Source organism: Erinaceus europaeus, chromosome X (genome assembly GCF_950295315.1).
Source record: "Erinaceus europaeus chromosome X, mEriEur2.1, whole genome shotgun sequence".
Classification (NCBI taxonomy): Eukaryota; Metazoa; Chordata; class Mammalia; order Eulipotyphla; family Erinaceidae; genus Erinaceus; species Erinaceus europaeus.
This window is the reverse complement of record NC_080185.1, coordinates 1939003-2004573: the sequence shown is the minus strand read 5'-3', so window position 1 is coordinate 2004573 and position 65571 is coordinate 1939003. Positions and strand designations below refer to the sequence as shown.

The 65571-nt window shown below is 60.2% G+C and overlaps 5 protein-coding genes across 27 annotated transcripts; 3 read left to right on the top strand and 2 right to left on the bottom strand.

Annotated features, from left to right (window-relative positions):
* Positions 1-10521: 10521 nt before the first annotated feature.
* On the top strand, positions 10522-23940 carry PLXNB3 (plexin B3). 10 transcript variants are annotated; one of them, XR_009547445.1, is made up of 37 exons: positions 10522-10634; positions 11932-12048; positions 13061-14089; positions 14416-14595; positions 15052-15180; positions 15254-15354; positions 15629-15761; positions 15839-15995; positions 16077-16185; positions 16260-16374; positions 16455-16580; positions 16652-16768; positions 16968-17061; positions 17152-17321; positions 17406-17557; positions 17771-17876; positions 18349-18479; positions 18615-18791; positions 18868-19063; positions 19149-19388; positions 19460-19624; positions 19710-19861; positions 20203-20303; positions 20381-20604; positions 20705-20883; positions 20978-21044; positions 21168-21489; positions 21629-21732; positions 21851-21944; positions 22211-22383; positions 22461-22621; positions 22700-22847; positions 22930-22994; positions 23075-23150; positions 23249-23310; positions 23447-23536; positions 23659-23778. XR_009547445.1 is itself a non-coding variant. In XM_060182568.1 (37 exons), the coding sequence occupies exons 2-37, from the start codon at positions 11989-11991 to the stop codon at positions 23797-23799; spliced, it is 5853 nt and encodes a 1950-aa protein (XP_060038551.1). In that variant the 5' UTR covers positions 10522-10634; positions 11932-11988; the 3' UTR covers positions 23800-23940. The 10 variants fall into 10 exon arrangements, 8 of the variants coding, with proteins under 8 accessions (XP_060038551.1, XP_060038552.1, XP_060038553.1 ...); XM_060182568.1 differs by having other exon boundaries at positions 19716-19861; positions 23249-23323; positions 23659-23940; XM_060182569.1 differs by having other exon boundaries at positions 22473-22621; positions 23249-23323; positions 23659-23940.
* An 820-nt stretch (positions 23941-24760) lies between these two features.
* Positions 24761-28460, top strand: SRPK3 (SRSF protein kinase 3). Of its 2 annotated transcripts, none has more exons than XM_007534872.3 (15): positions 24761-24941; positions 25032-25162; positions 25278-25386; positions 25472-25559; positions 25805-25892; positions 26183-26289; positions 26401-26566; positions 26651-26676; positions 26890-27019; positions 27116-27334; positions 27415-27515; positions 27656-27763; positions 27848-27917; positions 28003-28095; positions 28209-28460. In XM_007534872.3, exons 1-15 carry the CDS (start codon positions 24898-24900, stop codon positions 28391-28393), a joined length of 1665 nt encoding a protein of 554 aa, XP_007534934.1. In that variant the 5' UTR covers positions 24761-24897; the 3' UTR covers positions 28394-28460. The 2 variants fall into 2 exon arrangements, with proteins under 2 accessions (XP_007534934.1, XP_007534933.1); XM_007534871.3 differs by having other exon boundaries at positions 26887-27019.
* A 25-nt stretch (positions 28461-28485) lies between these two features.
* Positions 28486-35609, bottom strand: IDH3G (isocitrate dehydrogenase (NAD(+)) 3 non-catalytic subunit gamma). Of its 2 annotated transcripts, XM_007534870.3 has the most exons (13): positions 35370-35609; positions 32520-32558; positions 32259-32270; positions 31947-32044; positions 31706-31818; positions 31261-31321; positions 31043-31175; positions 30801-30934; positions 30491-30593; positions 30265-30411; positions 29005-29099; positions 28858-28918; positions 28486-28675 (listed from the first exon to the last, which is right to left on the bottom strand). In XM_007534870.3, the coding sequence occupies exons 1-13, from the start codon at positions 35607-35609 to the stop codon at positions 28574-28576; spliced, it is 1338 nt and encodes a 445-aa protein (XP_007534932.2). In that variant the 3' UTR covers positions 28486-28573. The 2 variants fall into 2 exon arrangements, with proteins under 2 accessions (XP_007534932.2, XP_016048819.2); XM_016193333.2 differs by lacking the exon at positions 32259-32270.
* Positions 35610-35731: 122 nt separating this feature from the next.
* Positions 35732-38277, top strand: SSR4 (signal sequence receptor subunit 4). Of its 2 annotated transcripts, none has more exons than XM_007534869.3 (6): positions 35732-35865; positions 36942-37060; positions 37607-37681; positions 37793-37882; positions 37967-38032; positions 38126-38277. In XM_007534869.3, exons 1-6 carry the CDS (start codon positions 35799-35801, stop codon positions 38228-38230), a joined length of 522 nt encoding a protein of 173 aa, XP_007534931.1. In that variant the 5' UTR covers positions 35732-35798; the 3' UTR covers positions 38231-38277. The 2 variants fall into 2 exon arrangements, with proteins under 2 accessions (XP_007534931.1, XP_060038572.1); XM_060182589.1 differs by having other exon boundaries at positions 35733-35865; positions 36945-37060.
* A 2041-nt stretch (positions 38278-40318) lies between these two features.
* Positions 40319-61234, bottom strand: PDZD4 (PDZ domain containing 4). Of its 11 annotated transcripts, none has more exons than XM_060183194.1 (10): positions 60609-61234; positions 45953-46075; positions 45605-45858; positions 44693-44783; positions 44178-44276; positions 43838-43870; positions 43365-43427; positions 43105-43206; positions 42844-42954; positions 40319-42723 (listed from the first exon to the last, which is right to left on the bottom strand). In XM_060183194.1, the coding sequence occupies exons 1-10, from the start codon at positions 60666-60668 to the stop codon at positions 41170-41172; spliced, it is 2490 nt and encodes an 829-aa protein (XP_060039177.1). In that variant the 5' UTR covers positions 60669-61234; the 3' UTR covers positions 40319-41169. The 11 variants fall into 11 exon arrangements, with proteins under 11 accessions (XP_060039177.1, XP_060039178.1, XP_060039179.1 ...); XM_060183195.1 differs by having other exon boundaries at positions 45623-45858; XM_060183196.1 differs by lacking the exon at positions 43838-43870.
* Between the last annotated feature and the right edge of the window lie 4337 nt (positions 61235-65571).

Sequence of the window (65571 nt, the reverse complement as noted above, 5' to 3'; positions counted from 1 at the left end):
TTTACATAGTTTTGGAAGTTGGTAGGTGTTTAGGAAATCATTCATCTCTTCCAGGTTCTCTAGCTTGGTGGCATATAGTTGTTCATAGAAGCCTCACATGATATGTTGAATTTCTGCAGTGTCTGTTGTGATATCTCCTCTTTCATTTACTATCCGATTTATTTGGGTCTTCTCCCTTTTTTGTTTTGTGAGTCTGGCTAAAGGTTTGTCAATTTTGTTTACTCTTTTGAAGAACCAACATTTACTTTCATTGATCTTTTGTATGGTTTTCCTATTCTCAATGTTATTTATTTCTGCCCTAACTTTAGTGATTTCTGTCCTTCTGGTTGCTTTAGGATTCCTTTGTTGTTGTTCTTCTAGGTCTTTAAGATGTGCAATCAGGCTGTTTATTTGTGCCTTTTCTTGTTTCCTAATGTGTGCTTGTATAGCTATGAACTTCCCTCTTAGGACAGCTTTAGCTGTGTCCCAAACGTTTTGATAGCTTGTGTCTTCATTTTCATTGAACTCTCGAAACATTTTGATTTCTTCCTTGATTTCCTCTTTGACCCAGAAGTTGTTAAGAAGTGTACTGTTGAGCTTCCACATTTTGGGACTGTTACTAATCTTTTGTTGATTGTTAAGTGTTAGTTTAATTCCACTGTGGTCTGAGAAGATGCTTGGGATGATTTCAATGCTCTTGAATTGGCTGATGCTGTCTTTGTGGCCTAACATATGGTCTATCCTTGAGAATGATCCATGTGGATTTGAGTAGAATGTGTATTCCAGTTTCTTGGGATGAATGACTCTGAAAATGTCCAATAATTCTAGTTTATCTATCTGTTATTTTAGCTCCCTTATGTCTTTATTGATTTTCTTCCTGGATGATCTGTCAAGTTGAGAGAGTGGGGTGTTGAAGTCCCCTACTATGATTGTGTTACTGTTAATATATTGCTGTAGCTCTTTCAGTAGAAGTTGGATGTATTTAGATGGCTTCTCATTGGGTGCATAGATATTAATAATTGTTAAGTCCTCTTGATTTACTGATCCTCTGAGCATTAAGTAGTGTCCATTCCTATCTTTTTAATCTTTTCTATTTTAAAGTCTATCATGTCAGATATGAGAATAGCTGTTCCTGCCCTTTTTTGTGGGCCATTGGCTTGAATGATAGTTTTCCATCCTTTCACTCTAAGTCTGTGTTTGTCTTGTTGCATTAGGTGAGTTTCCTGTAGACAACATATTGTTGGGTTGTGTTTTCTGATCCATCTTCCTACTCTGTGTCTTTTAATAGGTGAATTCAGGCCATTGACATTTATTGATATCAAAGGTTGAAGATATTTTAACGCCATTCTTGTAGAGTTTTAGAGTGTTTTGATATATGTCCTATTTGTGGTGGTCTGGTTGTTTATAGGAGACCTTTCAGAACTTCTGTCAGGGCAGGCTTGGTGATGGTTGCTTCCTTCAAGTGTTGCTTATCTGAGAAGGTTTTGATGCCTCCATCTAGTCTGAATGACAGTCTAGCAGGATATAGTATTCTTGGCTGAAAGCCTTTCTCATTGAGCACTCGATAGATATCTTGCCATTCTTTTCTGGCCTGTAGTGTTTGTATGGAGAAGTCTGCTGCTAATCTTATGGGTTTTCCCTTGTAGGTGACTATTTGTTTTTCTCTTGCAGCCTTGAGGATCCTTTCTTTATCCTTATTTCTTTCCATTCTAAGTATGACAAGTCTTGGTGTCTTTAGGTCTGGTTTAATTCTGTTTGGGACCCTCTGGGCTTCTTGAATCTTTATGTCTTTGGTGTTGTCTAGACTAGAGAAATTTTCAGCTATTATGTCCTGGAGAATGCTTTCTTCCTCTCCTTCTCTTTCTTCCTCTGGTAAGCCAATAATGCGTATATTGTTTCTTCTGAAGTCATCCCATAGGACTCTGTTGTTGTTTTCAGCATCTCTTAATCTCTTTTTGAGATCTCTTACTTCTTTTTAAGTTGTCTCTAATTCATCCTCAATCTTGCTAATTCTGTCTTCAGCCTCATAGATTCTATTCTCTCTGCCCTCCACTGCTTTCTGGAGTTCATTTATTTTGTTGCCCTGCTCTGATACTGTTTTAGCTTGTTCAGCTAGTTGCTTTCTTAGCTCAGCAATTTCAGCTTTCAGCTCTCTAATAACCATGAGATAATTAGAATTTTCTTCCATATTCTCATTTGTTGTTCCTGCATTTCTGATTACAATTTTTTTCAAATTCTTTACTCACTCCTGTTATTATTTCCTTAGCTAGTGTTTGGATGTTGAACTCGTTGTTTTGTGCTTCACCCTCTGGAGGACTTTTAGCTGGACTCTTGTCCTGGTTCGAGTCTCCAATATTTTTTCTTGTTGTTTTAACCATTTTATATATTATGTTATGAGTTCCCTTTATCAGTACTTTTCAAATTATTAATCACTATTGCCTGGATTGACTTGTGTCTAAGTAATTTAATTAAAGGGTTTACCGTGGTGGAAGTTAACTGCTTTTTCAATCCCTGAGTTGGAGCTCAGTGGTGTAAAAGCCTCTTTTTTTTTCTTCCCTGTAGGCTATGGGAGCCTGAGGGCTTTTAAACTATCAATAGGCTTCTTAGCTTAATCACTGACTCCTGACCAAGAGATAAAGCAGGGTGTGGCAGAGATAATCCAGTGGTTATGCAAAGAGACTTTCACAGCCCCTCAGCTATGCCACAGAGGTATAGGTCTTCTCCTGAGTTTCCCGGTTAGATCTCTGTCCCCTGGTGTCCCTCCCTATTGCTGCTCCAGATTCTAAGGGTAATAGCAATGGAGACTCAGAGTTGCACTTGGTGAGTCTCTGGGGAGTCCTTTCCTCCCTTCAGCTGTCCCCTTGTTGGTGGAGCAGACTGGAGGTGGTGTCTCCACTGATAAACTGTTGAACTGTTAGCAGTCACTTAATCTCTCCTTAGGCCCCTCTCTCCTCTCTGTCACCAGCCACGCGTGTTTGTACTGGGTGATTTACTGGGTTCCTGTGGTCATTCTAGTCCTGTCTTGTTGCGGTCCGGGTGGTCTCCTTTGGTATTCCTAGTTGATCCGGGAGAGGAGAGGAGAGGAGAGAAAGCGATCTGCTGTTCATAGCTCTGCCTCCGGAAGTCCAGGTCTCCCACCGGGAATAAATATTTTAAAAAATTAAAAAATAAACCCCTGTTGACATGTAACTTTTTGTGTGTTTTGTTTTTTTATTTAAGAAAGGAGACATTAACAAAACCATAGGATAAGAGGGGTACAGTTCCACACAATGCCCACCACCAGATCTCCATATCCCATCCTCTCCCCTGATAGCTTTCCCATTCTCTATCCCTCTGGGAGTATGGACCCAGGGTCATTGTGGGTTGCAGAAGGTGGAAGGTCTGGCCTCTGTAATTGCTTCCCTGCTGAACATGGGTGTTGACTGATCGATCCATACTCCCAGTCTGCCTCTCTCTCTCCCTAGTAGGGTGGGGCTCTGGGGAAGTGGAGCTCCAGGACATATTGGTGGGGTGGTCTGTCCAGCGAAGTCTGGTCAGCATCATGCTGGCATCCAGAACCTGGTGGCTGAAAAGAGAGTTAACGTACAAAGCCAAACAAATTGTTGAACAACCATGGACCTAAAGACTGGAATAGTGCAGATGAAGTGTTGGGGGGTATTCCCTGCAGGCTCTTGTGTACTTCAGCTTTCAGGTATATATTTTTCCCTAGTTTATGGGCATGTGTGAACATATGCTCTATCTCAGGGGACCTGGACTATATCTAGGTTTGGGGAGTTTATTCGGAAGTGGACCACCTGGAATGGAATTAGAGAATACTATGAAAGGAAAGGTCTCACCCGAGTGATGAAGCGGAAGGGTTGTCATTCCACACCTGAAGTCTCTGGTCACAGTCTGAAGTGAAGCATGTTGGGGTGGCACTCGTTGTGTTGATTGGGTTGCGATCCGCAGATGCAATATTATTTGATTCGGATTGAGAGCAGCATGCAGGAAAGTGGGCCCAACCCTAAGGTTCCAGGACTGGGGGAAATAGAGGCTCTACAGTGGAATGTGAGGTTCCCGCTGTCTTAGGGTTCAAGAAGACAATGGATAGTTACTGTTATCATCACATTATTTGGTGATTGGGTTAACTTTGAAAAGTCCCTTTGTTAGGGTTTGCTGTATAATACCCAGCATCTTGTATATAGCTGTGCTACCAGTTGCTTCTGTTCTCCCTGGTCTAGGCTTTTGAGAGAGTCAACATATCAAAGACTCAGCCTATGTATTAAAAAGACTCAGTCTGTGTTGGTATGCATGAGACTCCTTCTGTTTCATTTGGTTTAAATCCCCCCTGCTTAACACTATTCTATTTACATAACCACTTCATTCTATTTACATAACCACTGTTAATAAGTACCACCCTCCCTCCAGGGCATTGGTGGTTCAGTGATAGGATTCTCGCCTGCTCCGCCCCCTCCTTGTCACACCCTGATCCCCTCCTTGTCACACTCTGATTTTGCCAGTCACTTTTCTCTCCACCCTCCCTATGTCACATCCTGTTTCCACCCTACTTGGCAAGTATATATAAAGACAGCATTGTGAGTTTTAGAGTAATGTACTGTACTTTGAGTTTAACTTAGCTCGTCTTAGATTGGGCTGCGTCCTGCATGAATAAAGAGATACTGCCTACAGCTCAACCATGAGTCCCTGGCCGTCTGTTACCTGCCCGTGAAGCCAGCCCGGCGAAAACAACATAACCTGTCAAAAACAACAAGTCTGTGCTTTAAAAAGTTTGAGATATTCAATCAATTTTTCCCCTCTCATATTAACGAAATAGTGGTTTATATGTCTACACTTTAATAGGAGTGTACATAAACACCATTCCCACCACCAAAAGACTGTGTCCCGTCCCCACTACCCCCCTACCCCACCCCCCACCCTCCGCTGCACCGGGAAGCCCAATGGCCACCCTCCCCTTCCACACATGGTTTTTACTTTGGTGCCCTACTCTCGATTTAATCAGATCCTGCTTTTAGTTTCCCTTTCTGTTCTTCTTTCTCAACTTCTTTTGATGAGTGGGGACATCCCATACTCATCTTTATCTTTCTGGCTTAGATGACTTAACATAATTCCTTCTAGCTCTGTCCAAGATGGGTCAGATAAGGTGGGTTCATTGTTCTTAACAGCTGCATAGTTGACGTGTAATTTTACAAAATAAATAAATTAACATACAAACGTCAGTGACATTCCTCTATGCAAACACTAAGTTAGAAGAAGAAGAAATCCAAAAATCAATCTTCTTCTAACTCAGTGTTTGCATAGAGGAATGTCATTGACATTTGTGTAAATCAATCGCATTTACTATAGCAACAAAAACAATAAAATATCTAGGAATAAACCTAACCAAAGGGCCGGGAGGTGGTGCACCTGGTTGAGTGCACATGTTGCAATGCACAAGGACCCAGGTTTGAGCCCCCGGTCCCCACCTGCATGGGGAAAGCTTTGCGAGTGGTGAAGCAGGGCTGCAGGTGTCTCTCTGTCTCTCTCTATCACCCCCTTCCCTCTCAATTTCTGGATATCTCTATCCAATAAATAAATAAGGATTTAAAAAAAATTAAATATAAAAAAACCTAACCAAAGAAGTGAAAGACTTGTATATTGAAAATTATGAGTCACTATTCACATCACTTATCATTAGCGGCGTTACAAATTAATACCTCATTGCTATTCCACCTCACGCCTTTGAGTAAGGCCTCCATCAACAACAACAATGCCAAGTGTTTGTGAGGATGCAGAGGAGAAACTCTGTTACACTTTGAGTGAAAATCCAAAAGGTATGGAGAGTCCTGTCACAAAAGTGATCCGGCAAGCCCGCTTCTAGTTATTTATCCAAAGGACACACAACCACTAACTCCAATGGACATGTGAACCCCTGTGTTCATAGCTGAATTGTTCACAAGAGCCAAAGAGTGGAAGCAGCCTAAATGGCCATCAACAGATGACTGGCTAAAGAAGTCAGTGGATATATAGTCCATGGAATACTTTGTAGTTAAAAAATAATATTGGACAATTCAGGTGGGACTGAGCGAGACATGGGGGCTGGGTGGGCAGCTGGGACAGCCACCATGGTGTATAGCGACCTCACAGCGCCTCTGACATGATGACTTTTGGGGCTTCATCAGCTTCATGGTGCCTTGGTTCATCCTGAGGTGTCCCAACAAGGGGTTATCGTCACCATGCTGGTGACCTGCTCGGTGTGCTACTATCACTTTTGGCTGAATATGATTCTGGCCCAACTCAAGCCACTCTCCAGCCACAGTGGAAAGATGAGACCATTTGGTATCTTGAGTACCACTGGCCTGGGGGGGGGAGAATATGGGTCCCCGGGCACAGCCAGGTCACCAAGAGAATGCCCTCCAGACGCAAACATCAGCTCCCACCTCACCACCTCGCCCTGACTCGCCTGCCTCTGACCGTCAACTGCCTTACACATCCACACCAGTGGGGACCTTGACTCTATAGCACTGTGTTTCCGTCTGTCGCCTTGCTCCCTCTTCAGTGGATGGCCGATGTGCCTACATACCAAAATCCTCAGACGCCCTGTAGTGCCTCTGCACTAGCCTGAGACGGAAAGTGGGGCAGCTGCTGTCCTCGCAGACAATTCCTTACTCTCCCTGGGGCTCCTACCACTCTTGACAGGGGAATCATCAGCGTTTGGAATCTCACAAAACCATGAGACGAGAGTGGAGCCTTCACATTCCCAGGGAAGACCCACCCCAGCAGAACTGCACCAAACTCTCTTTTCAGGATGAATTTTCATATCTCTGCCATCCCTCAGAATAAATTATTTTTCTGCTTTCTGTGAAAAAATAACAATATTGTGCCCTTTGGGACAAAAATGGATGGAACTGGAGGTGATTCTGCTTAATGAAATGCGTAAGGAGGTGAAAGGCAACTATCGGATGGTTACAGAAGAAGAAGCAGCCAAATTATCTCCAAAACACTGTGAGAACTCTGCTGGCAGGGTGGAGGGCTCAGGACTCTGGTGGTGGGCACAGTGTGCAACTCTACCCTATACTCTTTGTTTTTAATTTCTTTATTGGGGGATTCATGTTTTACGGTCGACAATAAATATGGTAGTTTGTACATGCACAACATTTCTCAGTTTTCCACATAACAATATAATCCCCACTAGGTCCTCTCTACCCTGTAATCTTAAGATCTTCTAAACCATTACCAATTCATATACAAAAGTTATTTTAAGGGGAGGTTAGATGGTGGCACACCTGGTTTAGCACACACACATCACAAAGCTCAAGAACCCTGGTTCAAGCCTCTGGTCCCCACCTGCAGGGGGAAAGCTTTATGAGTGGTGAAGCAGGGCTGCAGGTGTCTCTCTGTCTCTAACTCCACCTTCCCTCTCAACGTCTCTCTTTCTCTATCCAAAGTAGATAAATAAATAGTGATAAATGTAAAATGAAGTAATCATATTAACTTTTTAGAAGTAAGTTTCTTAAATGTTTAAGAAGGGAAGCTTTATGTTAGATTTTTGCCACAGTGGTGAAAATCGACTCAGAAAGCAGCAGGGATTGAATTCCCGTAGTTCTGACTGAAACTGGATTGTGGAGGAGTTGAAAACATATGAAGGAAGGAGCAGGTGTCTGCAGATTCAAGGAAGGGCTAGAGGGCTCCACGGGTGAATCCCACCCCGCGGTCAGGAGCCAACCTGCAAGCCCCCATCTGCAGTCAACTGCTGCGCGGCCCCAACTCAATGAATATGGAAAACCCCACCAAAGCTCAGACCTGCCCAGAAGCTGCAAGGGTGGTGCACCATTCAAAAGCCGGTTCACAGGGTCACTCGCCACTGTGACAGATGAGGGAGGTAAGAGTCGTCACAGGCTCCAGGTCTCAGGAAGGCCACCCGTGACTGGCAGGGACCCTCACCAACTGTGCAAACAGCATGCTCACAGGTGATACAGGGAGGCAGCACGGTGGCTAGGCACCAGACCTGGAAGCCAGGTTCAGTTCCCAGCGCCTCCCCTCCACACACACTATGAGCTGGGGGTGAACAGCACTGGTTTCTTTCTCTCATGAAAGTCAACTAATCTTTCTCTCTCTCTCTTTCTTTCTTTCTTTCTTTCTTTCTCTCTTTCTCTCTCTCTTTCTTTCTTTCTCTCTCCTCTCTCTTTCTTTCTCTCTTTCTTTCTTTCTTTCCCCCTAAGGTGGAAAGGGAGTGTGTTCTCTTTGCTTTCACACAATGCCTCATCTCCAGAGAGGCCCAGCAAGGAAAAGTGACAGCTGAAGGCCGTGGAAAGAAGATGAGAGGCAGTGACTGGTGACAGCTGATCTTACTGGAATAGAACAGACACCTCAGGGAAGGCGTGATGGGATTTGGGGCCCAGCTGCATAAACTCCACACTCAGGAGTCAGTCCTGCTTCTCTAACATGGCAGCGCAGGCAAGAGACAAGAAAGACAGGGCGGCGGTGTGGCCAGCAGATGGTGTGACAGCTGGAGCATCAGACTAACAGGCATGAGTTCCCACATGTGATCCCCAGCATCACATGGGCCAGAGTGATGTTCTGCTTCTGTCACCCCCTGCCCTCTGTCAGAAGTTCAGAAAAAAAACTTCTTTTTTTTTAAAGGTTTTATTTATTTATGAGAAAGATAGGAAGGAAGAGGGAGAAAGAATCAGACATCACTCTGGCGCATGTGCTGTCAGGGATCGAACTCAGGACCTCGTGCGTGAGAGTCCAAAGCTTTATCACTGGGCCACCTCCCGGACTACGAGAAATAAAACGTCTTTAAAAAAGAAAACAATGAGATGGGCAGAGGTAGACAGCATAATGGTTATACAGAGACTCTCATGCCTGACGCTCCAAAGTTTTAGGTTCAGTCCCTGCACCACCTTAAGCCAGAGCTGAGCAGCACTCTGCAGGGGGGGAGAGACAGTGGGGGGGGGTGAAAGAGCTTGAGTGGGCAGTGCCATGCGCACCACCCCCAACACACTGGAGGAAGAAGCTTCAGTGCTGTGGTGTCTCTCCATGTGTCTCCCTCTCTCTCTCCCTCTCCCCCTCTCTCTCCCTCTCCCTCCTCCTCTCTCCCTCTCCCCTCTCCCTTTTTCCCTCTCCTCCTCCTCTCCCTTTCTCCCTCTCCCTCCCTCTCTCTCTGTCCCTCTCTCTCTCCCTTTCCCTCTCTCTCTCACTTCCTCCCTCCCTCCCTCTCCCTCTCTCCCTCTCCCTCTGCCTCTCTCCCTCTCTTTCTCCCTCTCCCCCTCTTCTCCTCTCAACCTGAAAGGAAAACAAAACAAAACTGGAAGACAGTGCTTACAAGTGGCAAAGAAGCAAGCCCCTAATAATACAGCTGGCACCAGCAAGCTAGCTCCAGGGGAGGGGTGCCGGGGGGGCCCAGGAGCCATTGTGCCCCCGTGGAAGCAGAGGGTTTAAAGACGGCTTTTCTCCAGAGTGAGTCCAGACCCCCCCTCCCTCCTGCAGGAATCCCCCCAGCAGACTTTCCCCCCTGGAACTTGACAAGAGCTTTCTCAAACTGCCAAGGAAAACTCATGGTCCTCACGTCAGCAGGACAGTTTTGAAGGGGGGGGGACGAGGAGGGAGCAATGAACAGAGAAGGGCAGTGGGGAAGAGGAGGTATCTCTGTATCTGAAAAAGTCGGCCTAGAGCTGTGCTGACTAATAAACAACAGAAAAGGAAAAGTAGTGACTTGTACTGGAGCTTGAATCAGTCGCTCAGGGTGACCAGAGGGCTGGCGGGGGGATGGAGTGTTAGAGCCCCTTGTGGGGAAAGAGGAACAGGTCCCCTGCCAGATCGATGGGGACACAGCTGAGTCTGAACCTGCGCGGTATTTCTGGAAGAGACAGGAGGGGCCCGCGTGGCTGTGGGCAGGTGGGTGACATGATGAAGTGCGGTCATCTTCCAGTTAAGACCCCTCCTCAAAGCACATCACCAGTCAACTGAGGCTATGAGTCAACTGAGGCGGAGCAGGGCCTGGTGTGGAAAGGAGCTCCAGGACATGCCAAGACCCCTCCAACAGCAGGGCAAGGCTGTGGGCACGGGACACTGGCAAAGACATCTGCAGAAGAGGAAGCACAGAGATACCCCCCAGCAGCAGTTAACTAGCAGGTTACCAGCCTCGCCAGGCCGCCTCGCAGCCGGCACACAGATGACCGTCACTGAGGGAGGCACTGAAGGCGTGAAGATACGTGCAGCCGGACAAACCCCGGTGTGGTCACAGCAGGGCTGCCATGCAGGACACCCACTGGGGAAGCGCTCCTTCCGCGCCTCGCACATGGAGCACACATGCCCTGTGATCTGGGGACGCCAGTCCTGAGCAGGGCTGTTCAAACCCAGGGGTGCTGCCTGCCCAGTCGTCACAGACAGGGCAGCGTGGAGGCGGCCAGCCTGTCCACCTCCACTCAGCTCTCACCTGCTCCAGCCAGGTGCCCGTTTGCCTCTTGCCATACCCTCCACAGCCAGCAGAGGGCAGCAGTGACCCAGCCTAGGCCGCCGGGCAAAGGGGCGGGTGGGGAGGGGCCGGGCGCGGGGCGGCCCTGGGATGAGTCGGGCTGGGCAGGATTGCATTGTGGGCGGGGAGGCCAGGGTACTACTGGGACGCACTCCTGGTCCTGCCGGCTGCTCCTTGACCGGGGCTGTGGCCCTCTCAGGTAGGCAGGGGCCAGGGATGGCTTGGGCATAGGGTATCAGGGCGTATGGTGCCAGTTGCGTGGTGCAGCTGGTGCAACTTCGGGGCATGATACAGCCCAGGTGGAGCCAGGGGCCCACAGGGCAGCAGCCTGGCTGTGCCGGAGGCTCCCAGCCTCAGCACCAGACCTTAGACGGCAGCTAAGGAGGCCTGAAAGGGGCCTTGCTGGGAATGGCCCAGGGCCTCGAGGTAGGCATGGTTTCAGCCCCCAGTGCTAGACCAGCACCGGGCTGTGTGGGGACGGAGGGAGGCAGCCTCCCACTCCCTGCCCCCACAGCCACCCAACCAGCCCAGCCAGGTGGCAGCAAGCCTCACCGCTGCCACCTGGCTGGGAGCCTGCCACACTGCATGCCCAGCTCGGGGAGAGTGGGGGAGCTGGGTCTACACACCTTGCATGGGCTGGGCCCCAACTCCGCCAGCCTGGCGTTGCACATGGTGCCCCATGAGGGTGGCAGGACAGCCGACCCCGCTCCATGTGCACCCAGAGGAAGCTGAGACAGTGCTCCCTGGGGAGAGGGGTGAGGAGAGGGTTGGCATAGCCAAAACTTCCAGGGCTGTGTGCCCACCCCCACTGGGACCCCTCCAGCGATCGTCTGCCAATGCTGCCTCTGCCACTGTGGTGTACCTGGCACAGCTCTGCAGGTCCCCGGGGGGTGGGGGGAATGGGGACAGCCTAGTGACTGGCTCTTTGGCCAGTCTTGTTCCGGGCTGAAGGGGAGAGGCTAAGGGTGGGGGTGGGGGGCAGAGATCCGGACAGGCTGCCCCCAGCCCGAACAAAGCAGGCATTGAGGGCCAGGCTGGCACTTGAGCCAGGCGCCAAGGCTAGCACGGTTGAGGCCTACAGGGCTCTCTGTGCCCTGACCCTCCCCAGGGGCTCCATGCCCCACCCTTTGCCCTTCCCAGGGACCCAGGGAGGAGCACGCTCGCCTGGCACAGGGTCGGGGCTTGCTGTGTGGGTCTCATTCTTCTGGCTGAAGGAAGCCCTGTCCCTTTGTCCCCAGATCCCAGGGGGTGTTTCTCGGGGGGGGGGAGGGGGAGAGCAGCAGGGGGCCCTGTGGCCACAATAACCCGGGTAGGGGTAGGAGCACCAGATAGTGAGTCCCTGGCCTGGGTCTGGGGACAGAAGAGACATTGTTGGCGTGGAGGCAGGGCTGCCAGCTGTGGTAGCCCAGCCACCAGGCCCTTGCCCCCCCCCCGCCTGTCCTCCTCCCTCAGGGCCCTTGTGAATGGGGCCAAGCGTCCACTGTCTCCCCTCTCAGGACAATGCCCCCCACAGCCATCCTGTCGCCACCAGCCCCAGGCAGCTAGCTGGGAAGATGCACTGCCCTGGGCGTCCCGCCACCCAGCAGAGTCCTCTGCTGCGTCTCTCCACAGCGGTAAGTGCCTGGGTCCCCAGCTGGGCCCCATGTACCATGCCCAGACTCTACCCATCGGGATAGCCAGGAGGAAACAGCCCATCCCCAGCCAGCCGCACCTTCCTGTCTGCGTCCCCGCGATAAGACCCTGGCGGGCCTCAGGAGCCAAGTGACAGAGCAGGGGGCTTCTGGCTGCCACATGCCACACAGCTGAATGTGCGGGACCCTAGTTGCACTTAGCAGCTGGCTTCTGGTCCCTGTGCCTGGGGTTGGGAAGAAGAGAGGCAAGACCTGCTGAGTGTGTCCTGCAGGTGTCACCTTCTGGTCTCTTCGGAGGGGTGTGGGTGGCGCTGGCTCCCGGCATGGTGTGTCCTCTTCTGGGGAAGCTGCCTGCAGTCTGGGTACCAGTGATCTGTAGGGGGGGCCAGGCTTTACCCCCAAGTTAAGCCTCTTAGGGGGCTGACTTCTGTCCCCTATCTCTCTCCCACCCCACACCCCTATGCACCCTACCCACAGGGTCCAGGGAGAGGGATGGGCCTTCCCACTTGGCACCCTGCTCCCTTGGCCCTCTCCCAGCTTTGCCTGCTGCTGGCTGCCATGCCCTGGCCCGCCAGGGCCTGCCCCTCTCCCTGCCATCTTTGGGACAGACCATTGCTGCACTGAGCTCTGTCTGTCTGTCTGTCCTTTAGCACTTATTCCGTACCCTGACCTTCTACTTGGCTAATGGCTGTCCCTGCCTTTGCTGTCCCTGGCACTGCTTGTGTCCTTAGCCTCCTGTCCCCTGACAGGCCCTCTGCACTACAAACCCCCCTTTCTGGGACATGCTCCACCTCTGCTCAGGGTCTTCCCCCTCCATGCCCCAGAAGACCTAAACTCCGAGGCGAGGCAGCAGCAGCCGCAGTTCCCCCCATCAGTCCTGCCTGTCTGTTTCAACTTGGCTCTGCCCCATCACTCTTCTTTTGGTCTTTACCCCTCTCCCTCCCTCGGTTGTGGCAAACCCCCTCTCCCCCACTGACTGCTGCTCCCTCCCTAGGCCAGTGCCATGGTCCCCTGGGGCACCCACCTCCTGATGGCGCTGCTGCTGTGCCCGTCACCACCGACGCAAGCCCAGCGTTTCTCCATGCCCAACACCACCTTCAACCACCTGGCACTGGTGCCCGGCCAGGGCACGCTCTATGTGGGTGCAGTGAACCGCCTGTTCCAGCTCAGCCCCGAGCTGCAGCTGGAGGCTTCAGCCGTCACCGGGCCTGTGCTGGACAGTCCTGACTGTGTGCCTTTCCACGAGCCGGCCGAGTGTCCACAAGCCAGGCTCACTGACAACGCCAACCAGCTGCTACTGGTCAGCAGCCGGACACGGGAGCTGGTGGCCTGTGGGCAGGTGCGGCAAGGTGTGTGTGAAAAGCGGCGCCTGGGAGACGTGGCCACCACGCTGTATCAGGCTGAGGACCCAGGCGATGGGCAGTTCGTGGCCGCCAATGCCCCCGGGGTGGCCACAGTGGGGCTGGTGGTGAATGCACCAGGACGGGACCTGCTGCTAGTGGCAAGGGGCCTGGCGGGCAAGCTGTCGGCAGGGGTGCCGCCTCTGACGGTACGGCAGCTGGCAGGGCCGCAGCCCTTCTCCAGTGAGGGCCTGGGTCGCCTGGTGGTGGGTGACTTCTCCGACTATAACACCAGCTACGTAGCAGCCTTGGCTGACACCCACTCAGCCTACTTTGTGTTCCGGCGGCGCGGTGCCTGGGCACAGGCCGAGTACCGTTCCTATGTGGCACGGGTCTGTCTGGATGATGTCAACCTCTACTCATATGTGGAGGTGCCGCTCTTGTGCCAAGGCCAAGGCCTCATCCAGGCTGCCTTCCTCACCCCGGGTGCTCTGCTGGGGGCCTTTTCGGCGGGCACAAGGGGCACCCAGGCAGCCCTGTGTGCCTTCCCCCTGGCCCAGCTGGCCGCCAGCATGGAGCGCGCACGCCGCCTCTGCTACACGGCGGCTGGCCGTGGGCCCGACGGCCAGGAGGAAGCTGCTGTGGAGTATGGTGTTACGTCGTGCTGTGTCACCCTGCCCGCTGTGAGTGGCCCACCCCTGCTCCCCTGCCCTCAGGCCTCTTCTCACTGTCCCTCGAGACTCTGCGGGGGCGGGGGCTCGGTTGGAGGCCAGACTGTCATGACAGTCACTTGCAGCTTCAGGGAGAGAGGCTGTCCTGGACCGGCGTGTGCCAGCCTCACCCAGCCTTTCCCGCATTTGCTCTCTCCCTTGCCCCACGCTGCCGGCTCATGCCACCCAGGCTCCAGGCCTGAATGCTCCGACCCTCCCCCCCGAACCTCAGCCCTGCCCTATAGCCTGCCCACCCACCCGCCACCTCGTCCAGGAACTGAGCCCCTTCCTGTCACCAGGACTCCCCCGAGTCGTACCCCTGTGGCGAGGAGCACACGCCCAGCCCCATCGCGGGCCGCCAGCCCTTGGAGGCCGGCCCTCTCCTGCGGCTCAGCCAGCCCATCAGCGCCGTGGCAGCCCTCCAGGCCGACGGGCTCACCATAGCCTTCCTGGGAGACACCCAGGGCCGGCTCCACAAGGTGAGGGAGGCCCCGCGCAGGAGGGGAGCGCCCACTGTGCCCCTGCCGGCACCAGAACAGAGGCCTGTGTACCGACTGGCATGTCAGGAAGAGGCACCACACGTCGAGGACTGCCGGAGTGCCACCTCTCCTGGCAGCTCCAGCCCCTCCAGCCTGCAGTCAGCAGCCAAGGCCACAGGAGGCAGCGGAGGGTCACCTGAGGGCAGAGTGGACAGACCTGGCCTGGCCTTGGAAGCCTCTCCAAGGCTGTCTGGTCACACGGCTGCCCCCTGACCTGGCACCCCAGCTGGGCAGCACTGCATGGGAAGGGCATGGTGGGCCCCTACCATCAGTGACAGGAGTTGCCCTCCCGGGTCCAGTGGGAGGACCCTGGCTGTGGGATGCTGGTCCCTGGATGTCCCAGCTGGTGAGCAGGTGCTGCCCTGTGGGGCTGACTCAGCCCTGTCCTCGCCTCAGGTCTTCCTCAACGGCTCCCAAGGCCAGGTGTACAGCTCCCAGCAAGTGGGGCCCCCAGGCGCGACCGTGAGCCCTGACCTGCTCCTGGACGCGAGCAGCAGCCACCTCTACGTGCTGACGGCCCACCAGGTGAGGCTCGCCCAGCACCCGGCCCACACGGCCCCACTTCACAGTGTGCCCACTGTCTCCCTCCCCACCGCAGGTGGACCGGGTTCCCGTGGCAGCCTGCCCCCAGTTCTCCGACTGTGCCAGCTGCCTTCAGGCACGGGACCCGTTGTGTGGCTGGTGTGTTCTGCAGGGCAGGTGAGCAGGGTGGCCGCTGAGCAGTGCCGGGAACATCCCCCGGCAGGCTGACTCTGGCCTGTGTCCGCCAACCTGGCCCCAGAGTCTCCCGTGACACTGAGGCTGACCTGCGGGGTGCCCGCATGGGGCCACCCCAGTCAAGGCAGCGGCCTTCAACTGGAGTGCACCCCCATGCCCAGCTCCACGCCCCCCACTCCCTGCACTCCAACCCCCCAGCCCAGCTCTCGGCCAGGCAGTCCGACCACCCACTGGCTGAGCTCGTGCCCTGCTGCAGGTGTACCCGCAAGGCCCAGTGCCAGCGTGAGGCCCAACCCCACCACTGGCTGTGGAGTTACGAGCCGGGCAGCCGCTGCCTGTGGGTGGAGGACCCATTGCCACCCCACCACCCCCGCCAGGAGCAGGGCCAGGTGAGCGCCTCCGCCACTCACCCGTGGGCCGCCCAAGGCTCCCCTCTCCTCATGCTCTGTCGTGCCCTCACGTCCAGGTCACCCTGTCTGTGCCCCAGCTACCCATCCTGGCAGCAGATGAGTACTTCCATTGTGCCTTTGGGGACTATGACAGCTTGGCAAATGTGGAGGGGGCTCACGTAACCTGTGTCACCCCTCCTCAGGACCAGCTGCCACAGAACCCTTTGGGCACAGGTAAGGGTCTGAGGAGCTGGGGGCCGGGCAGGAGCTGGAGAGGCAGGAGCTCCCTGATACCGTCTGTCACACCCCCTGCAGACCATGTCACCTTGCCCCTGGCGCTGATGTTCGAGGATGTGGTGGTGGCCGCCACCAACTTCTCCTTCTATGACTGCAGCGCCGTCCAGGCATTGGACGTGGCCGCACCGTGAGTGCCTACTGGGCTGGGGTGGGGAGGGACCGGGCACACCACCCCCCCCCCTGAGCAGCCCGCCCGTGCAGGTGCCGTGCTTGTGTGGGCAGCGTCTGGCGCTGCCACTGGTGCCCACAGAGCAGCCAGTGTGTGCCCTGGGAGCACTGCCCAAAGGACGAGAGGACCATCTACAGTGCCCAGGAGGTGGGTGCCCCCCAGCCCGGAAACCCAATCACCTGCACCGGCCCTTTACTTCCTAGGGGCTAAGGGCTGCTTCTCCATAGGTGAACGTCCAGGTGCAGGGCCCAGGGGCTTGTCCCCGGGTGGAGAGCCTGGCAGGGCCCCTGCTGGTGCCTGTGGGCTGGGAGAGCCGCGTGGCCCTGCACGTGCAAAACCTCCAGCATTTTCAAGTGAGTGGCCACCAAGCTCAGGTGGGGCAGTCGGGGTGATGGCATGCATGGCCTCACGGCGTCCTTCCCAGGGACTGCCTGCCTCGTACCACTGCTGGCTGCAGCTGCCCGGGGAGCTGCGGAGGCTGCCGGCCTCCCTGGAGGAGGGGACCGGGCACTCAGGCCTCATATCCTGCCAGGCCCAGCAGGTGGGTGCCCGGGGAGCTGCCCTCCCTGCCAGCTTGTCCCCTGCCCACTGTGCCGTCACCCTACCAGGCCGCTGGCTTGAAGCTGAGGGGAGGCATAGGCACTGAACAAGGGTGCCTTTCTGGAGGGGGCGGGTGCTCTCGGGGGAATGGGGTTGGGGTACTCCATGTGGGGCCAGGTCTGAGCCTGCCTCTACTCCAGTTCCAGCCCTTCATGGCCCAGCGGGAGGTCCCAGTGCCCATCTATGTCACCCGGGGTGAGGGCCAGCGGCTGGACAATGCCCCCAGTCTTCGTGGTGAGTGTGGGGGCATGGGCAGACAAATGGGGGGGAGGGGCAGGGTCGAGAGGCAGCCCCTGAGCACCATCTCTGCCCCTCCGGCTGCAGTCACCCTGTATGACTGCACTGTGGACCACCCTGACTGCAGCCGCTGCCAGGCCGCCAATGCCAGCCTCGGGTGCCGGTGGTGCAGCCACGGCCAGCCTGCCTGCCGCTATGGGCCACTGTGCCCACCCCGAGCTGTGGAGGTTTCCTGCCCCGCACCCAGCATCGAGTCTGTGAGTGTCTCCATCTTCCCGCAGTGCCTTGGCCTCTGGCAGCTCAGGCTTGGAAGGTCACCTCACCGCCCTTCCGTGCTGCAGGTTGAGCCCCTGACTGGCCCCCCAGAGGGCGGCCTGGCCCTCACCATCCTGGGCTCCAACCTCGGCCGCAGCTTTGCCGACGTACAGGGTGCCGTGAGGGTGGCCGGCCGGCCCTGCAGCCCTGACCCCACACTCTACCGCACCTCAGTCCGGTGAGGCCTCCAGGGGACAGGGGTGGGGACGCCCCCTGGAGAGGCTCTCACTCGTGTGCCTCCCAAGAGAAGGGATTTGAGGACTAGAAATGCAGCTCTGGGTCACGAGGCAGGGAGGACAGAAAGGGGGGAGGGGGGCTGCAGTGTCCGCAGACAGCAGCTGCGGGTGCGGGGCTCCTGCTCGCAGAGCTTCTACCAGCCTCTGCTCCCCAGGATCGTGTGTGTGGCTGCCCCTGCTCCCAGCGGCACTACAGGGCCTGTCCAAGTGGCCATTAAGAGCCAGGCACCAGGCATCTCCAGTCAGCACTTCACCTACCAGGTCGGTGCACACCAAGAGCTGTGCCTGGGTGGCAGGGACAGCTCTGACCTAGGTTCTGGCTTGGCAAGGCTGGGAAGGAAACTAAGTGGCCGATCGTTGGGGGGGGGCAGGGAGGGGCTGCTACCGGTCACAGACTCTCGGCGGGTGAACAGGACCTGCAGGGGTAAGTAAGCCTGAGCCCCTCACACCTCCTGGACCTTGGCTGGGGCCTGGAAGCCTGGGCAGGAGCAGTGGGTGTGGCGTGGGAGCATCAGGCCCCATCGGGGACCAGTAGGAAGAGGAGTCTGTCCCAAGGGGCAGAGACCCGGTGAGGAGAGACAGGGGCCTGCCCCCTTTATTACCGGGGGCAGCTGGGAGGAGACATGGGGGGCTGCAGAGCCAGGCTTCTGACCACAGAGGGAGCAGCCCAAGGGGGCTGAAGAAGAGCCAGGCCAGCCCGCTGTGCGTGCCCCAGCCTGCCCCCATTCCCCAGGACCCCACCTTGCTCAGCCTGAGTCCCCAACGGGGCCCCCAGGCGGGGGGCACCCAGCTCACCATCCACGGGCGGCACCTCCAGACTGGACACAACATCAGCGCCTTCGTGGGCAGCCAGCCCTGCCCCATGTGAGTGTTGGCCTCCAGCGGGCTGCACGAGCATGGTCGTCAGGCCCACGTCCTGTGGTCTCTGCTCTGGTGGGGTGGCCTCGGCTGGGCTGGAGCCCAGGGTGCGAGGCCCCTCCTGTCCCTTTGACTCTGCAGACAGGAGCCGGTGTGTCCCGAGGTCATTGTGTGCCGCACCAGGCCGCAGGCCGCCCCTGGAGAAGCTGTGGTGCGCGTCGTCTTCGGCCAGGCGCAGCGCACTCTGCGAGCCAAGCCCTTCCACTACACCGCCAATCCCCAGATCATGGCAGCAGAGCCCAACGTCGGCTTCCGGGGGTGAGCAGGTGGCAGGATGGGCAGCAAGGGGCACGAGGTGGGGATGTCCACCCCAGCTGACTGTTGCCCTGGTCAGGGGCGGCCGGCTGATCCGAGTGCGGGGCACTGGCCTGGACGTGGTGAGGCGGCCCCAACTTTCCGTGTTGCTAGAGGCCTCGGCCAAGGTGCAGGCTGCCGCCACTCAGCCCCAGGCCCCACCCCCTGGCAGGAGCTGCAGAGGCCCAGCAGCACCCTCCCAGGCTTGTGTCCAGCTGGAGGGGGGTCAGCTGCAGGTGATTACCTCTGTGGGCAGGCAGGGTGGAGGAGGAGGGGTGCCCGTCGGCCCCAACTCACCCCCTGGCCCCTGCCGGCCCACAGTGCTCCTCCGCCTGCTCCATCAACTCTTCCAGCCTTCTCTTGTGCTGGAGCCCTGCGGTGCCCGACGGGGCACACCCCCAGAGGGTCTTCTTCACCTTGGACAATGTGCAGGTGGACTTCTCCAGTGCCAGCGGGGGCCAGGACTTCCTGTACCAGCCCAACCCCCGCCTGAATCCGCTGAGCCCTGAAGGGCCCAACCGGCCCTACCGCCTGAAACCAGGCAACGTCCTGGATGTGGAGGTGAGGGCGGTGCGCACCGCGACTCTGCATGCTGCCAACGGACGGCGGCTCACGCCCATGTCCCATCCCAGGGCGAGGGCCTCAGCCTGGGCATCAGCAAGGAGGAAGTGCGCGTGCACATCGGCACGGGCGAGTGCCTGGTGAAGACGCTGACACTCACGCACCTATACTGTGAGCCACCCCTGCACGCCCCACCACCCACCAATGGCTCTGGCTCTGGCCTGCCGCAGTTCGTGGTGAGGCTGGGCCCGGGGGGGGGGGCATTGCAGGGCAGGCTGGAAGGTGCAGGTGGAGCCCCCACTCAGGTGTCTGTCCCCCCAGGTACAGATGGGTAACGTGCGCCTGGCCCTGGGCCCTGTCCAGTACGAGGCAGAGCCTGTGCTGCCCACCTTCCCCGTGGAGGCCCAAGTGGGCCTCGGTGTGGGTGCCGCCATGCTGATCACCGCCGTGCTCCTCCTCACCCTCATGTACAGGTGGGTTCCTCCCCCTCTGCGCAGCACGAGTGAGGTGCCCCCCCACCTCCTCCTCCTCACCTTCGCACACAGCTGGGGGTGCTCCCACGCCCCTCCAGTCCAAGCAGAGCACCTCCACTCTGTCACGCACAGCTGGGCTGCGTCCTCCCGTCCTCCTCCTCCTCACACGGGCAAGGTCCAGGGTGCCCCCCCCCAGTCTGCATGCCGGTGCCCTGCACCCCTGCTTGGAGAAAGGGGTCCCCTGGCACCCCCTGGGCAGACAGACAGACATCACGGCCTGGTGACCTCCGCTCGGGCAGCTGCAGCCCAGCCGGGGCTGACACATGTGGGCCCGGCCGCAGGCGCAAGAGCAAGCAGGCCCTGCGCGACTACCAGAAGGTGCTGGTACAGCTGGAGAACCTGGAGACGGGCGTGGGCGACCAGTGCCGCAAGGAGTTCACAGGTAGTGTGTGTGCGGGCAGCGGTGCGGGACGGGGCTCCCAGGCCTGAGCTCACATGGCACTGGCTCTCGACCCGCAGACCTCATGACCGAGATGACAGACCTCAGCAGTGACCTGGAGGCCAGTGGGATCCCCTTCCTGGACTACCGCACCTATGCAGAGCGCGTCTTCTTCCCCGGCCACGGCGGCTGTCCACTGCAGCCCATCTGCGATGGCCCCGGGGAGGAGGGCTGCCGAGCCCCCGTTCGCCAGGGCCTCACACAGCTCTCCAACCTGCTCAACTGCAAGCTCTTCCTGCTCACAGTGAGGGGGCGGCCGGCCGGCCAGTGGGTCGGAAGTGGGGGGGAGGGGGGTCAGGGCTTGGGGCTCCCACAGCAAGCACCAGCCCACCCATCCCGCCCAGCTTGTCCGCACCCTGGAGGAGCAGCCCAGCTTCTCACAGCGGGACCGCTGCCACGTGGCCTCACTGCTGTCCCTGGCGCTGCATGACAAGCTGGAGTACCTGACTGACGTCATGAAGACGCTGCTCGGTGACCTGGCGGCCCACTGCGTGCACAGGAACCCCAAACTCATGTTGCGCAGGTAGGCCTGGCCTGCCCAGGGCGCTCCCAGGCCGGGCAGGGGTGTGTACCCAGGGACCTGAGCACAGGCAGCGCCCTGAACGCTCTGCCCACAGGACGGAGACCATGGTAGAGAAGCTGCTCACCAATTGGCTGTCCATCTGTCTGTACGCCTTCCTGAGGGTGAGGGCTCTGCCCAGGGCTGTTGCGGTGTGACAACAGGGAGAGGGGTGGAGAAGCCACTGTCTAGCACCGAGGCCTGCTAGCCCCAGCCCCTGTGACTTTGGTCTGGCCCCGTGCCTGCAGGAGGTGGCAGGCGAGCCGCTGTACTTGCTCCTCCGCGCCATCCAGTACCAGGTGGACAAGGGCCCCGTGGATGCTGTGACGGGCAAGGCCAAGCGGACCCTGAATGACAGCCGCCTGCTGCGGGAGGACGTGGACTTCCGGCCGCTGACGCTCACAGTGCTGCTGGGGCCAGGCGGGGCTGTGGGCAGTGGTACAGGGCAGCGTATGCCTGCCCGAGTGCTCGACACGGACACCATCACCCAGGTCAAGGAGAAGGTGTTGGACCAAGTGTACAAAGGCACCCCCTTCTCCCAGAGGCCCTCAGTGCATGCCCTAGACCTTGGTGAGAGCCCACCCTGGGTCTTTGCCTGCCCTGCCCTGCTCTCTGCCTGCCTGATGCTACCAGCTCTACCTAGCCATGGCTGGCCCACTTGGGGGGGGGGGCATCCAGGGGGCTGATTGGCTGGCCCGGGTCTCCCCAGAGTGGCGCTCGGGCCTGGCCGGCCATCTCACCTTGTCAGATGAGGACCTAACCTCAGTGACCCAGGGCCACTGGAAGCGACTCAACACCCTGCAGCACTACAAGGTGCCCAGTGGGTGTGGCTGAGGGCGGCTGAGGGTGTGGCTGAGGGTGCCCAGTGGGTGTGGCTGCCCGCTGGGGGGCAGCCAGGGACAGTGGACAGCCTCTGCTCTCCTCTTACCAGGTCCCGGATGGAGCCACAGTGGGGCTCATCCCCCAGCTGCACAATGGAGGTGCCATCGCCCAGAGCCTGCACATCAGCTGCCCCGTGGGGGAGAGTGAGTGCCTCGGGCCACATGTGCCCCTCTGCCCCAGGAGCTGAGGGTGCGGAGGCAGGGGTCTGGGTCATGCCAGCTGCCTGGCCTGGACACCCCCTCATTTTTCTGGCACACACGCAAAGCTCCAGGCTGAGGCAAGGGCCCACCAGGGTGGATGAGGGCAGCGGGGGCCCAGCTGATAGCCCTGGGCTACGTACGCCCTGCTCTTGCCCCCCACACCTGCCCCAGCCCCTAGGGTAAGCGTGCTTGGCATCCTGTGCCCACAGACATCCCCATGCTGGAGGACAGTGAGGAAGGTGGGGTGCGCCTCTGGCACCTGGTGAAGGCTCCCGAGGAGCCTGAGGGCACGAAGGCGTGCAGCAGCCTGCGGGAGCGCAGCGAGCGGGCACGCGCCAAGGCCATTCCGGAAATCTATCTCACACGGCTGCTCTCCATGAAGGTCGGCTGGGGTGGGGCTGGGGGCCGAGGGCGGGCATGCTCACCCTCCGCTGGCAGGCCCACACGCCCCTCCCACAGGGCACACTGCAGAAGTTCGTAGATGACACTTTCCAGGCCATCCTCAGCGTGAACCGGCCCGTGCCCATCGCTGTCAAGTACTTGTTTGACTTCTTGGACGAGCTGGCCGAGAGGCACAGCATCGACGATCCGGAGACCCTGCACATCTGGAAAACCAACAGGTGGCCGGAGGGACAAGGACGAGGGGGTGGCACATGGTGGGCGAAGCAGGCCTCATGGCCGTGTGGCCCATCCCCCAGCCTGCTGCTGCGCTTCTGGGTAAACACCCTGAAGAACCCCCGGCTCATCTTCGATGTGCGGGTGTCGGACAATGTGGACGCTGTTCTGGGAGTCATCGCCCAGACCTTCATTGACTCCTGCACAGTCTCAGAGCACAAAGTGGGCCGGGTGAGGGCAGAGCTAGACTGGGCGTGGGGGCCCAGGGGATGGTTCCCCCTTCCCCACTGAACCCACCCATTCTCCGGAGCAGGACTCCCCTGTGAACAAGCTGCTCTATGCCCGGGAGATCCCCCGCTACAAGCAGATGGTGGAGCGGTATGTATAGCCCAGGACCAGGGTCCGAGGGGCCAGGGGCGGGGGCTGCCTGCTGGTGCTGACGGAGGCCCCTCCTCCAGATACTATGCTGACATCCGCCAGAGCTCACCAGCCAGCTACCAGGAGATGAACTCGGCACTGGCTGAGCTGTCAGGGGTATGCCCAGCACCGGAGGGAGCAGCCCTTAGGGAAGGGAGGGGAGGCTTGGGGCCCAGGCTGCCATCTCACCCTCCTCCCACATGCGCCACCCCTAGAACTACACCTCCGCGCCCCACTGTCTGGAAGCCCTGCAAGAACTGTACAACCACATCCACAGGTACTACGACCAGGTGAGGCCAGCAGGCAGGCCCGGGGCCCGGGCCCAGGGACAGAGTGGAGGGTGGACCCCCCCAGGGTAGCCCTGGGCCCAGTTGGGAAGCAGGGGCCTCAGGGACACCTCCTGCTCCTGGCAGATCATCAGTGCTCTGGAGGAGGACCCCATAGGCCAGAAGATGCAGCTGGCCTGCCGCCTGCAACAGACCGCAGCCCTGGTGGAGAACAAGGTGACCGACCTGTGAGCCGCCCGCCAGGACCAGCACCACACACCCGATGGCGGGGGCTGCAGGCCCCGGCGCCCAGGCCCCCTCCTAATTTATGCCCCACTGTGCTTCTCTGCACGCTGAAGACCACTCCTGGAAATACAATAGAGATGTCTTTTTTTAAAAAGCCTAGTGCCTGTGTGCTCTGCGCGCCCTGGAAGTCTCACTGCTCCCCCACCCCAGCTCTGGCTCTGTTTCAAGTGTTCTGGACTCTAGCACATGGATGAGCGAGCTGGGACGAGGCCAGCCCTTCCCATGCACGTCAGTGCCGCCCCCGCTGTCCCTACTCGGCCCTCTTTGAAGGAACCTGCCTGTTCTCCCTTAACAGGCACAGAGGGGACGCTTGCAGCCCAAGGCCAGGTGTGCAGTGCCCCGGCCAGTCCTGCCATGACCTAGCCACCAGGCCCTGCACCCCACCTGTTTCTGGACGCCCCCCTATTCCAGGACCCTCGGTGTCTGACCCAAGGTCATTGGTTCTCTCTGACCTGGGTGTTGCCCTGCCACCAACCTGTTCAAGCCTTAGAAGAGGGGCCCTGGGCACAGGGCCAGGTGGATGGCTCTCAGAGTGGCCCAGGGCAGGCAGTGGGTGGGCAGGAGTGCAGGCCCAAGGGTGAGAGGGCTTGGGGTCTCAGCTTGAAAGCATCTGCTTGAGTGGCACCTCCTGAGGTCACCTCTGTTCAGGGAGCTGAAGAACCCGCTGTGTGGGTAAGGAATGGGGCCCCCTGACATGGGGTGGAGAGCCCCTGGGAAGTCCCCAGAAGCATTACTGTGGCCTTGTGTGCCAGAGAAGGGGCGTTGGCTTGAAGGTAGCCTCCAATGTTCACTGCGTCCCAGTCTGGCTGTCTCACCCAGCTGGCTTTGGAGTTCGGGACTCAGTCTGGGGACCAGCTTGCCAATGCAGTGGCCTCTTGCCTATCTGGCAGTGTGTGTGTGTGTGTGTGTGTGTGTGTGTGTGTGTGTGTGTGTGTGGAGGGGGGGGTCTTAGCAGGGGAGCCGGGCATGTGTCTGTGTGTGTGTTTCCCCAGTCCTGGGACCCATGGGGACTCAGGTCATAGGCTGATGCTGCCTTGCCAGCCCCCCCAGCCCGCCCTGTGGCAGGCCACTTGCAGCCCAGAGTGGTGTAGGGGCTTGTCCCCGGGGCTGGCTTTTGGGGCCCTGTGCTGGCGCTGCCCCCTCCCCTACGCATACCTTGCCCACAGCTGAGCAGCTGGGAGGCTATTTATAAAGGCGGGTGAGATCAGCGGCCGGCGAGGCTATAAATGAGTGGCCAGCCAGGCCCATAAGAGCAGTCGCCTGGGGCGCCAGAGCTGTGGGCTGTGAGCGGGATGAGCGCCAGCGCGGGTGGTGGTGGTGGCGACAGCAGCAGCAGGTAGGGCTCGGCTGGCTGGGAGGCTAGGGTCCCTGGCGGCCTGCGCAAGCACTCAGGACCACGACCACCCGCCTGTTGCCTGTCACACAGCTCACAAGCCTCCTGCGGGCCTGAGTCCTCAGGCTCTGAGCTCGCTCCTGTGGTGCCAGCAGCACAAATGCTTCAGGGACTACTAGGCTCTGAAGACGAGGAGCAAGAGGACCCCAAGGACTACTGCAAGGGTGAGGCCTCGGGGATCAGTGGCCTGGCGGAGGGGGGAGAGCTGGCTTTGTGGCTCAGGGGCCAGGGAAGCCGGCTCTCCCACTGCGTCCCGTCCGTCACTCCCTCCCTCACCAGGCGGTTACTACCCTGTGAAGATCGGAGACCTGTTCAATGGACGGTACCACGTGGTGCGCAAGCTGGGCTGGGGCCACTTCTCCACTGTGTGGCTGTGCTGGGACATCCAGTGAGCACCCCTCCGCCCCTGGGCACCTCTGAACTTGGGAGGGGGAGGTCGGCCCACCACCCACTCCGGTCCCTTGGCATTGCAGGCGCAAGCGCTTCGTGGCCCTGAAAGTGGTGAAGAGCGCTGGGCACTACACCGAGACAGCTGTGGATGAGATCAAGCTCCTGAAATGCGTGAGGCACCTCCCCGGCCCTCTACTGCGCCCCGAGCTGCCCAGGGCCTGGCCATGTGGATGCAGGGCCGGCTGGGGCTGCTTGGGGTGGGCAGGGCTCCCAGAGGGCAGCCTCCAGCTGGCCCTGCCCAAGAGGGAGGGCCTGGACAGGACATGGGGAGTGTGAGCCGGGCCTGCAGCTAGACGGGGCAGAGCTCTGCTGGGAGGAGCGGGTGGGCCACCATGGCTCCCTGCCTTTTGCTCCAGGTCCGAGACAGCGACCCCAGTGACCCCAAAAGAGAGACTGTTGTCCAGCTCATCGACGACTTCAGGATCTCAGGGGTTAATGGAGTCCGTATCCTTTGAAGGAAGGCCGAGCGAGCTTGGTGGGACACCAGCGACAAGCAGGGGTCTGCCTCCCCCCACACATACACACATGGGGGATGGGGAAGGCTCTGCAGGCCGTGCTGTTGCCTTAAAGGGCGGGGCCTAACCTTTTGGGGGCTGTCCGCAGGCGCCTGGCATCCTTGGGCAGAGGAGGCAGGCTTGGCCTGGGAGGCCCTTGTCCCATCTCAGCTGGAGACCCTGTGTGAGGACAATACCTCATGGGCAGGGCCTGTCAGCCGCCTTCACTCCCTGCCTCAGATGTGTGCATGGTGTTAGAGGTCCTAGGCCATCAGCTGCTCAAGTGGATCATCAAGTCCAACTATCAGGGTCTGCCGGTGCCCTGTGTGAAGAGCATCGTGAGGCAGGTGTGCGCCGAGGCCTGTTCCCTGTGTGCCCGAACGCCCTGCATGGAGCCCCGTGTGCCCAAGCCCTGCGTGCCAACTGCAGCACAAGCAGGTCGGGGCTGCTCTCTGCAGGTGCTGCACGGCCTGGACTACCTGCACACCAAGTGCAAGATCATCCACACGGACATTAAGCCCGAGAACATTCTGCTGTGCGTTGGCGATGCCTACATCCGGCGCCTGGCCGCTGAGGCCACCGAGTGGCAGCAGTCAGGGGGGCCGCCCCCATCACGCTCCACAGGTAGCCTCTGCTCAGTGCCAGGCCCGGGCAGGCCCCGCTCAGTGGCCCCGCCTGAGCCTGTCCTCTTCTCTCTCCATATGCCAGTCAGCACAGCCCCACAGGAGGTCTTGGTAAGCAGACGCACCCTCTCGCCCCGTGCCGAGAACCCCTCTGGTTCACGCTCACCTCGCCACAGCACCCCTGCTGTCTCGCTGGGAGGGGGCAAAGGGGCGAGGCAGCAGAGCCAGTCCTGGGAGCTAGAAGCCTTGTTCCCACGGCCACGTGGGTCCGGGCCGAGGCTCAGGCAGTGGGCAGACCCTGGGGTGACCCGGCTGTAACAGCAGATGGGTAAGCTGTCCAAAAACAAGAAGAAGAAGATGAGGCGCAAACGGAAGCAGCAGAGACGACTGCTGGAGGAGCGGCTGCGGGACCTGCAAAGGCTGGAGGCCCTGGAAGCGGCAGCGCAGGCAGAGGGTGCGGGCTGGAGCCGGGCCCGGGCCGGGCCTGCGGGCAGGGAGGGGGTGCCAAGTGGACTCGGGCCTTTGCTCACAGGACTCCGCGTCTCACCAGACTCCAGCTCCAGGCTGGAGGGGGGCAGCGGCTCCACTTCCTCCTCAGGCTGCCACCCTGGGGGAACCTCGGCTTCCCCTGCCCCCAGGGGCGAGCGCAGCCTCAGCCCTGGCTCCCAGACCTCTGGCTTCTCCGGCTCCCTTTTCTCTCCTGCCTCGGGCTCTATCCTCTCTGGCTCATCCAACCAGCGGGAGATGGGGGGCCTCCTGTCGCCCAGCAGTAAGTAGCAGGGCAGTGGGGGTGCTGCCAGCACCAGAGGAGCTGACTGGCTGAGTGTCTCCCTGCTTGTTCCTACTCAGTGCCGTTTGGTGCCTCGAACCTCCTGGTCAACCCCCTAGAGCCCCAGAATGCAGACAAGATCAAGATTAAGATTGCAGACCTGGGAAACGCCTGCTGGGTGGTACGAGGGGGTTCCCAGGCCCAAGTAGGGGCAGGGGCCGCAGGGGTGAATCCAGACCAGTACCCGCTCTGTGTGCTCAGCACCCCTTTCGGAAACCCGGGACACAGCCCAGTGCCCCCAATACATCCCCTTGCCTGCAGCACAAGCACTTCACGGAGGACATCCAGACGCGGCAGTACCGGGCCGTGGAGGTGCTGATTGGCGCTGAGTATGGGCCCCCCGCCGACATCTGGAGCACAGCGTGCATGGTAGGCCTGGTGGCCCCGGGCCCGAGCGCCCCCTGCCTGCCACCAGCTCATACACCCCCCCCCCCCCCCCGCCACCTCTTCCAGGCTTTCGAGCTGGCTACCGGGGACTACCTGTTCGAGCCTCACTCTGGCGAGGATTACAGTCGCGATGAGGGTAGGGGATGCGGGCCCAGGGCTTGGCACTGGGTTCCCTGTGCCCCCCCACCCCAGCCTCTGCCAAGCCTCTCCTCTGCCCACAGACCACATTGCCCACATCGTGGAGCTCCTGGGGGACATCCCCCCGGCCTTCGCCCTGTCAGGCCGCTACTCCAGGGAGTTCTTCAACCGTAGAGGTGGGTTCAGGTCCCCCACCCACCCGCCTGCCAGGAAGTGGGCTTGGGGCTGGGACTGCAAAGGCGGTTCGTGGGGGTGCCGGGGCCCAGCCTCACCCGTGGGCCGGCCACAGGCGAGTTGCGGCACATCCACAACCTCAAGCACTGGGGCCTGTACGAAGTGCTCATGGAGAAGTACGAGTGGCCCCTGGAACAGGCCACGCAGTTCAGCGCCTTCCTGATGCCCATGATGGAGTATATCCCTGCAAAGAGGGCCAGTGCGGCCGACTGCCTGCAGCACCCCTGGCTCAACCCCTAGCCCACCTGAAGCCCCTGGGGCACTGGAAGCTGGGTCTTTTCCTAATAAAGTGCGAGCTGACACCTGGCGTGCTGCAGTGAGGGGACAGTGGCCAGACGGGAGGAAGGTGCTTTATTGTGGGCCTGCCTCTGGGCCCGCAGAGGGACAGGAGGGGAGTGTGCGGTGGCGAGTCCGAGTGGTCTAGGCCTCCACGGCCCGGCCATTGATGATGCGGATGCGGCGGATGATGTCCTGGATGGCCCCGGATGTCGTGCCCTGGCCCCCGATGTCTGGGGTATGCATCTGCGAGGGAGCGGTGGCTTGGGCCCAGCCTGGGCCCCGAGACCCCCCAGCCCTCCCCTGCGGGGACTGGACCTGCTCCTGGGGCCAAAGCCTTGGCCGCCCCCTCCCTGGGGGCCCAGCAGTCAGTGTGGGGTCAGGGCACACCAGCCCAGGCTGGAGGTCAGAGGGGAGTAAAGTCTCACGTGTTCGTTGTCCATGGATGCCAGGACAGCCTTGCGGATGGAAGTGGCGTAGGAGTGGAGCCTATAGGGAGAGAGGGGCCTCCAGTTCCGGGGCCTGGGGTTTTGGGGTCCAGCTGGGACCAAGGGCCAGGCACCAGAACTGCTTACTTGAGGTGGTCGAGCATCATGCAGCTGGCCAGCAGCGTGGCTGTGGGGTTGGCAATGTTCTTGTTGGCGATGCTCTTGCCTGTGTTCCTTGTGGCCTGGAGAAGCAAAAGGGAGAGGGGTGAGCTTGCCGTAAGAATGCATGCAGGGTGTGGCTTCTAGTCCCTCCCACGGGGGGCGGCTTGGCAGAGGAATGAGTGTCAGGATTGGAATGGCTGCTTACAGGGACAGGGTCTCATGGCAAAGGTGTGTGGGGAACGTTCGGGAACTAGAGAGAGCCACTGTGCACACATCACTGTGGATAGGCTTAATATCCCCTAACTGTTCGCTCTCAGACGGTTTCTTTCTGTGTCACACATGCTCGAGTCTAATTCTAACATTTTTATTTTTGGAGAGAGAGAGAAAAATTCAGAGAGGAGGGGAAATAGGATGGAAAAGGGACACCTGCAGCAGGTGCTTTGATGCTCGTGAAGCTTCCTCCCTGCAGGTGGAGAATGGGGACTTGAGCGACGGTCTGTACACACTGTAATGTGTGTGACCAAATGGGTATGCCACTGCCCAGCCCCAAGTGTAAGTTCTCAAAACAACCTCAGCAGAAACGCTGGTCAGCGAACCCACAGCGAACCCACATGAGACTTAGCCTAATGTAACAACGTATGGGAAACTTAGAACGTGAGACCAAGGGACCCAAGGCCCTGGGCCCGGCCTGGGGCACAGGGCTCTCTGCCTCCGGCTCTCGGGGACCATCCCCGGTGGGTCTGGCTGCATCTGCGCCCCTCAGCCGTGAGGAGCTTCACGCACTTCTCCAGGGCACTCGGCCCGCTCACATCTCCCCTCCACAGCAGCGCATGGCTTCCCGTCTCCTCACACCCCTGAGTGTGAGAAGGCACTCGCTGTGCTTCAGAGTCACACCGCGGGGCGGGGCGGGGCGGGGCGGGGCGGGGCGACTAGTGACACGGAGCAGCTTCTCCTGCCCTCGCTGAGCCTTTGCGCTTTTCAGGAGAAATGTGTGTGCGCGAGGCCTCTGTCACTTTTGTTGCTTCCTTAGTTTATTTCTCTTGCCATCTGTGGGGTTTCACTGCTCTGAGCTGACGATTTCACACGGAGATGGGGGCGGGAAAGAGCGAGAGCGAGAGCGAGAGAGAGCGAGAGAGAGAGAGGAGGGGGGAGGGAGGGAGAGGGGAAGCAAGAGACCATCTACAGTGGGTGAAGTGGCTTGGAAGGGACCATCCCAGAGGCACCCATGGAGTCCCTGGCACGTACCGTTTCAAACACTGCATACACGTGGCCGTAGTTGGCACCAGCTACGAGCCCAGGACCCCCGACCAGTCCTGCGCAGACATTGTTGACAATGTTGCCATACAGATTGGGCATCACCATGACGTCAAATTGCTGGGGCCGCGACACCAGCTGCAAGGAGGGGCAGACTTGGGAATGGGACCCCAGAGGCTACGGGCAGCAGGGGGCAGGCAGGGGTGGGGTCGGCTACCTGCATGGTGGTGTTGTCCACGATCATGTTCTCAAAGGTGATCTGCGGGTAGCGGGCTGCCACCTCCTTGCAGCACTGGAGGAAGAGTCCATCACCCAGCTTCCTGAGGACAGAGGAAAATGGAGCGGTCACGGCAGGGGGCAGTGAGAGAGGCAGCGTGTGCAGATGGTCACAGAAGGCTGGCTCTGGCTCTGCCTTTCCCCAAGGGTGGGCCTAAGGAAACTGGCATGGAGCCCACGCAGGTCCAGGGGCTCCTGGGCCCACCCCAGGGAGCAGCCCCAAGCGGGCCCAGCTGCTCAGAAGTGCGTACATGATGTTGGCCTTGTGCACAGCTGTCACTTTCTTGCGTCCGCTCTCGTGGGCCAGCTTGAAGGCATACTCGGCGATGCGCAGGGACTTGGCCTTGGTGATGATCTTCAGGCTCTCCACCACGCCTGCCACGCTCTGCAAAGGGACAGGCGGAGACCCCGTGCCCTGTCTGAGCCTGCCTCCTGCTTCCTGCCTCCCCCGGGGGCCAGCCCCCCACACACTGGAGGGGCCTGGGGCTCGCACCTCGTGCTCCAGGCTGCTGTACTCCCCCTCCGTGTTCTCGCGCACGATGAGAATGTCGATGTCCCTGTGGCGCGTCACCACTCCCGGCAGGCTCTTACAGTGGATGACGTTGGCGTAGAGGTCCAGGCTGGTGCTGGGGGCACAGAGACACTGGCCCATGCCCACGGCCCTGCCGGCACACCACCCCTCCACTGGCCCCACCCACACGACGCACTCACCGAAGGATGTTGTTGCGCGATTTGTGGGAGGGCGGCAGATTGTGGTTCGTCTCAATGTTGCCTGCAGGTCAGAACGAGGCAGACAGGTGGAGGGGGGCTGATGCCTGGGCCGTGGCACCACACCTCCCACCCCATCCGGAGAGGCAGACAGAGGCGGCCCCAGCCGGTGAGAACGCCGCCCCCCGCCGCCGCTGAGGAGATGACTTCTAATGTGAGCCCCGAGGGGGTGGGGGCACCCGGCTGACAGGCTGTGGCTGAGCAGGGCTGGCAGCCATCCTGGAGGCGGGGCCCACTGGGAAGGGAATGGTGGGGATACTGCCGGGGCAGCTCGCAAATACTGCCCCCTGCTTTCTGGCTGGCTGTCCGGCCCCTCAGGGTCCCACGTGCGAACCGCCAGCCAGCTCTCTCAGCAAAGGCCAGAGGGATGGGCTAGCCCGGGGCTTACCCTTCAGGGCCACACGGTTGCGGCGGATGGCCATAATGGCATTACGGATGTCCTCTTCGTCGGCGCTGGAGCTCACGTGCACCTCTTCGAAGTCCACGGGCACACATGCATGCCTGGAGCGGAGCTGGGTCATGGCACTGCCCCGCCCAGGGCCTCCGCCTCCTCCAGCAAGCCTGCCTGCACCCTGGGCCCCCCTGCCCCACTGGCTCCACGATCTGGCCCCCAGGGCCAGGGCACCTACCTGAACACTGACTTCACGTGCAGCATGAGCTCAGGCCCAATGCCATCGCCGGGGATCATGGTCACTGTGTGCCGCCCACCATACTTGGCCGACGGAGGCTGAGGGTGGGTAGGGTGGGCCTCAGTGCCCCTCTGGCCACCAGGATGGTGCCAGCTCAGGGCACTTGTCCCTGCACCCCATCCCACCCCAGGCAGGGCTGCTCCTGGCACTCCTCACAGGTCGGCAGTAGCAGTCCCCACCCACCAGGACTTGGGGCACCCCCAAGGCCATTAGGAGCCCCAAACCTGACAGGCAGATGAGCAGAATACTCACAATTGTTTGTTGCTAGAGAGGGGACAGGAAGGAAGAAGACACGGATGAGCGAAGGTTGGAGAAACAAGGCGGTGGGCGGCCTCCAGAGAGGGCACCTCAGAGGGCAGGGCACAGAAGCAAAGGCAAGCACGCGCACCGACACACGCGGGCATCACACTCACGCCTCTGCTCCTGAGTGAGGCCACACACGCACACACACGCACGCACAGACACGCGTGCGCACACAGGACAGACACGCATGCGCACCAAACAGGTACTCACTGAGAAGCTCCTCCGGGGGGCCTCAAGGGCGCCGAGAAGCTGCGGAAGAGAAACCCAGAGGCACGGGTCGTCGGGTGGTCCGGAGAGGCGAGCTGGACTGCCCCATGGCACCCACATAAGCCCATCGGCGCACGCTGGCGCGGATGCCCAAACGGCTCTCCAGGCTCCACTTGTCACAAACCAACCACCAGGGTGGCACAGGGGTAACTACGCCCGGCTCTGCCTCCTCAGCTCACGGGCCGCTTGCTCGGTCCCTTGCTTCCAGGTCCAGTGAGGACACATCTGGTAGATCGCAGACATCACCACGCTCGAGGAGCCGGGCTCGAGCCCCAGTGGGAAGCTTCACGTGTTGGGGAACAGTGCCGCAGGTCTCTGTCTGTCTGTCTGCCTGTCTGTCTGCCCTTCCCTCTCCCTACTTCTCTCTGTGCACGTAAGGGAAAGAAAAGCTGCCGTGGGGAGCAGTGAAGTGACGCAGGCAGAGCCCTGGAGACAACCCCGGGGGTGGGGTGGGGGAGGGACATGACAGAGAGCTTCTGTTGCCTCTGGCCTCTGCCGCCGCAGCTGCCGACCTAGAACAGCTGGGGCAACAGGGTTCACCCCCCCCCCCGCCAAAGCACGTGCTGTTTCCTCACTACCAAAGTGGCAGAGGGAAGCCAAGGAAAACACAGGCCATGGGGTAAGACTGGAAGTGTCCACCACGGCGCAGGGCAAGTGAGGCATGCCAGAAGACCGGCGGCACCAAGGCTTTCAGAAAGGCTGGCACAGTGGGCATGCAGAGGCCCTCTAGCCTGAGGCTCTGAGGCCCCGAGGCCCCAGGTTCCATCCCCGGCACCACCATCGGCCGGTGCCGAGCAGTGCTGGCAAGCTGCTCTGTGGCCTGAATGGATGACACACAGCCCCAGGCCTCCGGTTGGGAGAGAGCACAATGCTGCCCACATCTCACGGCCTCAGAGCAAAAGCCAGACCAGGCACGTGGGACAGGTGTGGAGGTTCGAGTCTCTCCTCCTCAGGCCCCTTCCACAGACGGGGCAGCGCACAGTCACTCGCTTGCGCTGGCGGCAGCGGCATCACCACGGTCCGTCACTGCCAAGGAACTAAGCCTGCCCGCCCCCCGGGCCCCTTGCCCGGGCCGCACAGCGCCTGGTTCTGGAGTCCCCGGCCTGCAGCCTGCGGCCTTCGTGGGGTTCTCCCTGCCCCCTACCCAAACACGACACTCGGGGAGCAGAGCTGTGGCTGTCAGGCCAGCAGAATACACATCCGGAGAGTGGGACAAAGAAGCAGGAGCTGAGTGGACGTGCACACGAGCTAAGGGAGGACAACGCGGCCTCTGGGGCCGGCAGGACTGGCAGATGGTCTCGACCACTCAGCTTCCCGGCCCCTCCCAAAAGCAGCAGCCAGCCACCTAGTGTGGCAGCCAGCAGGTCTGAGGGGGACGAAGCCTGCGAGCTATGCAACAGGGCAGGGCGGGGCCCCAGGACTGGGGACTGCAGCTCCCAGCAACGCCTCCTCCTGGACTGGCAAGGCACCAGGGCCGACCCTCCCCTGTGCGGGACAGGCCTTTGGGCCCTGGCCAGTCCAGAGGCCCTGGAGCTGATGCCATCCCTGACCTTGCTGCAGGAAGGCAGAGGTCCTGCTCCCTAGCCAGACTGCCTGGGCAGCTCCCCGTCAAAGGAGCATGCATAGGTCCGCTCTTTCAGGCAGTGGCCCGCCCTCGCTAACCTACTGGGGGGGTCACACAGGGAGGAAGACTGCAGGGTGACCTGTGCTGCCCCAGGCCTGCCTCTCTGGCACCTTTCTGCTGGAGCAGAAGCCTGGTGGCTGTAGGCCCTGGCTACTGGGAGCAGAACTCCGGGCTGGCGCCTAAAGATTTCCACAGCTAGGACAAGCAGGCCTCAGCTGCTCAGGAGCTGGGCACACGCAGGGCAACCAGGGCCGCTAGAAGCCCTGCACAAGGTGGGAGCAGACAGCATGCCTAAAAGGACTTCACCAAGTGGCTTGTCATGCGGCAATCTTTTCCAGGGACTGAGGGGGGTAAGCATGGCTGTGGCCCCGAAGGAGTTCCAGCAAAGTCACCGAGTTCTGAAAAGGTCAGAGCTGCTGGCTCCCTTGGGGAAGTGAAGTCCCACAGAGGAATCGGGAGGTCGGAGAGGAGGAGGGAGCACACAGTGGGTCAGAGGGGAGGATGCCTGGAAGGGAGGTCTCCTGTCGCCAAAGGTCGGTCCTGGCTTGCCCATGCCTCAGAGGGCTTCCAAGCCACCCAGGGCCTCAATTCTCCCAGCCGAAGAGTGAAAGGAGGGGCGAACTTGGACCTGCATAGCCACGATACTCATGGGGACTAGGCGAGCGAGGCCCGCAGCCTGCCGACACCCCTGACAGGCAGGAGGTCGGGATCCCTCCCAGTACAGGTGCCAGAGGAGAAGGTGTCCGGAAGTCTATGCCCCCAGAGGACCGGCGGGGTCCCCCAGCACTGGGACCAATGACCAAGTGGTGTGCGAGAGGGAACCCAGTGCAGGAAGGGCGGCTGGGCTGAGACTCCAGAGGCGCACGGGCAGGGCGAGCTGGGACACGTGATCGCCTCCGGAGGGCTCCTAGAAGGACACCGGGGAGGTGACCCGGCCAGGCGCGGGTCGCCGCTCCCGTCCGCCCACCTGGGAGGCACCCTCCGCACCCCAGATGCGACCCCTGCGCAAACAGACAGCGGCGGCGGCCAATCAACGCCGGGCGCGGCTCTCTCCCCGCCCTCGCAGGGCCCGCAGCCAATCGGAATGCGGGGCGCTCCGGGGCGACGCGGGGGCGCAAGGCTCGCCCGCAAGCACCCCGGCCGTCCGCACAACTCGCCGCCCCGCTCACCTCCCAAGGACGGCAGAGGAGAGCCGGTCTGAGCACGGCCTTCGCAGCGCCGCTAGCAGCCGTCGCCACCTTGAGCGCCATGGCGGAAAGCGACAGCGCCTGCAGGTCCCCACGCGCAGACTCCGCTCTCGCGAGAGTGAGGCGGCGCGGCGTGGAATTGCGGGGCGGACAGTGCGCACGCGCTACCCAGGCGGTTTCCACGCCCCCTTCCGGCGCTGAGAGCGGCTCGGCCGCCGCCATCTTGGTGGGGGCTCGGCCGGCCGAGTTCCTGCTTTGGGGTGGGGACACGTCAGTGCCGCCCGCGACGTCACTGGCTCGCTCGGCCCGCCGACGCCGGATTGGCTGCCGCGGCCGCTCAGGCGTGACGCTTCCTCGCTGCCCCGCGGGTGCGGGAACGTCGCTCTCTTTCCCGGCGGCCGAGGAGAGGCGATGGCGGCGCTGACGTCTCTCGGCGCGCTGGCGCTCCTCCTGCTGTCGGGTCTCTCCCGCTGCTCAGGTAGCGGCCCGCAGGGCTCATCTCTGGCCCGCGACAGGCGGTGCGGGGTGGCGGGCGGAGGGGTGCTGGCCAAGCCGGGCTCGGGTCCTTAGGCCGAGGCCACCCGGCTCCCGCACTCACGGCTCCCCGCTGCCGGGCCCCCGAAAGAGCGCCTAGGCCCCCTTCTCGCCCCTCTGGGGCCGCCGGGACGCAGCCGCAGCGGGGAGGGGACACGGAAGCCAAGCGCTGCGGAGAGAGTCGGGTCGCCGTGGGGTTCGGGCTGCCCGGGGGGGGGGGGGAAGATCCCGGCGGGGAGACAGCAGGAGGGCGAGCCGACGGGGGCTGGTGGGCCAGGGGCGCCCCCCACTGACCCTGCGCCCCCTCCAGGGCCTCGCAGCACAGCTAAGTGGGGCTGGCGGTGACGTTCTCGCAGAAGTCTGGTCGCCTGGTGGCAGGGTCGCGCTCAGGCTGCGGTGCCCAGTGTGCAGGACGGCACGGCGGCCCACGCTGGGGCTGGGGCTGGGGACTGCGGGCTGAGCCGGCGCTCTCTGGCCAACGCACTCCTGGCAGTGGGCAGCAGAGGAGCTGGCCCCGCCGCCGGCCCGGTCGTCGCCCCCACCTTACACTAGCCGTCTGCCTCCCGCCGCTCCCTCCGCCCAAGGCATGGCAGAGCCAGGCACACCCCTTGGCCCTGGGCTAGGCACGGTCCCACCGGGAGTCTGGCGTCCTGTTTCCTGGGATCTGCATCGGCGTGCCAGTGGGGATGAGCTTTAAACCTTGCCTTCGGCCGCAAGCAGTGCCCTGTGCTTGGTGTCTGCGGCAGGCCTGGGGTGACTGCCCCCCACGCTGCACTGCCGTGTGACTTCCTGTGTGCAGGTGCACACCCCTCACCTGAGCAGCGCTCCTTTAGCCCTTGCAGTGCTCTACTGTTCTCTTCGGGATGCCCATTCCCACCATGCCCCTGACCACTCATCGGGTCACGTCCCATCCCCAAGGGCCCATGTTCACTGCTGATGGGTCTGGGAGGGCTCCCGGGTACCCCCCCCCCCGCCCCCCACCCCTAGCCTTGCACAGACATCTCTGCTTCTTCTCTGCAGCAGAGGCCTGTGTGGAGCCCCAGATCACACCCTCCTACTACACCACCTCGGATGCTGTCATTTCCACTGAGACCGTCTTCATTGTGGAGATCTCCCTGACCTGCAAGAACAGGGTTCAGGTGAGGCCGGGGGCCTGGGGCATCTGCTCTTCACTGCCAGTACCTGGTGCACAGAGAGAGAACAGGCATCCCCGCCCCCCGGTGTGCTGACAACAGCGTGGCTAAGATCTCCGTGAGGTGCGTGGCCTGCATTGGCTGTGCAGGGTGAGTGGGTGAGGTCCATACCGCTGTGCTGGAACTGAGAAATGGCCAGCGATTGGTCCGCAGGCTCTCGCGTCCCTTCTCTGCCTCCTCCGTGCAGGGCCGGGTCCGAGTGCCTGCTCAGTAATTCTAAGACAGTGCTCCTGATCTCTGTCAAGTGTCCCGAAGGCTCAGAGAAGCAAGTTGGGCCTTTGGAGGTACAGCACTCCAGAGCTGCCTTACAGGTTCAGAGAAATAGGGGTAGCCCGGCCCAGGACAGAGAGGAGTGCCCCCAGACTGGTGGGGACAGGGAGCCTGACAAAGCTCGGGGTTGGCAGCCTTGTGTCCTGTGGCACTGGTGTTGGGGGGGGATGGCTGGCGGCATGAGGCGTGACGTGTCCCCTCCCCCCCCCCGCTGTCTCCTAGAACATGGCTCTTTATGCTGACGTCAGCGGAAAGCAGTTCCCTGTCACCCGGGGCCAGGATGTTGGGCGCTATCAGGTAAGGGGGGCCTTGTGCTCCAGGGACCGGCCCACCAGGCCAGGGTCGAGAGTCTTGGTGGTTGCTAGTGGTGCCGAGTCATCACCCATGTGTCCACCCTCAAACATCCAGGTGTCCTGGAGCCTGGACCACAAGAGTGCACACGCCGGCACCTACGAGGTCAGGTTTTTCGACGAGGAGTCTTACAGCCTCCTGAGGAAGGTGAGGCCCTCGGAGGCCCGGGGAAGGGAGGCTCGCCCGCCCCCAGCAGCTCACGGGGCCCTCACTCTGCCACCTTCTTTGCAGGCTCAAAGGAACAACGAAGACATCTCTGTCATCCCACCCCTGTTCACAGTCAGCGTGGACCATCGGGTGAGTGGACAGGGGTGGGACTGGTGGGTGACCGATCCCTGTGCCCTGGGGAGGGTGGCCAGTCTGAGCTGACTCTGGTCCCATTTCCTGCAGGGCACCTGGAATGGACCCTGGGTCTCTACCGAGGTGTTGGCTGCAGTCATTGGCCTGGTGATCTACTACCTGGCCTTCAGTGCCAAGAGCCATATCCAGGCCTGAGTGCCGTCCCATCCACTGCCGCCAATAAACCGGCATTGCTCTCAGTGCCTCAGCCTCGCACTCCTTGCTTGCCCTGCCTGCCCGGGGCACCCCTCCCTGTCCTCACCACACCGTCTCTTGCCGTGCTCTTACAGGGGTCTACTGTGGCCAGCCAGGGGAGGGACCCTCTGACCACCTGCCCGTGGGAGGGTGACTGCCTCCCAACAGAGTGGGCCACCCTCCTCAGTGCCCCCCAAACCCAGCACTCAGCAGCTGATGCCATGTTCTGGCTGTGGCAAGGTGCGCACTGAAAGCCGAGCCTGGCTGAAGCCAATAGTGGGCGGTGCTCTTCGTGGCACAGGGAAGAGGAGAAGGCTCAGGGTTCTGCGCAGCCTTGTGGCCTGGCCCGTGCGGCTCAGCTGCGAGGTGACCGTCCTCTTCAGAGGGTCAGGCGCCCGGCCTAGTGCTGGGTCATGAGACTGCAGAGCCTGTAAGGGACATCGGAGAAGCCTTTAGAGGCTGCTCGGGGTAGAGCCAGCAGGGGGTGGCTTGTGACCACCAGGACCAGGTTTCTGAAGCCCCAGGGGGGACTGGTGGCTTTTTTTGGCCCTGGCTCCAGCTCTGCCCAGCGGCAGCAGGAACCCGCTATTTCACAACGCTTGCCGCCAAGGACTGCCAGCCCTTCTGGCGCCAGTGTTCCAGGAGCCAGTCAGCATTTGGCTCCCTGGGCTAGCTGCTGGGCCACCTGTCCTGGCCCACTTCCCAGAGCGTGAGCCAGGTGGAGCCCCTCGAGGCCCTGGCAGCTGGAGAGGGCTGCTCAGGGGACAGCAGCGGCCTATGAGACCCCAGCTACAGCCTGGCCCCTCGCTCCCACGTGCCCTGTTGCACGCACACCCTTTCCTCCCACACCCTTAGTGCCTAGGCTTCCCAGCAGGGCGCTTGTTTCTAGAACACTCTGATTCCTGCTCACCCATCTCAGCGTTCAGCCAAATTAACGAAGTCACCAGTGCAGTTTCCGGGGGACTTGAAATGTGTGCCGGTCACTTGGGCTGCTGCAGCATCTAAGTCCAGAGACTGGGCTCCTCTGGTCACACAGTCCCCGCCAGGAGGCACTGTGCACACACCGGACAGGTCACTCCTGGAGCCCCTGCAGGAACTATGAGAGCGGGTGGGCTGAGCACTTAGCGTGAGCCCCACAACCTTCTCTGGGAGTTGCTGAGCTGGCACTGTCTGTGGTACCCCAGAATCATTGATCAAGATGTTTGCAGGGTAGCATAATGGTTATGCAAAGAGACTCTCATACCTGGGGCTCCATAGTCCCAGGATCAGTCCCTCGCACCACCATAAGCCAGAGCTGAGCAGTGCTCTGGTAAAAAAAAAAAAAAATGGAGTCGGGCGGTAGCACAGTGGGTTAAGCGCAAGTGGCACAAAGCGCAAGGACCGGCATAAGGATCTCAGTTTGAGTCCTGGCTCCCCACCTGCAGGAGAGTCGCTTCATAAGTGGTGAAGCAGGTCTAAATGTGTCTTTCTCTTCCCCCTCTCTGTCTTCCTCTCCTCTCTCCATTTCTCTCTGTCCTATCCAACAACGATGACATCAGTAACAATTTTAACCACAACAATAAAACGGGCAACAAAAGGGAAGAAATTAAAAGAAAAATAAGCATGGGATGGAGGAAAGCCTCTCCTCTTATATAACCACAGAACAAATAATCTTGTGAGAATGTGCTGTTTGGTTTCCTCTGTTTGAGGGTTGAGAGAAAGAGAAAGTGTCTGTGTGTGTAACAGGAAGTATGCTGAATTACTTTGAGACACCAGGAGAGCCTACAGAGGAAGAATACAAAACATTAACCTGTGGCTGGCTTCTAGAAGCTTCCAGCTCCTTGCCCCTGCTGGTGCTGTCTGGGCCAGAGGGTGGGCAAGCCTGCTCCTACTGGGCTAGCCTCTGTCAGCAGGGGCCAGCGCCTGGTTGGGTACATCCCGGATGTCCTCAGGTGGGTACCACTCTGACTGGCAGCAGCGCACAGGACACCCATGTCACAAGACCCAAGGCCCTGGAGCCCCAATAGGTAATTCCTCTCCCACTACAAAGAAGGACGCAGAGCCAGTTGCTGAGTAAAAAGGCAGCTTGCTTTATTGGGACACCGATGCTGGCAAGGGCAGCCTGTCTGCCTGCAGTGTGGGCCTCTCTGAACGGATGGTCCCTGCCTCTCACTTGGTTCTGCTGCTCTCACTACCCATGCGCCTTGGCTCCTGAGCCCATCCCCACTCAGCACCAGCTCAGGAGAGAGGCCCTCTCACAGTCCTTGGGCCCGGCTCACCTCTCCCTAGGTTCCTGGGTGTGTCTCTCCAACTGCAGGCCCGCACCTGGGGTGGAGGCCAGCAGGGAAGCTGCTTCCTATTCCTCCCTCTCCCCGCCCTTTCCCTCCCTCCCCCAGCCCTCCCTCTCCTCCCCCCACCCTCCTTCCCAGCCATCACTCAGGACCCCACCTTGGTCAGGCTGCCTGAAGGGCTACCAGCCCCCCAGCAGGTCCACAAAACAGAAACCACGACGGGCAAGCACAGAAAGCAAAACAGCACAGAAATCAGGGGCGCCTTTGTCTTCAGATAATAACCAAGGCGTGGGGGAGGGAGGGAGGGAGGCGGCTGCGTCCCGGCAGGACATTATTGTGCTTGGACGGTCCGTCTGCACATCTTCCTTGTCAGTCCCCAGTCCTCGAGCTGAGAGGGCCTGGAGGCACGTGGGCTCGAGTGGCATCTGCAGGCACTCAGCTGGAGGGCGCTCCGTGCCAGCCGGCGACTCGGTACTGTCCACAGGGAGAGAAGGAAGCAGGCGCCGTTAGGGAAGTGGCCCTCCTCTGGGACTTCCCACTGCAGGTCCTGCGCGCGCCGCGCGCGCGCACACACAAACACACTGGGTCTAGGGGGCAGGAAGGGGCGCCGGGCGGGAGGCTCCCAGTGGCTCAGACGGTGGTGACGGAGAGCAGCGGGTTGTAGACGCGCTTGCCATCAGCCGAGCGCGTGCCATGCGCCAGCATCTCCTGGATGGTGATCCAGTTGTCCAGGATCTTCTTGTTCCGCTTCTTCATGGTCTTGCGGTGGCTCAGGGCGATGATGTTGAGCTCGGCCCTGCTGTCGCCGTGCTGCTCCCGCAGACACTCTAGCCGGCTCTGCATCATGAACTCGCGCCGCCTGCGCTGCTCGCGCGCGCGAATCAGGTGCTGCTTGCGCTCTTCCTTGCTCCAGTAGCGGCCCATCTTCATCTCGCTCACCGCGTCGTCGTCAGTGGTCATGCCGCTGCGCTCCTCGCGGATCTTCAGCGCTCGCGCCTTCAGGAGGCGGTCGCGCACCGGCCTCTTGGCCACGTAGCGGGTCCCGTCGCTGCGCACCTTCACCTTCCACTCCATGCGGGGCGCCTCGCCGGCTACTGCGCCCCCAACCCGAGGACCACCCGCCAGGCCCAGCGGCCGGGGGCCCAGTTCGTCCAGGCCGCGCGGCGCCGCCAGCTGCATGCAGCTGTGGTAGTGCGCGCCCTCCTGGCCCTGGCCTCGGGGGCGCCTCGACAGGTATGGGCTGCCTTCGGGACCCACACGTTCCAGGCTGGCCCCGGTAGCCCCCGTCTTGGGGCTGCGCCGGACTCGCTCCTCCGAGTGTTGTCTCCGGCCCCCATCGGGATCGCGGGACAGGGAGCGGAACTTGGCGGGGCTCCCGGGTGGAGGGGTCGCCTTGGGGGGGGCAGCAGCGGCCGCAGGGGGCCCGCAGGGGGTCCGGTTCAAGTTGGAGTTGCCCGCGGCGGCCGCCCGCCGCAGGGGGCTGTCGGACAGGGGCTCGGCCAGCAGCGGGGTGCTGCGGCAGCTCTCCCCAGTGTTGTAGGCACTGGTGCTGTCCTTGTCCGACTTCTCGGGTAGCTCGGAAATGTCGGACAGCTCGTGCTTCTTGGGCTCTCCGGCGCCCGGCTCGTACAGGCTCTCCTCTTCCAGCAGCCAGGCCTTAAGGCAGCGCTCCCGCAGCTGCTGCATCTTCTGCGCGCGCAGGATGTTGCGGCACTTGAACTCCAGGTGGCGCAGCTCCTCCTCCAGCATGGCCATCTCGTGGCCCAGGCTCTCGTTGCGGTTCACGTCCAGGGCGCCGGTGCTGCCCGCCGCACGGGGGAAGAGCAGTCCCAGCGGGTTGCCGTTCTCCAGGTGGCACTTGATCTCCAGCAGCTCCCGGTAGCGCTCGTACTCCTCGTCAGTGAGGCCCGGCACGTCGGCGGCCAGGCCCGCGCCCTCAGCGAGCAGGGACTCCATGCTGAAGTGCAGGTCTCGGGCCTGTGGCGCGTCGCCTTGCAGGCTGAACTTGCGCAGCGTGCCAGGCGTGTTGGTGGTGCTCGGGAGTTCGTCACCCAGCAGGTCGTGCTCGGAGCTTTCCTCGTTGCGGGTGCTCTCATCGGTGCGGCCCACCCCGCTGTCCAGCTCTTGGCTGTTGCTCAGGCCGGGGCCCGAGGTAGGGACCCCCTTCTCCTCCTCAGTACCGGGCTGTGGGGGACACATGACCCCCACTCAGTCTGGTCCCCACGGGCAGCATGGCAGGAGGGGGTCAATGTCACACCTACCTGCAGCCCTGTGCCCCTCGGGTCCCCCTTCCTCATTCCTCACCTGCTGGGCAGGGGGCGACTTCAGCTTCCGTGAACGCAGCTCCCCCTCATTCTCAGAGCCAAAGTCATCCAGGAAGTCATCCCGGTCACTGTCCTTCCAGCGCTTGGCCAACTGCAAAGACAGGCCCATCTGTCCCCACTGCCGGAAGAGCTCCTGACAGGACCCTCGGCCACCTGGGCCCTGGGTTCCCGCCCACCTACCCATGGGCAGGCCACGCCTCTGCCAGGACCGGGGAGCGGGATTTGGGGGTGGCACACACACCTGGCTCTCGGGTCGGGCCACCAGAAGAGAGATGTTGGTGTTCTCCTCCTGGCTCAGGATGGCCACTGCCTCCTCCCGGTTCTGCACGTCCACCCCGTTAATCTGTGGCATGCCAAGGAGGACAGTGAGGGCGTGCGGCTGGCTCTGCAGCAGCCCCTGGTAGGGAAAGGCCCGTAGGGCACTGCAGGTGGGACGGGGCTCCCGTCCTGGCCACAGCAGCAGGCTGACAGGCAGGTTCGGGGCGCACCAGCACGGCTCACCTGCACTATGCGGTCTCCCTCGCGGATCCGGCCATCTTTGGCTGCAATGCTGTTGGGGTTCACCTGCAAGGCATGCACACGCCCATGGACACTCATGTACCACCTCCCCAACAGCCTGCACTCAGGGCCCTCCCAAGGCACTGCAGGCTCCCTGCCAGCCCTTCTTCAGCAGCTCTCAGCTTCGGGAAGGAACAAGGGTCCCAGCCAGCGTAGCCCCTCCCCGAACACAAGCCACCACTGACCAGGGAAAACTCCCCCAGTTGGCATGCTGCTCTGACACGGCATGCACCCGCACCCCCCCCCCCAGCCAGGCTGAAAGCACCGGCGGGGCCAACAGGAAGGACAGGCACAGTGACAAGGCCGGAGGGCAGGAATCTGCTGGGCTGAGGGAGGGCAGCAAGGGAGGGCTGAGCACAAGCGTCCTGGACACGTGCCAAGCTGCCGGCTCCCTGGCCTCACCACTGGGAAACTACCTTATCCCTGAGTGAGCACCGGCACCAGCGAGGCTGTGGAGCAAGGACAGTGAGGTGGCTGGCTCCGTGTGCCAACCTGACTCCAAGGCCCTGCTCGATGGGCATTGCTAGGAAGACTGGGAAAGCTGCACAGGCCTCGTGCCTCTTATTTATTGGACAGAGAGATTAAGAGGGAAGTGGGACCGAGAGAGAGAGAGAGAGAGGGAGAGAGGGAGAGAGAGAGAGAGAGAGAAGGAGAGACACCTGCAGGTGGGGACTGGGGGCCTGAACCTGGGTCCTAGTGCATGGTAGCATGTGCACTCTACCAGGTGTACCACCACACGGCCCCCGGGCCTCGTACCTCTCCAACATAGATGCCCAGGTCCTCCTCGTCGTCTGTGCGGTAGCACACCATCAGGCCCAGCTTGTCTCGGTGGCTGGTCTTATACAGCTCCACCTCCTGCCGAGAGGGCCGGGGAGCGAGGCAGAACGCCCTGTGAGGTCTGAGCCCAGAGACCTGCAGCAGCTCCCCTCCCCCACGCAGCAGTCAGGGCACTCTGGCCAGCCCCACCTCGTGCACACATGTGTAATGGGGTCCCCACCGGAACAGGCCTGAGACACACACAGGACGCACAGGACAAGGACATGCGTAGGACACGGACTCACCGACACACTGACCGCCGGCCTCACCCGTGCCCACCCGACTCAGCCCAGCCTGGCCCCTGAGCCTAAGATGCTCCCTGCAGCTGGAGGGCCTGAGGCCTGGCACTCGCACTTGGGGTGGCAGGGGCGGGCCAGGCAGGGCTGCAGCTGGCGGGCCAGGGTGCTTCCATCTGCAGTGCACCCTCCCTGGCCTGGCCCAGCCGCCCAGCTCACCTCATACTCCAGCTCGTCCATACGGTCTGCCTCCTGCGGGCCGCCCTCCATGAACTCCGCCGGGTCATAATACTCATGGCTGATGGGGGGGCTGCCCAGGAGAAGGGGGTCAGGTGTGCCATCCCAGCTCGCAGGCTGGCTGGTTCCAGCACAGTTGGCGTGGAGCCCTTCTCTGGGCCCCCTCCTTTGCAGACCCTCTCTTCTGTGTCACATGCGGCCACAAAGACTAAGAGATGTTTCTCAAAGGGCAGAGTGTGGGGTTCACATGGAGGCCCCAGGCTTGCCTGTTCCCATCTCCCCCAAACTCACCCTGCTTGCTGAAATCCAGGTACCCCTCCCCTCCTGCCACAGCTGCCCACCCCCACACTGGCCCACTCATGCAGCGCCCCGAGGAGTTATCCAGGCCCCAGACAGGACTGCGAGTGTCAGGGCACCAGGGGACCCACTCTACCTCCTGGCCAGAGGCCAAGCTTGCTGCTGGAGGGAAGCCCAGGTCTAGACTGGCCGAGTGACCACGGGCAGATGAGAAAGAGAGGCCCCTCTGTCGAGTGGGGCCAAAGGAAGGAGCCGCAGAGATGGAAGGACAGAGATGAGAGACACAAGGATGCCGGAAGGTTCGAGATGGATGCTCGGGAGGCGATGGGCAGCAGAGGAGAAGAGAGGATGGAGGAGGAAGGACAGTGGGGGCAGGGAGGACGAGCCTCCTCCTCAGCTCTGGCGTGAGATGCACCAGGAGCTGACGGGCCTTGCACTGCCCGGGGAGCACTGAGCCCCCGGGGGCCACAGTCAGCTCCGGAGGCCAGGAGGGCAGGCCAGTCGGGGTGTCCCTCCGCACAGTGTCGGGCGGGCACGGCCCCGGGTGACCTGTCCTCGCTGGAGGCAGGGCCCGGGGCCCTCCTGAGGACGACTCACAGCTCAGACAGGACGTACGGCTCCAGGATGACCATGGGCGGGGTGGGCGGGCGCAGCTTGCCCAGCGCCATGATATGCTCGAAGGTGATGTCGGTCTGCGTGCCGCTGTCCACCAACTGCAGGTCATGGCAGGAGCTGTCCCCCCGGAGGCGGGGGCTGCGTCTCAGCACCTGGATCACCAGGGGCTCCTTGGAGGAGCGCAGGGCCTCCAGGGTTTGCTCCTGAGACAGCTTGGAGAGCTCCTTCCCGTTCACCTGCGGCAGAGACACGCTCCCGTGAGGCCAGCTCAGGCACAAGCCACTCCTCAGTCTGCCTGAGCACACTGGCTCCGGGGCCAGCCTGGCACACCTGTCCTCTCGCGGGGGCGGGGTGCTCAGAGCGGGACCACCTCCGACAGCTAGGCAGGAGGACCAATGTCCCCCTCCTCGAGGGCAGTCGCCAGCAAGTGGGTTCTGGGACAGGGGCTAGAAACTGAGAAGACAAGATGTGGAGGGTGGGGACAGAGGCCTGAAGACAGTGAGGGGCTTCCCCAGAGAGAACAGGTCACACAAAGCCACCTGACCCCACATAGCAGCCAAGAGCTGGCAAGGAAATGGCCCTTCTTATACCCTGGCACTTCCTGGGTGTTCCAGGTGTGAAGGCCCGCCTCAGCCCCAGTTTCAGAGATGAGAGAGCCAAGGCTGAGCAAGGGAGTAGAGCGAGTCAAGGCACACAGGATGGAGACCCGGGGCTGAGAAGCAGGACAGCAGGGACCACCGGTGGAGGCGACACACGACTGGGGGACTGTTCTAAGATCAGGAATGAGCAAGTCCAGGGGACGGGACTGGCCTGGGGCAGCAAAGGGGCTGCAGGCTGGCCCAGTACAATCTCTCCTCTCTGCTATAGACGCTGCCCGCTAGGCTCATCCTAGGGGCAGAAAGAAGAGCAAGGAGACAAATGAGGAGCGGAGGCCCAACTGTGGGGTTAGGAAAGAGTTTATGAGGTGTGAGTCAGGAGGGCTGGACTAGGTCCTAAGTCTGGAGCACATGTGAGTGGTGCCAGCCCGAAGTGACCACCTCGAGGGCAAGCACCAAAACAGGCAGGGGTGGGCCACACCTAAGATGGGACAAGGAGGGCTCCCAGATGGGCCCCACAGGGACAAGGACACACGGGCACAGATGGACGTGAATGAGAGCCCCTTTCGCTGGGCTAGGCTGGGCTGTCTCCCCCAGGATGTGTTCTCAAGGCTTCTAGGGTTTGTCAGCCAGATCACTACAGCCTGGGTGTCACACCACGAAGACTGGGCTTGTGGCTGGCTGGGAGTCCACATGGCCCAGGTCAGTTCCTTGCTGCTGCACGTGTCCTTGTGGCTGGCCACTTCAGCTTTCATTGCCCGCTCCCCAGATCGTGCCCTGGTTGGAAAGACACTTCTCTAACCACTTGTCTATTACACAAAAGACACGGGCTCATTGTGGGGCGCTTAGAAAATCCAGCAAAGCATAAGGAAGAAATCCCGCAGGCCCAGGACCTCGGGGATACAGACTCTTTCCTGATAAGGTCCTGGAGTGTGGGCTCTGCCCCTTCTGTCCATCACTGAGATGAGATGGTTTTGAACTTGGTCTCACTGTGAAGACATGTGTCTGTGCAGTACACACACACACACACACACACACACACACACACACATGCACATACACACGCATGCACAGATGCACTCTCTGGTTATTATGTCAGAGAACATTTCTGCTGGGAGCTGTTAGATCCAGGAGTGAGGGAAACCATTTCCAACAAGAAGAAGGGTGCTGAGACCAGGTTATACAGGTGTGCAGGGGGGGGCTGGGGGACAGTCCCTGGAGTGGCCACAGGGGGCATGTGGGAGAAGGTAGGGCAGCATGGGACAGGGCTGGCATGCAGGGAGAGGCAGAAAGCCTTGAGGTCCCTGGCAGGCCCCGGGATCTGTGGCCGTGGCAAGATTTCCTTTTAATTATCTTTATTTATTTACTTATTTATTTATTTGGCTAGAGACAGCCAGAAATCGAGAGGGAAGAGGGTGACAGAGAGGGAGAGCGACAGAGAGACACCTGCGGCACAGCTTTCCCCCTGCAGGTGGGGGCCGGGGGCTTGAACCCGGGTGTTTGCACACTGTAACATGTGCGCTCAACCAGGTGCGCCACCACCCGGCTCCTAAGTGGCAAGGTCTTATAGCTCACCAAATCATAGGAAATACAAAGGCCAGAAGGGCAGCTGGGTGTGGTGCACCCTGTTGAACACACACGCTACCCTGCACAAAGATCTAGGTTCAGGCACCTATTCCCCACCTACTGCAGAGAAACTTTGCAAGCTGTGAAGCAGGTCTACAGGACTCTCTCTTTCTCCCCTTCCCTCTCAGTTCCTCTCTGTCTCTATCAAATAAATAACAAACAAACAAACAAAAGAGTGGGGGGGGCGGAGGCAAGAAATACTCCAGGTTCCAGAGTGGCCTCGCAGGGCTTCCACAATAGGCCTCAGCACCTCCCCAGGGAGGAGACACCCCCCAAAACTCCTGGGAAGGACAAGGATCAGGCAGTGGGGCATTCAGGTGAAGACCAAGAGCAGAAGACCCGTCCTTCTCCCAGAATCCTTACTGCAGAGGCGTTGCTATGGAAACAGGGCCCAGACAGTAGGAGGGAGCAGAGGGCGCCTGCTGCTGCCACCGCAGTCACCCCACCGCCACAGCCGCCAGGGGATGGGCGCAGGCAGCAGCTCACTGCAGGCCATCATAGTGAAGCCTGTGCCAGCCCGGGCGCCACAGCTCCAGGGTCCCTAAAGCCAAGGGGAATGGGTGTGAGTAGACTAGAAGAAGCCCCTCTGCAGGGACCAGGGAACCCACAAGATGGAAAGTGGGGGGCGAAGGGTAAAGCAGCACCACTGGGGGGTGTTTGATCCGGCAGCCAGCCCTCACCCCGTAGGCTGCGGGAATCCACGGCCTCAGGCTGCCTGTCCCCGGCTCCGGTGCAGCACAGGGTTGAAGCCTCAGTTGCTGCCAAGCCTCCTGCAAACCTCACCGCAGGCCGGCGGCTCCTGCCCTATGACCCGGGGGCACATGCCACGGTCCCGGGCTCAGCAGCCCTTAATAGACACGAACTCGAGATGGGCCAACAAGGCTGCTGCTGAGGAGGCACCCAGGCTTAGATGCTGGGGCAGAAGAAATGCTGGCATTTCCAAACTGATCAAACGGCCCCAGGCGGTGGCTCAGTGGAGAATGAATGGGTTGGTCTCTTAAATCTGAGGGGCCGAGTTCAATCCGTAACATGACATGTGCTAGAGTGATGCTCTGGTTCTCGCCCTGCCCCCCACCCAAGAAAAATCTTCTGAATGGGCAGCCAAGAGCATATTCATAAAAAGACACATATTTGATCATGCTAAATGGAAGTCTTGCACACAACCAAAAAGAGCTCTGAAAGCAGAATAAGACAGGATGAGCAGAGAAGGTGGCGAAGCCCACCCCCGGTACACGGAGCTCCACCACGAGGAAACAGGCTGCCATAGTGACGGGGGCAAGCGCTGAGGAGGGAAGCCAAAGGTGGCTCGGCGGCGCAGCCTCTCCCTCACCACCTCGCCATGCAAGGGACCAGCCCGTGAACCCTACTGAAGCACAGTGAACAGCACCAATGGAGGTCTGGGGGGTGGGCAGTGCAGTTGGATCGATCTCTCTCTCAAAGCATAGAATAAAACCCGGGCCAGAGAGATGGCAAAGTGCAAAGCTCTGGGTTCATTCTCTAGTGTAGAAGAAGAAAAAGATAAAAGGGAGAAAATGGTTCCTGGATAGGAAATGCCCGCAGGGAGAACAGCCGAGGGCCGCACCAAGATAGAGGGGCACTTTCTGTCCCCCACGGGGTGTTAGGGGGATGAAGGCTATCACCAGTGGGGTCCACTGGCCTTGAATAATAATGGCAGTGGCTTCACAGGCAGCACCCCTATGCCTACCGTTCTTGACTGACAAGTGCCAAGCTGGCCCCCACTTCAGGAAGGAAATTGTCACGGGCAGCACCAAGGGGTAGGTCAGGCTGGCATGGGGAAGGGGCTCAGCAGGGGTGCGGGTGGGGCTGGGGAGCACTTGAGCTGAGGTAGTGAGGTGGGATGGGGGCTTGGTGGCAGCAGTGACAAGTCTGTGGCTCTACATATGAGCCTCTTCTTCCCCTCCCTCTCCCCACCAAGTGTCAGTGCCAGCCCGTGTCACTAGCCCGTCCCTCCACTCCCGGTCTCTGCTCTGGATGGGCAGCTGGAGTTCCTTGTCCCTACCACCACTCAGGCAGGTGCCCCCCCCACCATGGCAAATACGCAAGTTACACAGACACCCAGCAGAAGAGCCCGTCCCTGCCCTGGGTTCTGGAGGACGCACAAGCAGCCCGCACCCCGCATCAGGGCAGAGGCTGAGGATGGGCTATCCGATGGAGAGGTCCAGGCTAGGGAGAGGCATGGGGACCTCCGCGCTAGCCAGCCTACCCCAGAGGTGAGGAGATGGGGGCTTGGATTGGCTTCTAGGTCTGTCTCCCCACCGCCCAGGGCACCTGAGGGCAGGGGCCTGGCTCCCTGCCACACCCAGAGGGAGGCCAATGAGTAACAAATGGAGCAGACTGGCAGAAGTGACTGTTACAAAACATTCCCTGCATCTAGCGCAAGCCGTCTCCTTCGGAACACTCTAGAAGCAACCCCCTTAGCTGCCATCTTGGGGAGAGTGTGACCGGTGCCCAGAGCCTGTTAGAAAACTCTCACTATTAGACGCTTCCCTCATCAAGTGCAGGCCCGCCCCCTTCAGAACAATCCAGAAGAAATCCACACTTCACTGCTGAAGCCCCTTGAAGGGGACTGGTTCTGAGGGCTCTCATGTCTAGTGTCCGCCTGTGCTAGGCTGGGTTCCGTTCCAGCTGCAATGGCCTTTCGGCAGCTAGTCGTGTAGGTGTTGCCTGTGGCTCCATCTTCCCTCAGGGCTGGCAACTCTGACCAGGACCCAGTACAGCTGGGGGTCCTTGACTCTGGAGCGAGGGATGCGCTGTAGAAAGGCAGCCCCTCTGCCCAGGAGAGTGGATGAGCCTTCGAGGGACCCCTTGGCACAGATGTGACTACTGGCCCTGCACCTGAGCCTCAGAAACAGCCTGGAGGCCAGACTCGGGTCCACAAGAACAGGGGTTGACGCCAGGTTGGCACGGAGCCAGCCACACCTGCCTGCCCGCCCTGACACCAAGCACGCTGCCCTCCCCGGTGTGTCAGCCCTGCGCAGTGACAAGCTCCCTCGAAGGCTCTGCCAATGACAAAGTCTTCACCCCTTAGACCAAATCTGCTCTCGGTGGCCATGTCCAATGCCACAGGAACTCAGGGTGTGAGTGTGGCTAACATGCCTCTTGTGAACTTGACGTTGGCATCACTTTAAAGTGCACAAGGCAGTGCCATCTTTGTAAAATGTCCCCTCTGGCAATGCCCCCAAGAGACCCTGTGCCCTGACTCCTTGTTCACCCCAGTGTCCCCCTGTGAGCGCTCCCCACAGATCTGGACAACTCCTGCAGCAAGCTCCCACTGTCACTGTGCGCACGCAGCCATGCATGTGCTCCCACCTCTGTGAACACACTGCACACCTTCTGGTCCCAGCCCCTGCTTTCAGGTTTTACAGCGCCTACTTGGAAGGGAGACCTACTGGGCCACATGGCCAGCCCACCCTGCTCCTACAGAGAGTCAGCAGGAACTCGCCGCCGCCTGGCAAACAGTTCACACAGCAGGCAGGGGAGCGATTGTGGAAAGTGCTGTGCCAGGGAGCTGTGGAGGTGAGTTCTCTGCCTGTACTCCCCAAGCTATGGATTTTGGGGGGAATGTTTAGGGACAGAGAGCTAGCTCCCCGGGCAGGGCAAGCACCTTGCCACACACACAGCCCAGGTTCAAGTCCTGGCAACCATGTGACTGAAGATGAGCAAAGAGGGAACAGGAGGTTTCGTGCACACAAGACTCTGAGTTGGAGAAAAGTGATCATGAACTTCAACAAACAGCAAGTGTAGAAAATGCTGATCAGGGGCCAGTTAAGTACACACAGCACTAAGTGCATGGATCCAGGTTCGAGCCCTGCTCCCCACCTGTAGAAGGGAATCTTCACAAGTGGTGAAGCAGGTCTGCAGGTGTCTCTCTGTCTCTCTCCCTCTCTATCTCCCCCACCCTTCTCAATTTCTCTCTGTCCTATAAAATGGAAAAAAAAAAGGCTGCCAGGAGATTCATAGTGCTGGCACCGAGCCCCAGAGATAACCCTGGAGGCAAGAAAGAAGGAGGAGGAGGAGGAGGAGAAAGAAAGAAAGAAAGAAAGAAAGAAAATACTGATCAGCAAGACCTTAACTATGAGGGATCAGGTGGGAGCAGGCACATGGACAGAGCAGCTATGACAGGGACCCAGGTTCAAATCTCGCTTTCATAGCAGTGTACTCTGCCTGTCCAAGTAAAGGATGCACATATTTCAAGGAGCTTTCTGTAAACATCCAGAAGAAGTTCATGGCGATGTGGAGCTGTAAGAGGCCGTTTTCTCAGGAAGCAGTCCTTCCGGGTGTGCTGTCTGCAGTGAACCTCACCCAATCAGAGGGTCTCCAACTCCTGGGGCTCAGCCCTGGGTGCCAGGGCAGGGAGAGCTGTGGCAGTGCAGTCACCTCGGACTGACACCCAGAGCTGCTCTCCGCACCCGTGCTGACTGGCTGTCCCCCACAGCCTCTACTTCCAGCCCAGATGCCCCACAAAAGGCTGGGCAGTTCCCAGGGTCTGGAGTCCCAGCAGGGAAGGCCTCAGGGGCAGGAAGGACCTGCAGCCCAGGACTTCTGCCTGGATGGTAGGGAGAGGAACCCAACCCCCTTCCCACTCGCAACAGAGAGCATCCGGAAAGGCTTGACCACAGACAGAGCAGTTATGCTCCACAGATAAAGGCCGAGGTGGGTCTGAGCAGCCCACACCCCTGCCCAGGCCCCACCACTTCCCACAGGCTCCCCTCAAGATGGCGCCTACAGAAGCAGCTCTGTGAGTGACGAAGGTGTGAGGCTCATCCTGAGCAGAGGACAGGAGGCCCAGAGTGGGGGTGCAATGACAGTCCACCTAAGCACCCGTCACCATGGGGAAGAAGCAGAGTCAACAGGTCCTAGGGCTGCCCTGGGAGGAGGGTCCTTACACAGCCCACACCCCCCCTGCCCACCCAGTCCCTTGATCTATGCCAGGCCCAGAGAAGCAGCCCCTTCATAGGGTGGGGGAAGGCGGAAGTAGCAGACAGGGCTCAAATGCAGGAGTCGGGGGGAGAGGCCCTGTGGGCAGCCTGGGCCACTTTGCTGTGACCAAGATCAGGAGAGAGCAAAGAAGCATCCCAAGGCATTAGTGTGGCGTCAGAGCCTGTGCGCAGGCTTGCTCTCCCGGGCTGCTGGCCATGGTGCTCGGAGGGCAGCCTTGGTGATAAGGAACTCCTGAGACAAGGCAGTGTCGTGCTGTCTCCTGGGGCTTGTCCAGAGTGCAGAGAAGGGACAGCAGAGGGTGCTCATTCCACTCCCCGTATGAGGTGCTGCAGGGAGCCTTGAGAAGGTGGCAGGAGCTGGAGCACGCCACCCACCCCCACAACCCGGGCCGCATCGCAGGGAGCCCGTGACACCCAGCCCAGGAGGTGTCATCGGCTCAAGGGTATGGGTGCACAAGAAGCCTGTTGTGTCCCTGCTCGCTGGGAATCACCAGTGTCCCTCCCTGCCTGTGAGGGAGCTGAGGTGCGGCGGGCACGCAGTATACAAAAGTGGTCCCGGGCCAGAAGGAGCAGAGAGGGCCACTGGGAACCAGACTGCCCTGGGTTAGAGCAGGTGTCAGCAGGGGTGGCTGAGGACAGCCAGGGCTGTGCCAGCGAGTGTGCAGGATGGATACTTGAATGCATGGGACGAAGTGCCCGCAAGGTGGGGAACAGAGACATTCCTAGGCACGTGACCTGGTGCTCTCCGGGGGGGGGGGGTAGGAGTCCATTTCCCTAACCTTCATGAGAACAAGCCAAGGGAAAGGACCCCAGGCCAGAGATGATGGGCTAGGAACAAGGCACGGGGCTAGAGGAGAGTCCTGGGGGTCGGCCAGTGCAGGCTGGTGGCCATCAGAGAAGGAGAAGCGTGAGATGAGGGAACAGCAAAGTGGGCGACAAGGGTGGAAAGCAGGCATGAAACAAAAATGTGCGCCTAGGCGCTCATAGCAGGCTGGCTCACTCTAGTCACACTGTGGCAGCAAGGTAGACGTCCCCAGCAGAGACTGGGACAACAGGATGGCTTAGCTTGCAGCTGTGTGGGGACAGGGCCAGCTTAGCAGGCTCCATTGCCTTTGGGGTGATGGCATGTCTGGGCACGAGAGAGACTGAATGGACTATCACCACTAAGGAACGTGTGGCGTCACATATGTGTTATCACAGTGCAGCCCCGAGGTACAGAGGGAACACTGCGGCCCAGGCAGCCACGAAGCTGAGGGGAGGGTCCTGAGGGTGGCAGGCACACCTAGTGGCCCTGGCACTCACTCAGAGCCCCAACTCACACCCCTGAGTGTCACCTGAGCAGCCCCCCCTTTTTTTTTCACCAGAGCCCTGCTCAGCTCTGGCTTACGGTGGTGCAGGGGATTGAACCTGGGGCATTGGAACCTCAGGAATGACAGTCTCTTTGCAGAACCATTATGCTACCTACCCCCACCCTGAGCAGAACTTTTTAAGTCTGACATGGAAACAGCAGACTGTGTGTTAAGAGAGAGGCCGCTGACAACAGGGCAAGGCAGAGAGACACAGCAACTGAGCAGGGGCATGGCGGCTGCACCCCTCGATTTTTTCATCCTGCTCAGGGAGGTTGACTTCCAGAGAGAAGGAGCAAAGCTTTCCCCCAGGGCGGAGTGAAGGCACTTGTGCTCTGCAGTGGTCAGACGAACCCCAGGTGCACTTGGATTCGATAAGGGGGGCGGGTCCCAGTGAGCTGGGAACCAACAGAGCCCTAGCCTGCCTTTGGGGTGTTTGCAGACTGGGCTGAGGTTCAGCTTTTACTGGGGGCGTCCGGATTTGGCCACCACCAATGGAAGGGGTCGCAAGGGAAGCTGGTGTCGCCAAGAGCGGGGGGGGGGGGGGGGGAGGCAGGTGCCGACATGCCAGCCTGGGAGGAAACAGGAGGGACGCAGGGGGCGTTCTGGGGGCGCGGTCTCACCTGAGGGCCACGGGGGCGGGCCCTGGCGCGCTAGCCCCGCCCCCAGCCCGAAGCCGCAGACAAAGAGCCTGGCGGCAGCCTTAACATCACTGCCAGCGGGGACGGCAGCTCCCAGAGCCGGGTTCTACGCCGCGGAACGATGGACGGTCGCGAGCCTTCACCACACCCCGCTGCGGCAGCTCCCCGCCGGGGTCGTCCGACGGGAGGCCGGTGGAGGGCTTTCCCCAAGCTCTGATCAGAGTCCCCAGGAAGCAGAGCCAAGAGGGAGCTCCCTGAGAGAGTCTGTCTTCCTTTCCCGGTGGGCAGCTGGAAGTCTCTGTCACGCTGGGAGAGGCGACAGGGTGGGTGGAGCACAGTGGACCACTCCCAGAGAAACTGAGGCCAGGACTGCCCAGGATCCCGCGATCCCCTCTGCACTGGTACGCAGGATCACGCAGCCTGCTGTCGAGACATTTCATGGGGACGGACTAGTGTCACGGGGACCTCCAAACCCAAGGCTTGGGCACAAGTTAGAGGCCCAGAGAAGGTGGCTCTCTATTCATCTGCTGGTGCTCCCCAGCTCTGCCGGCCCTCTCCCAGGCGCCCCAGGGCTCCGGTGTTAATATAAGGAAGTGTTCTTCCTTTTTCTGGGTCAGGGGTCCAGCCAAGGCCCACACCCTGATCACATTTGGTTTTCCCGGTCCAGCTTCCTTTGGTCCAGAGTATTCCATCCCATTGGTCGACTTTCTTTTACATTCTTAGCACTGACCTCTTGGAAGGGTCCAGGACAGCTGTGGTGAAAGTCTGGATACCACAGTGAGACTTCTCCCCCGCCCACCCCCAAGCTTCTCATCTTCTCATAAGGAGTTCAGGGAGATGGGAGATGGTGGTGGCCAATCTCTCTCTGCCTCACACAGGTGCACTTCTTCCTCCTAAGGTGAGTCATTTGGGGTACAGCCTTTAGCACCTTTGCTCACAACCTTGACCCCCGACGACCTTCCTGATGGTCTCTTCCACCATGAGCCTTACTGAAATGACTTCTGGTGGGGACACAGCAAGCCTGGAGCCCCACCCCCAGCTCCCGACCCCGCCCCCCCACCCCGTGGTGTGTGCCAGACCTTGCCCTCAACAGATAGGGTTCCCTCTCCTGCAGTGCCAGGATCCGCCTCAGGCAATGTGCAGGAGTTGGTGGGGGTGAGAAGGGGGGGGTCAGTGGGTTGCAAGAGGCACGAAGAGTAGATTATGTCCCTTGGGGCCGCCCTTGGGCAGTGACCCCTGGAAATTGATTTGCTGGGTCTGAATTAGGCCTCGCCCCCTGATTTGTAACAGATTGGCTTGGGGATGGGGGGGGGGCAGGGCTGGGGCCTCCACTGACTTACTTAGAGTTCTGTGGACCAGCAGACGGACAAAGCCCAGAAGCCCCCAGTTCCAGGGGCCTCCCCCCAGGCAATCTGGACAACAACTGGCTGACCTGGAGAACTGGCACCTCACTTAACATTCGTCAAAATACTCTTCCTTAGGGCTGGAGGATGGTTCACCTGGTAAAGCGCGCACTTGACACGCGCTAGGGCCTAGGTTCGAGTCTTGGGCCACAACGTGAGAGCACCATGCAAAAGGGAAGCTTCATGGGTAGTGGAATAGTGCTGTAGTGTCTCCTCTCACCCTCTCTGGGGGCGGGGGAGTTCTCTGGGAATAATTCAGCGGGGAGCAGTGTAGCACAAAGCCCCAGAGAAGCCCTGGCAGCCTAATCTATAAAGAGGTGGAGCCTTCCGGAATCCTTCCTTTTATCCTGCCCTGACAGAAAGTACCGGGAGGGGGAGACACCTGCTTACACTGAGCATCCAACCTGTCTTTCTAGCTCCACAGCTGTGTTGCAGGGTGTCCAGGCAAGTGGGGGGAGGTACAAAGGATGACCTCCAGAGAGGGGGGCAGGCATGCCTTCTCCCTGGATCCGGAGTCCAGGAGGTGTGTGTGGTGTGCAAACTGGGTGCCCGGCAGGAGAGAATGGAGCTGGCACCCTCGGCTCACTGAGAGGCAGTGGGAGACTCTCCTGCCTGCCTCCCCTCCTGTGGAAAGGTGAGAGGGGCCTGGGGAATCTGTGGATGAAAGACAGGAGGTCTCAGCCACCAGAAGCTACAGAGTGGGTGCTACAAGGGTCTGGAAGGCTCAAAAGAGGGAAAGCCGTGAGGGCCAGTGCAGCAGAGTGGTTAGGCTGTAATGGGGTCCCGGCGTCACAGAGGGATCCAGACCACAAGCAGGGTGCCAGGCGGTGAACTCTCAAGTGGCGGCAGCAGCCTTGGGGCCGAGGCCAGGACTAGGGTGGGAGGAAGGGAGCTGGAGCTGGAGCTGGAGCTGGAGCTCTCAGGCTTGCTGAGCTGTCTTTCTCAAAGACTCGTTCCCTGATTTCCCTGATCTTAGGAGACGGTCGCCCTAGCACCACTCCAGCACGCACTGGGGGCCACCTCGGGGAGATGACACACTACACTTCAAGTGCCCATAAGGGCAAAGCAGTGCTCAGCATGGCACAGCACAGGACTTGCAGGACTGAGGCCTGGCTTCACTGCTCAGCGCCAAGAAACTCAGTGGTCCCGACAGAGCAGGCCAAGCTCACAAGGCTACCTCAGGCCACAGAAAAAGCCCCTGACAATCCAAGCTAGCCTCTGTGCTGGGGAGGTAGCTTCATGGTAACACAAGCCTCCTGTGCCTGCGGCCCCAGGCCTGGGTTCAGCCCCCTCAACCACTGCCAAAACTGAGCGGTGCTCTGCTTAAATAGGAGAGGCAGAGGGAAGGAAAGGGAGGAATCGAACTTGGAGCAGCAGCAAGACCGGAAGGGGAGCTTCTTTGATCAGAAACAAGGCAGCATGCCCACTCTCCCCACTTCTGGTCCACACAAAAAACCCAGCAGGAAGTGAAGTGCGCTGTGGCCCAGGGGTGAGTGAGGTTGCAGGGCACTGCTGCATCCAGGGACAAAGATCCGTTGCATTTCTACACAGTAACGAGGAGACGCGGGAGAAGGCCGCTCAGAAAACAGCTCTCCCAGCCAGTGGTATCACACAGAGGGAAACACTCCTGGGTAAACTTGCCACAACTACAAGACCCCAATGAAAGAAAGCAGACAGCCCATTTCATAGGGCATATGCCTCACAAGGATGTACAAATGCAGTGAAATCATCACGCAGTCCCAGCTGGCACTGACAGTCATGGAGAGACTCAAGGGACCCGGGAGAGCCAAGACCACCTTGACATGCACACTGGGAGACTCTGCACACCTGTGTGGAAACTGGCTTCACATTTCTCCAGCAAAGGTGTGCCACTCAGCTCCTGGGGCCATTAGGAAATGCAGATTCCAGGAAGGCAGAGAGCAGGTGCTGGGGAGCTGAGCTGGGGAACTGCGGGGAAAGGGAGCCCCTGACTGTGGTGGGCCTGCTGGCAGTGCTAGACCCCTCCCCTCGGTACCAGTGCTGGGCCCCCTTGAGGTGCTCGGCAGGGGCAATCAGCTATGACAGAAGCCAGCCACGTAAGCTAGTACTCTGCTTCTAATGCGTCCAGGATTCAGTGACTGACTGGGCATTTTTACACTCATGCTCACAACAGCCAGAAAAGAATGAGCCGATGTTCACAAGTGCTTTTTTTTTTTTTATGCCAGTTAAAGGACTACTACTCAGCAACACAAAGGAACTTGATAGTGAGCCCTGCTACGCTATGGCCAAGCCCTCCACACACAACAGTAAGTGAACTAAGAGAACACAGCTCCGCAGAAGAGCCCCTGTGCTATGCTACAGCTGTGTGCACTGCATGTGAAGTACAGGTGGAGGAAATGTCTGGCGCGAGCAACTTGTAGCGGCAGTGAGTGCAGAGTATGGGAGGTGCTGGTAGGTCCAGGGTTTCTTTTTCAGGTGAAAGAAGGTTCTGGCTGCACAGGTCTCTGAATCTACTGGATAGCACTGAGCTATGCACATGGTGTGGGTTGGTTTTGTGAGCCCAGGAGCCCCCGGGTGATAGGCCTGGAACTCGAGGCAGAGGCAGAGTTTTGAGGGTTCTTTCGAGGGCTCAGAAACCTGTGGGGGGGATGGGAAGAGGCTCCAGGGAGTTCTGGCACACACGCCATGGGCCGCACTGTCCCGGTGGGACCTCACTCTGCCAAGAAGCAGAGGTGCCAAGCGTGGCTATGTGTGACGACCACTCAGGAGCTAGGGGCACACACTAAGCAAGCAGAGGTCACCAGGAGCCCCAGGCCAGGGGAGGGTCCTGGGAGCTGACCAGTGACCCCACACAGAAGTGCTTTCTGATCAAAAGTCTAGGTGGGGAGAAGCTGACCCCAGCCCCCGGTCACCTGGAGGTACACATTGCCTGTTTCCTTGGCATCCAGGCCACTTTGGTCTCACCAGCTTAATGGAGTGTTCCTCTGAACCCAGCAGGCAGACCAGATCCCTCCCAGAGAAGTTACAAATGCGCAGAGCCCCGGGGATCCAGCCCAGTGGCTGGGCGTGCCTCTGAGGACGAACATTTGTTCCCCAACTTTTCCACCTAGCTTCACTTCTCACCTTCCTCCCACTTGGAGTCTCCCCCCACTGGAACACAGAGCCAAAAGGGTCACTGCAGTGTCGCCAGTGTCATCTCCCAAGCATGGCTCACTGCCAGGCAGGCAGTCCTACTCAGCACTCGGCTGAAGGCTGACAGGAAATGAAGTCTTCCTGGACCCCTCTCCCAGGAGCTGTGGGACCGCCTGCTGGAATCCCTGGGCTGTTCCACCCACTAGGGCGAAGCACAGCCACACACAGTGGCACTGGATGTCCTAGATCCCACTGCGAGTGTGTGTGTGGGGGGGGGCACAGGCAAAGGACACTTCCAGACAGTAGGGAGAAGAGAGTGGTTGTGGGGTCAGTGCAGGGATCCACCCAGAGTGTGAATATGGGGCGTCAGGCCGGGACAAGGGGACACTCTCGCCCTTCTCCTGCCACCTGCACCGTGAATCCCCACCCTCCAGCAAGGCTGCTCTGCCCAAGCCCTCTTCCCAGTCCTGAGAGACATACCCAGAGTTGGAGTCCGAGCCTGGTCTGCCCCAGCTCAGTTCCCGCTGACCTTGACCTCGGGCCACGGAGCCCTGGGCCATGTAGCACCACATCCTGGACATGGCCCTGGACAGCTGGCAGACTGCACACAGAAAATACGAAGCGCGGACAAGGGGCCTCCACGCACACACAGACGGGGCACAGGCACGCACTCACGAAGGCACACCACGCACAGGCAAGACAGCCCACTCTGGGGCCGTGGGGAGCAGGAGCCAGATTCTCCATTCCCTCAGCTGGGTGCCCAGTCAAGTCCACGCCCCCCTAGACCATCCTCCTGCTGATCCCGCCTGCATTCACTCACCCGAGGTCCCCAAGTCCTGAAAGCCTACCGTTTGGGGTCACCCGAACGCAGAGAGGGTGCCAGGGTGCTGGTCCTGCTGGCCATCAGCGGGACCCCAAGACGCCCGCGCTCCAGCAGCCCTGACCCGTGAGGACCCGGGTTTCGCCGCCCCCCCCCCCATCCCCGCCTCTTGAGCACCGAGTCCCCTCCCCTGTCCTGGCCCAGAGGGCGCGCGGGTTCAGGACCTGAGCTTGTTACTAAGCAACCTCCGTGCCCCTCTGGCCAGTCTGAGCCTCCCGGACGCCCATGCGGGCCCAGGCAGAGCCCAACTTCCCGACCTGGCTGGCAGCGGCAGCCCCGTCCAGTCCAGGAGCCCTGGGGCTGGCCCGCAGCGCTCCCGAGTGCGAGCTTTCCCACGGAGCGCCCACGCCCCACAGCCCGGAAGAGCGGGGAGGGGGCGGCTGGCAAGGCGGCCCGGTGGAGCCTCGCGGGCCGGCGCCTACCTGCAGCATCACTTTGTACTGCTCCTCCGGTTTCTGGACCACGCACATATTGCATCCCATGGTGCTGGCCGGACAGGGGCGCGGTGCGAGAGGCGCTCAGTGGCCCGCGCAAGGACCCGCGGGTCCCGGGCCGCGGGCCATAGCCTAGCGCGGGGGGCGGGGGGCACAGCCCCGAGGGAGGGGCCGCTCCACGCCCCTCGGCAGCAGTCGGCACAGGCGGAGGCCAGGCGCGGGCATGCTCCCTCGCACCCGGCCAGGGAAAAAAAGGGCAGCGGGGGATGGGCGGCGCGCCGGGCGTTGCTTGGCTACGGCCCCCTAAGAGGCGCGGGGGCGCGCTGGGCCACGGGGGCCGTCAGGGGCCTGAGGCTGCTCGCCTTCCCGCCCGCCTGGCCCGCAACTGCGGCTGCCGCCACCGGCTCCCGCCCATGGCCGCCTGCCTGGGAGCCCGGCCCCCGCGCTCCGCGCCACGGCCCGGCCCGACTGGGGAGCGGCAGCCCGCTCCAGGCCCGCCGGCCGCCTGCCTCCCGCCTCCCGCCTCCCGCCTCCCGCCTCCCGTCTCGCTAGGCCGCCGCTCTCCGGCCCGCAATCCGCCCCATCGCCAGATCGCCAGCTCCCGCCCGGGACGGCGGACACGCGCGTGCGCCTGCGGCGGCGGCGGGGGAGGGGCGCGGGCACGGGGCGCACGCGCGCGGGGAGGGGAGCTGTGGGGGGCGCAGGAGCGGCGGGGGGCTCGGGCTGGCGCGGGAGGCCGGGGCGGGGCCTGCGCGCGGATGCACCGCGGTGCCTAGCACCTCGCGGCACCCCAGGGAACTCGGGGCTCAGGGTCAGGCGAGCAGCCCCAATGCATTCCCCCACCCTCTGCCTCCCCTCCGCGGATGCTTCTCTCCTGCAACTCAGGGGTCCCCACGCTGTCGTTGAAATGGACACCTTTGTTCAGAGAACAGGGAAGGAGCTATGAGCTGGGTGGGCTGGGTCGCAAGGGACAGGGCGATCGGCTGGACAGAGCTCGGGTAGCACGGGGATGGCCATTGGGTCCCCGGCCTACCAGTGCCCGCCCTTCCACCTCTCTCCCTCGCCTGGCCCAGCACATGGCCTCCAGGGACTTCACTATGGAGGCCCCTGGGTGATTGGACTCTGATGAGCCACAGTCACGGAGTAGGTTGCCCCAGAGCTTCTCTGCCCCGCTGGCTCCGGACCTCGGGATACAGGAGCTGGAGCTGGGGTGGCTGCCCTGTGCCGGGTCTGTCCTCTCCAGCGCCTATGTGCAGGTCACATCCTCTGGTCAGCCGAGAGCCCAGTGAGAAGGTGCACTATTTTCTGGGCCCTAGGGGTGTTCATTGCCAGCCATGCAGGCTACAAGGCCAGAATCCAGGTTGGGGGGGGGGGGCGGTCAATGCTTCCTGGAAAGTCTGGCAGGGGTCTTTTACCTGTACCCCGGCTGTGTGAGGGTTCTCCTTGGCTGCTAGCTGCGTCTCCACGGGCTCTTCTCACCTGGCTCCTCTGCCTGTGCCCCATCACCCTCTCAGAGGCCACCACCCTGTCCAGTGCAGCCTGTGTCCACTAGCTTGCAAGCTGGTGCAGGACTTGAAACTGAAGCATTTCTTTGGGTGCACTGCATGGTGAGCCCAGATTCTAGGCCTGCAAGTACCCTTTCTACCTTTCTTGACTTTTATCCCTCCAAATGGTTTAGAGTAAGTATAGTTGTCGACACATGGATACAGTCTCTCATCTCCTCATGATACATGTCTGTAAAACACTCTCACCCCCAGTCTAGGTCCCCTTCCTTCTACCATCATACCCCAGGAACCCAAAGCTCCCCCACAGCCTTCCTCCTTTGCTTTGGTGCCATATACCAAACCCACTTCAAGTTCTGTTTTGTGTTTCTCCTTTCTCACTTTCTGTCCATGAGTGAGATCATCCCATAGTCATCCTTCTGTTTCTGGCTTATCTCACTTAACATGATTCCTTCAAGACCCATCCAAAATGAGGTGAAGAAGGTGAATTCATAATTTTTAATAGCTGAGTAGTATTCCATTGTGTATATAAACCACAACTTTGTTAGCCTTTTATTATTATTATTTTATTTATTAATGAGAAAGATAGGAGGAGAGAGAGAAAGAATCAGACATCACTCTGTGCTGCCAGGAACTGAACTCAGGACCTCATGCTTGAGAGCTCAATGCTTTATCCACTGTGCCACCTCCTGGATCACTGTTAGCCTTTTAAAATATTTCAGACATTATTTATTTTATTTCATAGGACAGAGAGAAATTGAGAGGGAAGGGGATGGAGAGAGAGAAAGAGACAGACACCTACCTGTAGTACTGCCTCACCATCCATGAAGCTTTCCCCCTACAAGAGGGGGCTGGGGGCTTGGACTTGGGCCCTTGCACATGGTAACGCATACACTTAACCAGGTGTGCACCACCTGTCCCCCTTTCCTATCCTTTTGGCAAGAGAAGCTCCAGAATCACAGAGCCAGGGAATGTGTGGCCTTCCCCACCCCTGCTGAATGGAGAGTCTCCCTTGCCAGCACACTATCTGCACTCAGCCATGAAACTGTCCCTTAGACAATGTCGGGGGGCACCTCAGTGAGTCCCCGGTTCCTGACAGACTTCCAGCTCTCCTGAGACTTCACGGTGGTCTTCCAGGCTAGCTGGCCCATGGCAGGGGACCATACTGGAGGCAGGTGGCAGGGTCAACTGCCCAGTTAGCAGAGACTTGGCCAGGACCCTGGTGAACACTGCTCCATGCCCAAGCCCAAAGCAGCTTACAGTCTCACAAAGGGGAAACAGAAAGAAAGGAGGGAGGTGACAGTGGGCACCTGCCCATAGAGTGACCACATCGCCCAGAAGCACCCGAACCAATCACAGGCCGAGAGCAAGGAATTTGGGGAAGCCTTCTGCAGCGCTGCTTCCTTTCTTGGGTAACAAGCACAATGAGTTCAGGCTCAGCACGTGGACTGTCCCTGCCACCGTGCTTAGTCGTCCTTTGTCACCTCCCTCCTTACTTTCTTTTCTTATTTTGCCTCCAGGGTTATCCTGGGGCTTGATGCCAGCACAATGAAGCCACAACTCCTGCGGCCAGTTTTTGTCTTTTTTCTTTTATTTGACAGGACAAAAAGAAATTGAGATGGGAGGTGAGACAGAGAGGAAGAACAAGAGACATCTGCAGACCTACTTCACTGCTTGTGAGGCGTCCTTCCTACAGGTGGGGAGCAGGGACTTCAACCCTGGTCCTTTCACATGGTGATATGTGTGCTGAGCTTGTGCATTACCTCCTGGCCCCCTTGCACCTCCTTTCTTGAGGAAGGTCCTTTGCTGGGGTGGGGTGCTGCCAGGTGGGCTGACCTGTGCTTCCTTAGGCAGCCTGCCACAGGAAGTGCCATGCATGGGGAAAGCAAGCCCAGGCCCCGAGCAGGCCTGGAGTGGCCAGAGTGCATGAATTGGGCAAGTCCTCTTAAAAACGCAGTTTGCTGAGGGCTCAGCCTCGGTCTCTGCCACAGGTGCATTGGCATTGTGTGGGCAGCCCTGAACTCAGCCTCTGCCTCCGGGGGGTCTCTTGCACTGGGAAGAGCTGGCCGATGTGCTCCGGACAGTACCCTCTCTCTGCCTGGTGGCTGAGCTGCCCTGTCTCTGTGTGAGGACCCAGAATGCCCTGTCTCTGACCCCAGCCTTCCCCCTTGGGGTCTCCTGCCATCCAGTTGGCATTCCCCTGCAGTGTGCAGCCACTCCTCCCTCCACCAGGGCACCTGCTCCTGCTGCTGGGCATGTTGCCCTCAGGCCAGCCTGAGTGGGCGCCTGCCAGCGCTACAGATGGCATGGCCACCTGAGCAAGGTAGGGAATCCCAGCCTCGAGGGCACTGAGTGCACTGATATGAAAAGAGGCACCCGAGTGCACCCCGACGTGAGCATCTAGCCCAGCAGGGCCTGCCTGGCCAAACACAGCTCTAGCTCTGCCAGTGCTCGGCTCCCAGCAGGCACCTCAGTGACAACCCCCTGTGATGGCAGCACAGGAGCTTCAGGGCTGCTCCGACATGTGAGCTATGCCAGGCTGCAGACTCGCCTGATGGCTGGAGCTACCAGGGACAGGTGGCAGGTCCTGCTGGGAACATGAGGGGTTGGTTGCTCTGTCTGGGGCCTCCCGTGGCCCAGAACATGCCAAAATATCCCAAAAAGGCCTTTTCTTGTGCTGGGCCACTCTGAAAATAGGGTGGGGGAGCACCTGCGCGTCCCAGGTCTGTTTGGTCACAGGTACCATCAATTCAATTCGGGGCAGAGAAATGCCTTTGCTTGTTTCAGTGAGAGCCACTACGGCCTCAGAAGTGGGCGGGAGCATGAAGAGAGGAAACACAGCCTTTGATTAAGCTCCTTGGATCTTAGCTCAGCAATGGAGGGAGGGAGAGGAGGGAGGAGAGGGGCATCCCAGCCTGGCAGGAAGACATCCAGTAGAGGGAGGGATGAGGAGGGGGACAGGCAGCCAGGCTGGAGCAGAACAGACAGTGTGAGGGCAGTTCCCACGATGATGACCAAGGCCTTTGTCATGGTTCTTTTATCTATCTATCTATCTATGAGCCAGAACATCACTCAAGCACATTCTACGTTGGGTCGTCGATCCTTTATCCAGGCCTGCCTTCATTCTTTCTCCGAAGGTAGCATGCCCAGGGAAGCAAGGGCACCCAAGAAGAAACTGCCGGGGACACCTTTTTACCCTAAAAGAAGGTGTCACTACAACAAATCCCCCAACTGCTATAAAGAAGCCCAGTGCTACCTCCTCTATTTCCCACTGGGCCTGTGGCCTCAGGCCTTCACTCCAGCCCTGCCCAATGCCCCAGCACAGAGTGCTGCTTCCCAGAGAAGACAAGCCCCCACACGCAACACCACCACCCCCAGCCTCTCTCCTGAGCCTTGATCCCAGGGTGGGCCCCGAGTTGGCCTGAAGCTTTGCCCTCACTATCTGCTTC

What these genes read in the sequence shown, in the direction of transcription:
- PLXNB3 (XM_060182567.1), top strand. Translation starts at nt 11,989, where the DNA reads ATGCACTGCCCTGGGCGTCCCGCCACCCAGCAGAGTCCTCTGCTGCGT. An exon ending in TGGAGGGGGGTCAGCTGCAG is followed by an intron (nt 19,064 to 19,148) that starts GTGATTACCTCT and finishes GCCGGCCCACAG; the next exon opens with TGCTCCTCCGCCTGCTCCAT. An exon ending in ACACCCTGCAGCACTACAAG is followed by an intron (nt 21,733 to 21,850) that starts GTGCCCAGTGGG and finishes TCCTCTTACCAG; the next exon opens with GTCCCGGATGGAGCCACAGT.
- SRPK3 (XM_007534871.3), top strand. Translation starts at nt 24,898, where the DNA reads ATGAGCGCCAGCGCGGGTGGTGGTGGTGGCGACAGCAGCAGCAG. An exon ending in AGATCAAGCTCCTGAAATGC is followed by an intron (nt 25,560 to 25,804) that starts GTGAGGCACCTC and finishes CTTTTGCTCCAG; the next exon opens with GTCCGAGACAGCGACCCCAG. An exon ending in GGAGTTCTTCAACCGTAGAG is followed by an intron (nt 28,096 to 28,208) that starts GTGGGTTCAGGT and finishes GGCCGGCCACAG; the next exon opens with GCGAGTTGCGGCACATCCAC.
- IDH3G (XM_007534870.3), bottom strand. Translation starts at nt 35,609, where the DNA reads ATGGCGGCGGCCGAGCCGCTCTCAGCGCCGGAAGGGGGCGTGGAAACC. An exon ending in GTGCACAAGGCCAACATCAT is followed by an intron (nt 30,594 to 30,800) that starts GTACGCACTTCT and finishes CTCTGTCCTCAG; the next exon opens with GAAGCTGGGTGATGGACTCT. An exon ending in CATCCATGGACAACGAACAC is followed by an intron (nt 28,676 to 28,857) that starts GTGAGACTTTAC and finishes GCTCCCTCGCAG; the next exon opens with ATGCATACCCCAGACATCGG.
- SSR4 (XM_007534869.3), top strand. Translation starts at nt 35,799, where the DNA reads ATGGCGGCGCTGACGTCTCTCGGCGCGCTGGCGCTCCTCCTGCTGTCG. An exon ending in GGGTCTCTCCCGCTGCTCAG is followed by an intron (nt 35,866 to 36,941) that starts GTAGCGGCCCGC and finishes TCTTCTCTGCAG; the next exon opens with CAGAGGCCTGTGTGGAGCCC. An exon ending in AGGATGTTGGGCGCTATCAG is followed by an intron (nt 37,682 to 37,792) that starts GTAAGGGGGGCC and finishes TCAAACATCCAG; the next exon opens with GTGTCCTGGAGCCTGGACCA.
- PDZD4 (XM_060183194.1), bottom strand. Translation starts at nt 60,668, where the DNA reads ATGGGATGCAATATGTGCGTGGTCCAGAAACCGGAGGAGCAGTACAAA. An exon ending in GGTGCTCACTCAGGGATAAG is followed by an intron (nt 43,428 to 43,837) that starts GTAGTTTCCCAG and finishes CATGCCTTGCAG; the next exon opens with GTGAACCCCAACAGCATTGC. An exon ending in AGTCGCCCCCTGCCCAGCAG is followed by an intron (nt 42,724 to 42,843) that starts GTGAGGAATGAG and finishes TGTCCCCCACAG; the next exon opens with CCCGGTACTGAGGAGGAGAA.